Source organism: Aulostomus chinensis, chromosome 1 (genome assembly GCF_037954235.1).
Source record: "Aulostomus chinensis isolate RoL2024-O1b breed Wild chromosome 1, RoL_Achi_v1.0, whole genome shotgun sequence".
Taxonomy (NCBI): domain Eukaryota; kingdom Metazoa; phylum Chordata; class Actinopteri; order Syngnathiformes; family Aulostomidae; genus Aulostomus; species Aulostomus chinensis.
The window spans coordinates 4910582-4982670 of NC_141320.1; the positions used below are offsets into that span (position 1 = coordinate 4910582).

Consider the following 72089-nt stretch of genomic DNA (forward strand, 5'->3'; position numbering starts at 1 on the left):
TTAGAAACGTTCACTCCATTACTGTTAGCATCATTTTGAGTTCATTAGCAATTCTTACTAAATCACTGTCAAATCATTTTGAGATCATTTGCAATTCTTCCGACATCACTTTCACATTATTTTTAAGGTTCGTAGCAACTCTTACTACATTATTGTTGCATTATTTTAAGGTTCGTAGCAACTCTTACTACATTACTGTCAGCATCACTTTGAGTTTATTCGCAACTATCACTACATTACTGTTAGCATCATTTTGAGTTTATGAGCAATTCTCACGACATTACTGTAACATTGAATTGAGTTCATTAGCAACTCTTACTAAATGACTTTCAGTATCACTTTGAGGTTGTTCGAAACTCTTACTACATTACTGTAAGCATCACTGAGTTTCTTAGCAACTATCACTACATTACTGTTAGCATCATCTTGAGTTCATTCGCAATTCTTCCGACATCACTGTCGCAATATTTTGAGGTTCGTAGCAACTTTTACTACATTACTGTCGCATTATTTTAGGTTTGTAGCAACACTTACGACATGACTTTCAGCATCACTTTGAGGTTATTCGAAAGTTTCACTCCATTACTGTAAGCATCATTTTGAGTTCATTAGCAATTCTGACGACATCACTGTCGCATCATTTTGAGATCATTAGCAATTCTTCCGACATCACTGTCGCATTATTTTGAGGTTCGTAGCAACTCTTGCTACATGACTGTCAGCATCACTTTGAGGTTATTCGAAACACTTACTACATTACTGCAAGCATCACTGAGTTTGTTAGCAACTATCACTACATTACTGTTCGCATCATTTTGAGTTCATTCGTAATTCCCCAATCACTGTTGCAATATTTTGAGGTTCGTAGCAACTTTTACTCCATTATTGTCGCATTATTTTGAGGTTCGTAGCAACTCTTTGTACATGACTGTCAGCATCACTTTGAGGTTGTTCGAAACACTTACTACATTACTGTTAGCATCATGTTGAGTTCATTAGCAATTCTTACTACATCACTGTCGCATCATTTTGACATCATTAGCAATTCTTCCGACATCACTGTCACATTATTTTAAGGTTCGTAGCAACTCTTACTACATTACTGTCAGCATCACTTTGAGTTTCTTAGCAACTATCACTACATTACTTTTAGCATCATTTTGAGTTTATTAGCAATTCTTCCGACATCACTTTCGCAATATTTTGAGGTTCGTAGCAACTTTTACTACATTACTGTCGCATTATTATGAGGTTCGTAGCAACACTTACTACATGACTGTCAGCATCACTTTGAGGTTATTCGAAAGTTTCACTCCATTAATTTTAGCATCATCTTGAGTTCATGAGCAATGCTTCCGACATCACTGTCGCAATATTTTGAGGTTCGTAGCAACTCTTACTACATTATTGTTGCATTATTTTAAGGTTCGTAGCAACTCTTACTACATGACTGTCAGCATCACTTTGAGGTTATTCGAAAGTTTCACTCCATTACTGTTAGCATCATTTTGAGTTCATTAGCAATTCTTACTACATCACGGTAGCATCAGTTTGAGATCATTCACAATTCTTTTGACATCACTGTCGCATTACTTTGAGGTTCGAAGCAACACTTACTACATTACTGTCAGCATCACTTTGAGTTTATTAGCAACGATCACTACATTACTGTTCGCATCATTTTGAGTTCAGTAGCAATTCTTCCGACATCACTGTTGCAATATTTTGAGGTTCGTAGCAACTTTTACTCCATTACTGTCTCATTATTTTGAGGTTCGTAGCAACTCTGAGTACATGACTGTCAGCATCACTTTGAGGTTGTTCGAAACACTGACTACATTACATTTAGCATCATGTTGAGTTCATTAGCAATTCTTACGACATCACGGTCCCATCAGTTTGAGATCATTACCAATTCTTCTGACATCACTGTCGCATCATTTTGAGATCTTTAGCAATTCTTCTGACATCACTGTCGCATTATTTTGAGGTTCGTCGCAACTCTGACTACATGACTGTCAGCATCACTTTGAGGTTGTTCGAAACTCTTACTACATTACTGTAAGCATCACTGACTTGATTAGCAACTATCACTACATTACTGTTCGCATCATTTTGAGTTCATTAGCAATTCTTCCGGCATCACTGTTGCAATATTTTGAGGTTCGCAGCAACTCTTACTACATGACTGTCAGCATCACTTTGAGGTTATTCGAAACGTTCACTCCATTACATTTAGCATCATTTTGAGTTCATTAGCAATTCTTACTACATCACTGTCGCATCATTTTCAGATAATTAGCAATTCTTCTGACATCACTGTCACATTATTTTGAGGTTCGCAGCAACTCTTACTACATTATTGTTGCATTATTTTAAGGTTCGTAGCAACTCTTACTACATGACTGTCAACATCACTTTGAGGTTGTTCGAAACACTTACTGCATTACTCGAAGCATCACTGAGTTTATTAGCAACTATCACTAATTTACTGTTAGCATCATTTTGAGTTCATAAGCAATTCTTCCGACATCACTGTTGCAATATTTTGAGGTTCGTAGCAACTTTTACTCCATTACTGTCTCATTATTTTGAGGTTCGTAGCAACTCTGAGTACATGACTGTCAGCATCACTTTGAGGTTGTTCGAAACACTGACTACATTACATTTAGCATCATGTTGAGTTCATTAGCAATTCTTACGACATCACGGTCCCATCAGTTTGAGATCATTACCAATTCTTCTGACATCACTGTCGCATCATTTTGAGATCTTTAGCAATTCTTCTGACATCACTGTCGCATTATTTTGAGGTTCGTCGCAACTCTGACTACATGACTGTCAGCATCACTTTGAGGTTGTTCGAAACTCTTACTACATTACTGTAAGCATCACTGACTTGATTAGCAACTATCACTACATTACTGTTCGCATCATTTTGAGTTCATTAGCAATTCTTCCGGCATCACTGTTGCAATATTTTGAGGTTCGCAGCAACTCTTACTACATGACTGTCAGCATCACTTTGAGGTTATTCGAAACGTTCACTCCATTACATTTAGCATCATTTTGAGTTCATTAGCAATTCTTACTACATCACTGTCGCATCATTTTCAGATAATTAGCAATTCTTCTGACATCACTGTCACATTATTTTGAGGTTCGCAGCAACTCTTACTACATTATTGTTGCATTATTTTAAGGTTCGTAGCAACTCTTACTACATGACTGTCAACATCACTTTGAGGTTGTTCGAAACACTTACTGCATTACTCGAAGCATCACTGAGTTTATTAGCAACTATCACTAATTTACTGTTAGCATCATTTTGAGTTCATTCGGAATTCTTCCGACATCACTGTCGAAATATTTTGAGGTTCGTAGCAATTTTTACTACATTACTGTCGCATTATTTTGAGGTTCGTAGCAACTCTTACTACATGACTGTCAGCATCACTTTGAGGTTATTCGAAGTTCTTCCGAAATCACTGTCGAATCATTTTGTGTTCATTAGCAATTCTTACTACATCACGGTAGCATCAGTTTGAGATCATTCACAATTCTTTTGACATCACTGTCGCATTACTTTGAGGTTCGAAGCAACACTTACTACATTACTGTCAGCATCACTTTGAGTTTATTAGCAACGATCACTACATTACTGTTCGCATCATTTTGAGTTCATTAGCAATTCTTCCGACATCACTGTTGCAATATTTTGAGGTTCGTAGCAACTTTTACTCCATTACTGTCTCATTATTTTGAGGTTCGTAGCAACTCTTACTACATTATTGTTGCATTATTTTAAGGTTCGTAGCAACTCTTACTACATTACTGTCAGCATCACTTTGAGTTTATTAGCAACTATCACTACATTACTGTTAGCATCATTTTGAGTTCATGAGCAATTCTCACGACATCACTGTAGCATTGAATTGAGTTCATTAGCAACTCTTACTAAATGACTGTCAGCATCACTTTGAGGTTGTTTGAAACTCTTACTACATTACTGTCAGCATCACTGAGTTTCTTAGCAACTATCACTACATTACTTTTAGCATCATCTTGAGTTCATTAGCAATTCTTCCGACATCACTGTCGCAATATTTTGAGGTTCGTAGCATCTTTTACTACATCACTTTCGCATAATTTTAAGGTTCGTAGCAACACTTACTACATTACTGTCAGCATCACTTTGAGGTTATTCGAAAGTTTCACTCCATTACATTTAGCATCATTTTGAGTTCATTAGCAATTCTTACTACATCACTGTCGCATCATTTTGAGATCATTAGCAATTCTTCCGACATCACTGTCGCATTATTTTGAGGTTCGTAGCAACTCTTGCTACATGACTGTCAGCATCACTTTGAGGTTATTCGCAACACTTACTACATTACTGCAAGCATCACTGTTGTGGTGAAGAGGGAGCTTAGCCAAAAGGCCAGGCTCTCGATTTACCGGTCAATCTACGTTCCAATCCTCACCTATGGTCATGAGCTTTGGGTAATGACTGAAAGAACAAGATCGCGAATACAAGCGGCCGAAATGAGTTTCCTCCGCAGGGTGGCTGGGCTCTCCCTCAGAGATAGGGTGAGAAGCTCAGTCATTCGGGAGGGACTCAGAGTAGAACCGCTGCTCCTCCATGTCGAGAGGAGCGAGTTGAGGTGGTTCGGGCATCTGGTGAGGATGCCTCCTGGGCGCCTCCCTCTGGAGGTTTTCCAGGCATGTCCAACTGGGAGGAGGCCGACCCAGGACACGGTGGAGGGATAATATCTCTCGGCTGGCCTGGGAACGCCTCGGGATCCTCCCGGAAGAGCTGGTTGAAGTGGCTGGGGAGAGGGCAGTCTGACTTCCTTGCTGAGACTGCTGCCCTCGCGACCCGGACCCACCGGATGAAGCGGAGGACGACGAAAGACGACGAAAGAAACTCTTACTACATGACTGTCAGGATCACTTTGAAGTTGTTCGAAACACTTACTACATGACTGTCAGCATCACTTTGAGGTTCTTCGAAACTCTTACTACATTACTGTAAGCATCACTGAGTTCATTAGCAACTATCACTACGTTACTGTTAGCATCATTTTGAGTTCATTAGCAATTCTTACGACATCACTGTCCCATCAGTTTGAGATCATTACCAATTCTTCTGACATCACTGTCGCATTATTTTGAGGTTCGTAGCAACTCTTACTACATGACTGTCAGAATCACTTTAAGGTTGTTCGAAACATTTACTACATTACTGTCAGCATCACTTTGAGTTCATTAGCAACTATCACGACATGACTGTTAGCATCATTATGAGGTTAGTAGCAACTCTTACCACATGACTGTCAGCATCACTTTGAGGTTGTTCGAAACACTGACTACATTACTGTAAGCATCACTGAGTTTATTAGCAACTATCACTACATTACTGTTAGCATCATTTTGAGATCATTAGCAATTCTTCCGACATCACTGTCGCAATATTTTGAGGTTCGTAGCAAAACTTACTACATGACTGTCAGCATCACTTTGAGGTTATTCAAAACTTTCACTCCATTACTGTTAGCATCATTTTGAGTTCATTAGCAATTCTTACTACATCACTGTCGCATCATTTTGAGATCATTAGCAATTCTTCTGACATCACTGTCACATTATTTTGAGGTTCGTAGCAACTCTTACTACATTATTGTTGCATTATTTAAAGGTTCGTAGCAACTCTTACTACATTACTGTAAGCATCACTGAGTTTATTACCAACTATCACTACATTACTGTTAGCATCATTTTGAGTTCATTAGCAATTCTTACGACATCACTGTAGCATTAAATTGAGGTTCGTAGCAACTCTTACTACATGACTGTCAGCATCACTTTGAGGTTGTTCGAAACTCTTACTACATTACTGTAAGCATCACTGAGTTTATTAGCAACTATCACTACATTACTGTTAGCATCATTATGAGGTTAGTAGCAACTCTTACCACATGACTGTCAGCATCACTTTGAGGTTGTTCCAAACACTTACTACATTACCGTAAGCATCACTGAGTTAATTAGCAACTATCACTACATTACTGTTAGCATCATTTTGAGTTCATTAGCAATTCTTCCGACATCACTGTCGCAATATTTTGAGGTTCGTAGCAACTCTTACTACATTATTGTTGCATTATTTAAAGGTTCGTAGCAACTCTTACTACATTACTGTAAGCATCACTGAGTTTATTACCAACTATCACTACATTACTGTTAGCATCATTTTGAGTTCATTAGCAATTCTTACGACATCACTGTAGCATTAAATTGAGGTTCGTAGCAACTCTTACTACATGACTGTCAGCATCACTTTGAGGTTGTTCGAAACTCTTACTACATTACCGTAAGCATCACTGAGTTAATTAGCAACTATCACTACATTACTGTTAGCATCATTTTGAGTTCATTAGCAATTCTTCCGACATCACTGTCGCAATATTTTGAGGTTCGTAGCAACACTTACTCCATGATTGTCAGCATCACTTTGAGGTTATTCGAAACGTTCACTCCATTACTGTTAGCATCATTTTGAGTTCATTAGCAATTCTTACTACATCACTGTCGCATCATTTTGAGATCATTAGCAATTCTTCCGACATCACTGTCGCATTATTTTGAGGTTCGTAGCAACTCTTACTACATGATTGTCAGCATCACTTTGAGGTTATTCGAAACGTTCACTCCATTACTGTTAGCATCATTTTGAGTTCATTAGCAATTCTTACTAAATCACTTACGCATCATTTTGAGATCTTTAGAAATTCTTCTGACATCACTGTCGCATTATTTGAGGTTCGTAGCAACTCTTACTACATGACTGTCAGCATCACTTTGAGGTTGTTTGAAACACGTACTGCATTACATTAAGCATCACTGAGTTGATTAGGAACTTTAAGTACATCACTGTTAGCGTCATTTTGACTTCATTAGCAATTCTTCCGACATCACTGTCGCATTATTTTGAGGTTCGTAGCAACTCTTACTACATTACTGTTAGCATCACTTTTAGATCATTAGCAACTATCACTACATTACTCTTAGCATCATTTTGAGTTCATTAGCAATTCTTACTCCATCACTGTCGCATCATTTTGAGATCATTAGCAATGCTTCCAACATCACTGTCGCATTATTTTGAGGTTCAAAGCAACTCTTACTACATGACTGTCAGCATCACTTTGAGGTTATTCGAAACTTTCACTTCTTTACTGAAAGCATCACTGAGTTTATAGCAACTGTCACTCCATTACTGTTAGCATTATTTTGAGTTCATTAGCAATTCTTCCGACATCACTGTAGCATTATTTTGTGGTTAGTAGCAACTCTTACGACACGACTGTCAGCATCACTTTGAGTTTATTAGCAACTTTCACTACATCACTGTCGCATCATTTTGAGTTCATTAGCAATTCTTCCGACATCACTGTAGCATTATTTTGAGGTTTTGAGGTAAACTTAAAAAGCTGAGAAATGTTCATGAAGAAGAAAGGCACACGTTATGATTGAGGCCAGAAACTAAAACTCCACACCAAATGTACTTTGACTTGTAGGATAATGAACTTGAATGTGTTGAAACAGCAGATCAATGAATCCACTACCACACAACAAGATGATGACCCCCTACCACAAGATGGCGTCACAGATCCTGACGCTCTGAGCAGGAAACACCGAGCAAAACATTACAACCAAGCTCCTGTTGTTCCCTCCAGGAAAAACTGTGGCTCTGATGAGAAGAAGGATCCCAGCCTCCTCTGAGGATCCATGGCCGCACCATTGGGTCGAAGGACGATGGGGTCGGCACCAGGAGGAACCCTGGTGTCTCCGATGCAGGGAAGATGGAGCAGTGAAGAGGCCACATTGTGGCGTCCTAAAGAGGACATTTGGTGGAGCCTGAGACAGCAAACATCACGCCCCCTTCATCAGAAGAACCACAGCACCAGAAGAAAGAATCCTGGCAGTGACGACAGGGAGGATCAGGGTGACCTCCTCACCACCACCTTTGAACCTTCAAATGAACTTTAAAAAGCTTTAGAGTGGAGAAGGATTTTAAACATTTTATTGTTTTTTCCTTTCATTCTCATTTGTGCGATTGTCTGATTTATTAGAAATAAACACTGTCTGCTGGTTTTACATTGACTGTGATTCTCTTTTTGCATGCAAGTTGAAAGTTCTGCCAATAAAAACCACAAGTATTTGAAGACCAAAGGAAGAACCCCCAAAGTCAGGACCCTGAGATCAAAGTGAACGCTCTGATCTCAGAGGTCTGGGATATTTCCCATCCCATGGCCCTTCAAATAAGAGCCCTGTGTCTCTGTCTCAAAGTTTTCAACCGTATTTGTTTGTTAAATTAAAACCAGACGACCACTGTGGTCCTTTTTACACGGTAAGTAAAGCACAGATGCCCTGGTGGACCTGTTGGCACCCTGGACTTTGAATCCAGTGACCTGAGTCCAAGTCTCAGTTCCAGCAGGTTTCCTGCAGCCTTCAGCAGAGCTGCCATGTTTCTCTGTAGAGAACTAAGTGATGCTCTCAGCAGGTTGAGGGCACCACCAACAAGTGAGGTATGAACCTCTGACTTCCTTCTTGTCAAACAGGAAACTCCTAATAAGTCATTTGAGTAAAGTACCTCATATTCCTGACATCCAAGTAGTAGTGAAGTGGAGGAAGAACGTAGGAGATCTCCAACAGGATCCTTCTTTCCTCTGTCCTCCTTGATCTCATGTATCACCACAGTCAAGGGGAGACCCAAGCTCCTGGATGGATCTGGCACTCAGGAACTGCTGAGTTTTCCAGTGGACTTTGTTCCATCCATGGTTCAGGAGCAGGACTCCTCCTGGTTAACCTGGTATCTTTCCACCCAACTGTGGGTTCTTGGAGAATTTTTCATGTCATGTCAAGAAATCAGGCTGGTGGGTTTTTCAATGAGAGAAATTCTGGTAACTTAATTAAGTGGCATGTTTGTTGAAGCAGTAATTAACTGATAAATTAAGGAAGGCCTGGCCAGTCTTTGCTCCCAGGTCATACGATGGAGTTAGAAAGTCCTGAATAAATCTGGAGTTCCATGATTTCCTTGTGGTTCATGATCCTTTTGCCAATGTAGTCTGGAACAAGAGCAAGATGAACCTCCAAATAGCAACAGTTTGTATTGCAGGTGATGTCAAGTGGTATTTAGAGGAATGTCCTCCTTGTGTTTGGTTCCAGGGTGGAAGGGTGAGCACTCTGGACTCTGGGTCCAGTGATCAGAGTTCAAGTCTCAGAAGGACCTTCCTGTCTGGAATGTGTCCCATGTGACAAACTGATCAAGAGATGTTATGTGGTTCAAATGTTCTGGTTCATTTCTTCCTGCCATGAACTCAGACTGTGTGTTTAATGTTAACAATTAAAAAAATTATTTGTCAGTGAATTAATTCATTTGATATTGAAGTCTGCAACTTTCAGTGTCTTTCAGGATGGCTGAGCGGTCTAAGGCGCTGCGCTCAGGTCGCAGTCTCTCCTGGAGGCGTGGGTTCAAATCCCACTTCTGACAAAGGACATTTTCTCCACATTCCTATGCATCCACAGTGGTAAATTCCAAACCCAATTGAAGCTGCTCTCCACTGATGGGAGTGAGTGGTTGAAGGAGGAGGCAAAGGAGCTTCCCTGTGACGGTCCAACATCACCTGGTTTCCTCCAACATGGAGCAGCCACCAAACTCTAACTTCAATGTTGGATCAAAGTCTGCTGAAGAAATGTGTTTTCTTTTAATTCACATTTTGTCCATTAACTTCATAATCAGAGACTCCATCTCATCACATGACTAAAGTCTGGGTTCTGTATTGGTGGTAAAATATCCTTCCATGCCCCTCACTAGTTTGCACACAGAAAAGCATATTTTACTGGTTTCAGATCTCTTAGCTTGTTCTCTCTCTTAAACCAGCTGAGGCAGCTTTCATTGTGTGATTGATTTTAAAATATAAAGATGGAACAGAACCATTGGAATCAGATGTCAGGACATTTGAAGGAATGTCAATCTCCTGTTGAAATGTTGCAGTGTGCAGCTGAGGCTCTCTGGCAGTGGCACCAGGAGCCCCAATGGCAGAACCTGGACCCTCCTGGAGGAGAACCACAGGTGAGGGCCTTCTTGGCTCCAGATTGATGGAAATCAAGTGTCTGAGGCTGTTAGCAGCCATTAAGTTGATCTGGTTGGCACTGGTATTTTTTTCTTGCTGCAGCTCAGGAGTGATTCAGGAGAAGAGTTTCAGAACAGCCAAGGTTGGGGACTGGAATTTTAGAATTTCCCCTGGAACCAAACAACCTTGGAGGTAAAACCTCCAATCATAGCCACTCAGATGAAGCAGCAGAAGAAGCTGTCATCCACCCTGACAGTCAGAGCATCAAGTCAAGAAAACATCACCATCTTGTAGTTCCAAACCTCCACCTGTCAGATTCAGCTACTTCTTATTGTGGGACTTTAAACTTGAACACAATGGAATTTGGACAAGGAGTTTTCCTTCAAGTCCAAACATCATCGTCCAGCCTCCAACCAGAGGTCCATCAGTTATCATGGAGCCACAGGTGGAGTCTGGATTCTTTTCTGGAATGAGACGGCAATGAGAGTCCTGCCAAGTGACATCACTGACATGACTGGATGACTTCAGTCACATGACTGGATGACAGTGCAGATTCCAATGTAGAGGTTGGGGAAATAGTCTCTGAGAATCCAGCTTGAAGCCACGCCCTCCTTGTTCTTCAAAACCCAAACAGCGACCATCAGTCTCCCTCCAATCCTGTACTTGGGTTCAGTGTTGCTGTTCCATTTTGCAGCAGCAGGTGTCGCTGTGATACCAGGTTCAGTTCAAGATTCCCAACTCCAGCTCATGTTGGTGACCTCAGTGGCAGGTAAAATGGCGCTTCAGTGGATCATGTGATCAACTCATGTGTGTCCTCACTGCTCCACAGGTCTGTCAAATGTTCTGTAAAATACTTGGACCCAGCAGAGCTTCTAGATTAGGAGTTGATGGAGTCGTTGCAGATACCAGGGTCCAAAGTCCAGCTTGAACCTGGTTTGTGCAGTTCTTTGTCAAGCTAGCAGCCATTCTTTTCACTGCCAAGCTAAAGTGACTTCTGTCAACAAAGGTCAACATACAAAAGGATATTTCTACTGTCAGTTCAAGATTTTGATCAAACTCCTTTTTCAGAGCTGGAACCCTCCTCTTGTGTCAGCTTTCTGTTCCCATCTCTATGGTAACGGTCAGTTTTGACCCACGTCTTCAATCAGCTGTCAAATAAACTAAAACAATTTTCTATCCTCCAAGTTGTTTCCATCTCTTGGTGACCTTGTTAGGCTTCCTTATCCATGGAAATATTGGTTTGAACATTTAGTTGTGGGCCTCTGGACCTTTTTTTAGTCACTAAACCCTCGATTTCAGTTAAAAAAATGGTAAAATGAACCTCAAGAAAATCCTAGAAATAAACAAAAGGTTGTTGTGTTTCCTGACCGTTACTGAGGGTGTTAGAACACATCTCTGACATGGACTGGTTTGATTTAGTATTCATTTTAAAATCATTAACTATTGGAACATCCATGGTGTTATGGGTCAGTTTAGACCCTCATATATTTACTTCAAGAAAAAGAGAAAAAAGTCTTTTTTTCAGCAACAGAACTTTAATACAAACACAAAATGAAAAGCAGAACAAGCCAGAACCCAAAATATGGATTTGCAAGGTCAACAAACAACAACCAGTAAAAAACAAAAACAGAGGAAAAGTCTCTGTGTGTAAGAACATGCATGTGTGTGTGTGTGTGTGTGTGTGTGTGTGTGTGTGTGTGTATGTTTGTGTGTGTTTAGATGTGTGTGTGTCAAAAACTGACCCACTTCTTTTGCCAACATGAGCCCACAGTGGTGGTGTCTCTAAAGAGGTGGAGCTCTGTCCTTCACCTGCTAGGTTCCAGCAGGCAGCTCAGGTCTAGTTTTCTTCACTGAGCCTCCATGATGAGTTTCCGCTGAGAAGTTCTTGTCCAATGTCCCCAGTCTGAGACCCCAGCTCCACCCCATGGACAGCCTCCTGGATGATGTCCTCAAGCAGCGTCCCTGTTTGTCTCCTGGCTGCAGCTGGATGCCCTCACAACCCTTAGACAGAGACAACCAGCACTGGCATCATTTTAATGCCACTGTTCAACAGTGAATCTGCTGGTTTCCTGTTTTTAGGAGCTGATGGGAGCTGCACAGAGAAGCTCTTTGAGACAGGAACCATTCAGAGCTCCACCCTGCTTCTTCCAGCAGGATCCACAGATCCACCAACACACCAGCTGGCTGATGTCCATCCCATCCATCCATTGTCTTCTGCTTATTCCTTATGTTAAGGATCGCGGGGGGGGGGGGGGGGGGGGCTGGAGCCTATGCCAGTATCTTCAGGCGAGAGGCAGGGTTCACCCTGGACAGGTCACCAGTCCATCACAGGTCCAACACATAGAGACAGACAACCATTCACACTCACAGTCACACCTACAGTCAATTTAGAGTATCAATCAGCCTCGTCCCCTCTTGATGTCTTTGGACTGTGGGAGGAAGCTGGAGTACCAGAGAGAACCCACACAGGAACAGAGGGAACATGGAGACTCACACAGAGAGATCCTGTGCTGGAGCCGGGACTAGAACCTGGAACCTTCTTGCTGTGAGGAGACAGTGCTGACCACTGCACCACCGTGCAGCCCTGGATGGAACACATTCCCATGAAAATGCTGCTTTTATTGTGAGGCTTGGCCTCCAAGTAGTCCACACATTCAACTCTGATGTCGTCAGATCAGAAGGTGGCAGTGTTGTGTCTGTTTGTGTGTCTCTGGTCCCTCTTCCTGCCTCTGCTGTCTTCTTTCAGGTCTTCTTGATGGTCCGGCTTCTTCTCCTCCATCGAGGGGTTGCTCTCACCGAGTGGAAGCCTTGTAAACCTGGTGATTCCAAGATGGCTGCTGCATTCATTCCTCGTCACTGTTATGGTGTTGATTCACTACACGCCCACATTGTTGTGCTGATTAGAGAAAAAGGTTATGTTTCCATCCAAGTGTCCTGCATAACTCTCAGCTAGTAACTTAACATAAGAGGTAACTTGGTGTGCAGAGTAGAAAATACTTGAAGTGGGAAAATACTTGAAGTGGGAAGACTGAGAATACTTCAATATGTGAGCCTGTGTACTTCAGCTTTGGCCTTGTTTCAGTGTCAGGAACCAATCAGAGCAGCCTCCTCCTGACTAAACAGCTCTACTCATCAAGACCCTGACCCCAGACTCTTCTTGGTGAACTGATCAGAGATCAGATTAGTAGAGAAGCAGTGACACAAAGGGAAACTTCCTCATTCCCTGAACGCAGCTCCATCAAACAGAGCAATGCTAACTGGTCACCTGCAGTGTTGTTCAAGAGGGGTGGAGAGAGCAGGGAGGAAGAGAGGTGGAGAGAAGAGCACGGGGTCTCCATCCAGGGATCTGCTGTTATTTTCTCAGCCCCCCTCCTCCCTTCCTTCCTGCTCACACACTTTGTCACGTGGACACGTGTTATTTGTAAATGGAAAGCTGCCAGAGTTCAAAAGGGCTGAGTTTTCTCTCCAGTTTGACGGCCAAATTTGGTCAAATAATTGGAGATGAAGAGGAAGAGAGCTTTGTATCGTCCACGTTTGTGAGGAAGATCTTTTCATGCCATCACGGAGGAATCGCTCTCTTGATTTCTTTTGTTTTTGAAAGAAAGATATGGTCAGTTCCAAAAATTGGATCATTGTGATTGACAGGACCAGGCTCAGACACAGGACAGAAGCAGGGTTCACGGCAAGGGACGTTGATGTTCTTGTACTCCGAGCAGAGAAACCAAACGGCTGCAAACGTATCCACTAAATCTAGGCTATCGGATAAAACTTTCAAAAACTCTCAGAGGCCGAAGAACACAAGACAGGCACGGCTGCATTAACAAGGTAGAGGCTGTGGCAGGAACTGTAGATCAACGGGCTGGAGTGAGCACACAAGGACGAGACAGGAGTGAAGGGTGGATGAGGCGTCATAAAGCCTGTGGACGCCATGACACTGTGTTACTGTCACTGAATACTGACACCTGCTGGACTGTAAACTCCCCTGCAGGCTTGACCGACTGAACTGACACTGATTTGATGACCCGTGAACACAATGAGATCATTGAAGTCTTTGCGTTCATACTGGATCGTTCCATGTCTTTGAACAATGGGACCATGATGTGAAAGTCTCAGTGAAAGTGATGGGAATGAGGACGCTTGGTTTTTACAATTTTTATTAAAAAAAGAAGTTTTTCCAACGTTTTCAAATCAAGTCTGTTGGGTTTCTTGAAGCGATTTCTCCTGCCGTGGAGCTCCAACAGACGCGCGAACCAGAGGGAGGAAACCACAGCGTTTCACTGCTTTACATTTAGAACCTCACGCCAAGCCGGAGAAGCAGGTCCTGAATCAGTCACGTGGTCACTGCCGGCTGAAGAGGCTTTGGACGTCACCACATACGTCATCAATACGCGCTTCACAAAACGACAAGAAGACGCGGGAAGCTTTGAACACAACAAGGAAAGAAGGAGAAGTCCGTGAACCCCCGGCCTCGGTCTTTGTCTCCTGAAGGCTGAGTGGCGCCGGTAGAACCTCAACATGTGCGCCGCGCAGCTGCTGCGGGTGTCGGTCCAGGAGCGGATCCTCGCCGCCGCTGAAGACTTCCTGCTGCAGCTGGGAGAAGGAGACTCAGCGGCTGGAGTCCCGGTGCTGAGAGCGCTGCTCACCGAGCGGCTGGCGGCGGCCGCGGAGCAGATCGTGGCTCTGCTGGAGGAAACCGTGGCGGAGTAAGAGCGGGAGAACCGCCGGCAGAGGTTGCTGCTCGATGCCGTGCTGAAGCCCCGAGTCAGGCTGGACAGAGCAGGTGAGTCCCCCGGACCTGCTGGGCCCCTCATTCCTGGGTCCTGTTAAGAAGCCCTGCCTTAACAATCAGTAGCAGCGTGTTACCATTGAACTGAACCACAACAACACCTCGCCTGAATGACGTTCACACTGGATCACCAACTGCTGCTAACTTGTGGACCAGAATGTGAACCAGGCTCCAGCTGCATTGTTACCAACATAAAGGGAAGTTTTAGGAACTCAGGAAACAAAGTCGACCTGAAACAATTGGTTTATTTCCTGTTGTTACTGATTTAATTTAAAACCTCCAAAGAAATGCATACAACATGACAATTAACACCTCAACATCAAAACAGTCAGCGCACACACACACACACACACACGCGTGTCAGCAGTCTCTCTGTCTCCTGCAGCAAGTCACATGATATCCAAATGAGTCCTGTCAGAATGAACCAATGTTACAGCAGCTTTAGGGGACAAAATCCAAAGGCAAACCTCCTGCAGACACCAGTGAAGCTCTGTTGTTTCATTTCAATGCAGTTTCAGTCCAGATCAGTGAGTCCAGAGCTGCTAGCTTGACAGCTAAACACGGAGCATCACAACACTCAGCAGGACCCTGGCTGGAGTCGTTCTGCCAGCTTGAAGTGACGTCACTCATGCAGCTCTTTGAGTGTCTCAGTGGTTCAGACCTCCAGTGCTCCAACATGAACAGGAACCTTGAAGACCATCAACCATTCATCAACAGTACAGAACAATGAGAAGAGTTTCCACTTCTAAATAAAAGGCCATCACACTGTTACTACTACAATATTACAGTATTAGAGGTTTAGAAAGTTCACCAAATTAAGAGTAAAATGATATCATAGGCATTGACTCAGCTGTGGAATAACCATGAATTCTGCTCGCTATCAAGAAATCCTGGCAAAGAATGTTGGGCCATCAGTTCAAGACCTCCAGCTGAAGCGTACCTGGGTTCTGCAGCAAGACAACGATCTGAAGCACACCAGCAAGTCCACATCTGAAAGACTAAAAAAGAACAAAATGAGGGTTTTGGTGTGGCCTCGTCAAAGTCCTGACCTGAACCCTATTGAGATGCTGTAGCAGGACCTTAAAAAGGCTGTTCATGCCCGAAAACCATCCAATCTGATTGATCTTAAACAATTTAGCACAGAAGAGTGGGCCAAAATCCCACTACAGCGATGTGAAAGACTCATCGCCTCTTATCGCTCACGCTTGACTGCAGTTATTGCTGCAAAAGGTGGTTCAACCAGCTGTTAGGGTCAGGGGGGCAATCACTTATTCACATGGGCCTTCGGAGGCTCAGATGTTTTTTACCTTATTAAATGTCATTGGCACCAAAAACTGCATTTTGTGTTTCCTTGTGTTTTATCTTTGTAAAATATTTAGGTTTGCTGGATCTGAAATGGATGAGCCTGACAAATGTGCAAGAAATGTCAGACATTAACTGATGAATCAACTAGCAGATGTGATCATGAATGGACAAAACCATTCAGCAGAGGGGACCTTTGACCTTTGACCTGGGTGACACAACGTTGATCCAAGCATCTGAAGCCAGCGTTTCTGTTCCCAGTTTGCTGACTGGTCCTCAGTAGCAGGACGTCTCTTTTCATTGAGTTGATTTCTGTTTCTGTCTGTTGCTCCACTGTTTCAGAGTCAAATGAAGAGATTTCTGATGTTGCTGTTTGTGTCCTGCAGATGTGGAGCAGCTGCTGGTGATTAAAGAAGAGGTTCCCCCTGAGCTGCAGGACCCAGAGCCCCCCCACATTAAAGAGGAGTGGGAGGAGCTCTGGACCAGTGAGGAGGGAGGGCAGCTTCAAGGACAGGAGGAGGCTGATATCACCACGTTCCCCTTCACTCTGGTCCCTGTGAAGAGTGAAGGAGACGAAGAGAAACCTCAGTTCCCACAGCTTCACCAGAGTCTAACTGAGGAGAACTTGAAAGAAGAGTCTCTGAGCAGCAGCCCAGTTCATCCTCTGAAAACAGAAGCTGATGGAGAAGAGTGTGGAGGACCAGAACCAGAACCAGCCAGCAAGGTAGATCCAGATACACTTGTACAACCCCAGACTGACGACCAGATGTCAGACTCTTCTGAAGCTGAGACTGAAGTCAGTGAGGATGATTGGGTCAGACCTGATAACACGACTACCTCTGAGCACAAGGAACCCTTTGGCTCAAGGAGGAATTTGCTTCAGAAACTGAGCCCAGGACAGGAAGTTACTCATTGCAGCTCAAAAGAGCAAAAAGTAAAGACTGAAAGAGAATCAGAGATCATCAGGAACGTGAACTTTGGTCCTTCTGAATCTGAGACAGAAGTCAGGAAGGATGAGCGTCCCTTTAGGTGCTCAACATGCAGTAAAGGTTTTAGAAACAGAAGGAGTTTGGATAAACACATGAGAACACACACTGGGGAGAAACCGTTCCCATGCTCAGTTTGTGGAGGAAGGTTTTCAGAAAAGGGATATCTGAAAAGACACATGAGAACACACACAGGGGAGAAACCATTCCCCTGCTCAGTTTGTGGCACAAGATTTTCAGAAAAGGGGCATCTGAAAAGACACATGAGAACGCACACTGGGGAGAAACCATTCCCATGTTCAGTTTGTGGCACAAGATTCTCAGTTAAGGAACATCTAGAATCACACATGAGAATGCACACAGGGGAGAAACCATATCCCTGCTCAGTTTGTGGCACAAGATTTTCAGAAAGGGGGCATCTGAAAAGACACATGAGAACACACACTGGGGAGAAACCATATCCCTGTTCAGTTTGTTGCAAAAGATTCTCAGTTAAGGGAGATCTGAAAACACACATGAGAACACACACTGGGGAGAAACCATTTCCCTGCTCAGTTTGTGGCAGAAAGTTTTCAGAAAAGGGATATCTGAATAGACACATGAGAACACACACTGGGGAGAAACCATTCCCCTGCTCCGTTTGTGGCACAAGATTTTCAGAAAAGGGGCACCTGAAAAGACACATGAGAACTCACACTGGGGAGAAACCATATCCCTGCTCACTTTGTGGCAAAAGATTCTCAGTTCAGGGAGATCTGAAAACACACACGAGAACTCATACTGGGGAGAAACCATTCCCCTGCTCAGTTTGTGGTAAAAGATTCTCAGAAAAGGGACATCTGAAAAGACACATGAGAACGCACACTGGGAAGAAACCACCTTTGCAAGACGTGGCTTTGAAGCGTGACAAGAGTGGGAGACGCAGGTTGACGGCCAAAAAATGAATTTATTTCATGAAAAAACACAACGATGAACCAAAATTGAACTCAGACAACAATGTGATGTGAACATCAGTCCAGTTGGTGGTGTGGGTTCTTGTGTGCATGTGTGTAAGGGAGGTGGAAAGAAGAGATGTTGTCTGCTGAAAGTCGAAGTCATAATGGATGAGGAGGAAGAGAGGCTCCCGGCCAGCAAGGCGGGTTCTGTATGTAGAGAGCACCGGGCCCAGGAGCTTCAACTAGGAGGAACGAACGGCCCCCCACCCTCCAGATACCTGCTGCAACACAAGGAACAGCATGAAAGGCACCAGCCACGGGACCTTTATACCCCCCCCCCCACACACACACACACACACACACACACACACACACCCTCAAGAAAGAGGTCCGGAAGCAAGTCACGGCACCTGAAAGTACCTGAAATGCATTTTTTTTAAAAGCCAAAATGATAATGAACCAAACCCCCTCAAACCATGTACATCACCCATTGTTCTGTACAGATGAGGTAAACCTATCAGGAGGTGAACCAGTGGCTCCTCCGGTGGTCCAGCATCTCTTGTCCCAAGGTACCGCATTGACCGGTGCACCCAGAAAGCAATGATGTAGGAGGCTAGGAAAAGACAAGAGGAGAACCAGAGAGAGGAAAACAGTTCACTGTCAATTTCCACACTGAAGGAACTCTAGACAACGCGTCCACCACCACTTTGTTGGTCCCCTTCACACAGGAACTATCCAGTGTGACTGCAGGAACAGAGACAAAGAGAGGAGAAAACACAGCAGGAAAGAGACAGGATGAAGCTGAAATCATGGAGCCACCATTGGATAGGAGGGTGTGAGGGCTGATCTGATTTCTCTGAGGTCACCATCAAAGATCCACTTGGCACCAAGTACTGATCTTTATATTGATGTATTGATCCCTGATCAAACACTGAATTGTCTTTGAGATGTGTGAAAATAAATGAGTGGGCGGAGTCTCTGATATCAGTGATGTCATCCAGCTGATGGAGACATATGGGACATCAGCTGGAGCCTCCGGTGAAGTACCTTTAGTAGTAGTACACATGCAGTACACGCTCAGTACTGGCTCCTACACTTCCTACTACGCTCAGGCAGGGTGCTGTGCTGCTGGGCACCACTCAAACAAATACATGGTTCCTATGGGAGGAATTGGTTGGATTTCCGGTGGATCAGGACCAGGACTGAAGTTGGTCCCTGACCATCCTGGAGGGGCGGCTGTAACACAGGATGAGTTTTCACAGTGAAGGTCTTCTTCTTCTACAGCTGAATTAAAGTGTAAACAGCCGTCTACACACCTTTAACTGTCCTTATAAACTTGTCTTTTAATAAACTTTCTGTCCTCTTTTAAAGTCGTCAGTGCTTTTGTTTCCATGTAGAGGCTCTACTTGATCACCACCCTTGTGTTTGACTATTTGGAGTGGATGTTCTCTACTAGGAGTGCCACGATAGGTCGTGCTAGAGCTGTAAAACTGTTTTGCGATAACTGATAGGTCATTTTTCTAGTCATACAATCAAGGGCACATTTCAATCTCTGAAAAAGCCATTCTTCTCTTCTTGACTGTAGTCATTTATTTTCAACACAAGATGGCGCTCTGAACTATGTAGTGGTCTGCACTCTGACCCGCGTCAGTCACCCCTCCCTTCCTGTTAATTTGTTGACATTTCAGAGCGAGCACATGGAAGATGGACACTAATTCAGACAACATTGACATCGAAGATGCCCCCATTTCTTTTAAATCCCTTGTATGGCACCATTTCGGTTTCCCAGTTGAGAAGAAAAATGGAGAACGAGTTGCAGACAAAACAGGAACGATCTGCAAACTTTGCAAGACGATTTGCCGTACACCCTTTCTAACACGTCCAACATGCAGTCATATGCAGCGCCACCACAGAGAAATTAAATTAGCGCCTGCTACTGCAAACAGAGCATCACTCCCCAAAGGCCAGACGACGCTGACAACCAGATTTGCCCCTCAACTTCCACCATCAAGTCCAAGAGCGATGGCAATTACACGGGATATTGGCTACATGATCGCATATGGTAAGAGACCATTTTCTATTGTGGAAGATCCGTCGGTCAGGCGTTTACTCAGGAGGATGGACCCGAAATACACTGTCCCATCACGTACGCATTTTAGCACTAAAGTAGTCCCTAAAATCTATGAAGAGAGGAAGGCCAGAGTCAAACAGTCCCTTCAAGAGACAGAAAGCATCGCGATTACAACGAACGGCTGGACTTCAAGAAGCACAAAGAGCTACATCACAATCACAGCACACGGTATCAACAACGACTGGGAAATGGAAAATGTGCTCCAAACGCGTCCCATCTCCGAGTCCCACACAGGTAAGTCTGATGCAGTACTGCTGGTTAATGCAGATTATTCTTGTTTTGTGAAAATTGCTTTGTGAAGCACTTTGTTACGTTTTCCTTGACAGATGCTATTTAAATAGTAAACGTACGTATTTACTGATAGGCGTCAACATTGCAGACGTCCTGTGGAAAGCCCTTGCTGAATGGGAACTTCAGAGGGCAAACCATGTGATCGCAATCGTCACTGACAACGCTCGCAATATGGATGTGGCTGTGCGCGAGGCGGGCTTCGAGCTCCACATCAAGTGCTTTGCACATAGCGCCAATCTGGCATCTCAGGCTGGCCTTCGTGTTGGGCCCATCAGCCGTTTACTCGGGAGAGTGAGGCGCGTGAGTACTTTTTCCACAAGAGTCCCCCTGCTGAGGCCGCGTTGGAGTCCAAACAGAAGCAGTTACAGCTGCCATCGCGCAAGCTGATCACGGATGTACCAACTCAGTGGAACTCCAGCCTGGACATGTTGGAAAGATATCTGGAGCAGCAAGCCGCCATCGGAGCAACTCTCACCAGCCCTGAGATCAAACGCAACGCCCGGGACGTCAATACCCTGGACAGAAGAGACTTCTCACTTGCTGAAGACCTGGTGAAACTCCTCAAACCCCTCAAAACTGCTACTGTGGTCATGTGTGACGAGAAGACTCCCACCGTGTCTCTTATTGTGCCACTCAAAAGCATGATCGAACAGGTAGGCCTAATTTAAATGAATACTACCACTGCTTTTTATATTGTTCTTTACCTGTTTTCCCTGTTCTTATTTTTGCTTTGTCTGTTTCAATGCTTTGTGTTCATATTGTAAGTGCTACAACTAAAGCAAATTGTTATTTATTGTTTTTCTAACAGAGCATGGCGCCACACCCAGATGATTCCCCTGCCATAGCTGAAACAAAGAGAGAAATCCTCAACAATATCTCAGAAAGATACAGTGGGGATGTGTATGACCGTCTGCTGGAGTGCACAGCGCTGGACCCCAGGTTTCGGGGTCTACCTCAGCTAAACCACGACCAGCGTGAGGCTGTCTTCCTCAGGATCCAGGAAACAGTAAATCTGGTAGGCCCATGTCTTTCTTCTTTTCATCCTCCACAATTCCTTTGTTGGTTAATCGTGTGTGTGTGTGTGTGTGTGTGTGTGTGTGTGTGTGTGTTTCGAGACAGTTTCAGAGTAAATGTGTGTTGAGGAGGGGGGCTTTGTTGCTTGTCTAAAGGAAGGATCATGCACTGATGCCAGTCTTTCTACTCTTAGACCACAGATGAGGAGACTAATGCCAGGGGAGCAGCTGGTGAAGATCCGCCAGATGAAGGACAGGGGGCTGGGCTGCAACTGGAAGAGCCTGCTTCCAAGAAGACAGCACTTGAAGATCTACTTGGGGACTCATTTTCTGCTGTGCCAGAAGAACTGTTCAGAGAGGGAGTAGAGAGAGAGATTGGCATGTACAGAAGAGAGGCATCCATCCCACTCACCAGTTGCCCCTTGAAGTGGTGGAAAGAGAACTGTTTTCAGTGTCCTTTGCTGTATTTTCTACTGCAGGGGACATCGTTACTGCCCAAAGATCCCAACTGCTGCCAGAAAATGTGGACGTGCTAGTATTCCTCAAGAAGAATGTGGTCCTCCCTCCTGACGAGGCTGGGGCATGTGGCTTGATACCCTTAGCTCTGTGATGAGCTTTAACAAAGCCTACTGATAATAAGTGATCATTGATCATTGATCAGCCTACTGCTAATTGATATGTTGGCATTTTGAGTTTTGGACGTTTCATAGTAACAGTTAATTTATTTTTTGTTGTACTTGTTCAATTTCTGGAAGACACACTATTCAGCTGAGTTTGTAGCAAAATAATTTTACTTTTAAGGAAAGAAGAAACTGATGATGCATGCTTTTAGTTAAGTTTGTGAGCTACTTGTGTCAAGTTTATTCATAATGGTTGGCCAGGCTTGCCTGTTACATAAAGTGTAACTAAATTGAAAAATATGGCAAAAGCACTTTTGTTTAATATTTTGTATCTTTTAAATAAAATATATTCCAAAAAATTACCTTAAAAAAACATTTCTTTAATATCGTATCGTATCGTTATCGTGACCTCCATATCGTGTATCGTACTGTACCGTGAAATTAGTGTATCGTGGCACCCCTATGAGTTACTAAAATGAAATTATACTGCAGAATAAACAACAAATACTGATGAATCTCTGGTGGAAGTAATGACCTGGTTCTCTATGTGTTAGCATTCATGGTACCTGCTAAAAATCCTACACTCGTACTTTAATGCCACTGATCGCTCATGGAAACCCTTAGATGGCAGCTCAACACTGGGAATGGGAAAAGATTTGCTTTCAAAGCAACTTGTGATGTGTTTGAGTTCTGGAGCATCTCAACATTTCAGAAATGAAGGTGGAGATTAGTAGTCAGTATGAAGTACTTTGGGTATTTTTGCAGTAACTCAACATTTGAACATCTTTAAACCTTTATTTTGAAAAACGGGTTCATTCCTTTTTAAAATGTCTGATTGTGTTCCTATGAAGAAATGTATCTTTGAATGTAGCCTCTCATTAAAGGAACAGTTTGGTGTTTGGACAATGACGTGGTCTTTGTCACGATCGCTGTTAGCAGGAACTAGAACTTTGCTGGCTCCCTGCTCCGCCCGTCCAGTCCCACGGGAGGAGGAGGGCGTATGCATGGCCACATGACCGTCTCTGAAACCTCTGATGAATGTTGTTGTAGATGCAATGCTCAGTGGAACCACACTGATGCCTGGAGGTCAGCTCGGGAAAGACTTCAAAACAAAAGCAACCTTTTGTTGTCAGTTATTTCTGGATTCTTCAGGTTCCTGTGGACCAAACAGCAGCTAAGAAGGTAGTGTTGGTGTCTCTGTTCCTCTCCAGAAGCACACAACTGTTGACAGAAAGCTTGGCTTTCCAAGAGAACACACTGACACTGGTGTGGTAGCCCTGAGTGTCATGATTGAGAAAACCTTTGTCTTGGTTTTCAAAGACCTTGGAGGAGAGTTTTAGGCCTTCCTGGTGTTGCTGGACAGGCGTAGCAGGGACCGAGCAAAGCTGTGGTTTCTCATCATGGAGAAAGTCACTGACAACTTGACGCTTGGGCCCAGAGTTCAAATACTGAACCTTTCCTTCAAGTATTTCTACATCAGTTCCTTTTCTCCACATCAAAACCACTATTTTGACAGTCAAACACTTCATCGGACAGTTGTATAAAATAATGGCTGCATTCCTACTTTGCCAGGTTGCCTTGAATGTGGCGTCACTTCATGTTCTGACACTCTGCTGGTTTTTCCACTGTAAAGTGAACATTTTTAACAAGAAATATTTGTTCACAATTCACTGAAATGACTGTTCAATGCCACACATTTACAGACCTTTGTGTTTCATTGAAGGTTCATGTTTGAACATTGAACGTAGTAAAACCTGTACTTTAATGGGAAATCCCTGTAGATGAAATGGAACATTCCAGAACTTCACTTTAACACTACAATTACAGAGCTTCTGTTTAAATGGAGCTGCTGTTCATGGATTTTGATGTACGATGCTGAGTTTTCCAATGTCCAATGATGTTTTTACCATTCCAATCCTCTAAAGTGATGGACTGATACTGTCAATATGCAGAAATTCTCTCTTGTTCAAAGTACAGATTCTGTGTTTATACATTGTTGTAGTTTTTATACTTGGAGAAACCAGAATCTAACAGGAAATCACTGTCGAAAGTTGGCTCAGTTTCATAAAGTCACAACTAAATAGCTTCAATTGACAGTGATTGACCTTAAACTTGGCTATTTTGATGCAATATGCTTGCTTTTCCACTGTCAAATGAACTTTTTTAATGGGAAATTCCTGCTCATAGACTGGTTTGTTTCATAAATGAACCAGTAAGTGCCCTGAACTTAGAGAAGAACCTGAAAGGTCCTTGTTCTTCATGTGTTTTTCCATGATGGGCCTGTTTTCCTGCAGTTGAATGCACATTTATCAACACTAAATGGACTGTAATTTCATCAGTTTGGACTGTGAAAGCTGCTGTGTATTTTTACAGTTTATTCCATGTAATTTTGAGGAACAGTTCATTACTGTAATTTGACGGTACCGTCTGGAAACTCTGCTGCCAGACTTTTTACCGTTTTTTTTACAGTGCAGGCATCGATTCAACCTTCTTCCTCAAGTAAAGTACAGGCACTTCAGTGTACTTGTACATCTTCAGTATTGTCTTTTGTTCCTTTGCAGTGTTTGCTGCTTCAGTTTCATCCATGGTTCAACGTTCACATGGCAGATTAAATCAGAAAATCCAGCCACATGAGACACTTGACAGGGTGTTGATGTGGACTGAAGTGTCAGCAGACCTCTGGTCAGGGCGGCCACCTGCTGGTTTGGTGCCATGAAAAGAGGCCAGGCAGGGTTATGAGTATGATTTATGTATGACACATATAGGAGGACAGAGAGGAGGAGAGAGAAGCCCAGTGCACCATGGGAGATCCCCCAGCAGCCTAAGCCTATAGCAGCATATCTAAGGGCCAGCCTAAGCAGCCCAACTATAAGCCTGATCAAAAAGGAAGGTCTTTCGTCTGCTCTTATAGGTCAAGAGGGTGTCTGCATCCTGGACTGAAACTGGGAGACGGCTCCACAGGAGGGGAGCCTGATAGCTGAAGGCTCTGGCTCCCAGTCTACTTTTAGAACTCTAGGAACCACCAGTAACCCTGCATCCTGGGAGCAAAGGGTTCTAGCTGGATAATAGGGGACTAGGAGCTCTGTCAGGTAGGAAGGAGCCTGACTGTTGAGGACTTTGATGGTAGAAGGAGAATTTTGAATTCTATTCTGAGTGTGATAGGGAGCCATGCAGAGAAGCCAGTACAGGAGAGACATGGTCTCTTCTACTAGTTCTAGTCAGGCAGCAGTGTTCTGGACCAGCTGGAGAGTCTTTAGGGACCTCCTGGTGGAGCCTGATAGGAGGGAATTGCAGTAATCCAGCCTGGAAGTGACAAAGGCATGGACTAGTTTTTCTGCATCTTTTTGAGACAGGATGTGTCTGATCTCAGCAATGTTTCACAAATGAAAGAAAGCAGTCCTTGAAATTTGCTGAATGTGGGCATGAAAGGACAGATCCTGATCAAAGAGACCTCCTCGGTTCCTTAGGGTGGTGCTGGGGGCCAAGGTGATACCTTCCAGGGTACCTGTCTCATTAGATAAACTTGTAAAGTGTCATGAGATAACGTCTGTTGGGATTTGGCACGAAATAAATAAAATTGACTTGACTTGACTTTGAAGTTAGAATTAAATTTAAATTAGAAAAATCTTCCCTCTTCAAACCTGTCACTCAGTGTTGTAAACTGTTTCAAACAAATTCTACTGTTCAACAGTTCAAGTGTTTCTAATGAAGCTGAATGTGCTCTCTGCTACTTTCCTCAATTGGGTTTCTTTCATGTCCTCCTGACATCAAAGACAGAATTCTAGCTACTGTCAAAGCCCTGATGACATCATCAGGAATTCTGACCTGTCCAGGGTTCACCCTGAACCCACGCCTCCTCAGAGACTGGAGATCTGCTGACCCTGCCTCTTGCCCAATGTCACCTGGGATCGCCCCCCCCCTCCATGACCCTTAAAGGATAAGAATAGAAAGTGGATGGAGGGATGGACTCAACACTGAAATCAGCTGATCTGATCCACATTCTAATGTTTCCTGTCCCTCTTTAGGAGTCAGTGAGAATAGTAGTGTATATAATAATGTATATCCAACCTTGTAGTATCTTTCCAAAGCTTTTAGTACTTCTTCTAGTTTCTACTTGTAGTTTTAGTGTCTGGATCTTTTCTTTTGATGTCCTGCTGTCTGCTCTTTGCTTTTGGAGCTTCCTTCAACAACTACCAGGCCTCCTGGGTACTGTAGGAAACATGGTCAAGTTCTTCTGACTTCTCCAGGAACGTCCTGCTCACATTGGTCTGTCTTCATTTTGACTCCTCCCACTGCCACAATGACCAGCCTTTATACTCTTGGGGACTGGGGCCCTGGTTGCTGCAGGCCTCAACACCAGCCTGTGGTTGTGAGCAGGGCAGAACAGAACTGACAGTATCTCCCATGCAGGACCTGGGTCAGCACCTGGTGCCAGCTGGGGCACCGCTTGAACCTGGACCCCTGGAAGATCTTCTCCAGGAACTCGCCTTTTTCAATCGAAACAGCGTGAAACGTCAAGTAAAGAAATAGAATTATTTAATTCACAATGAAGCCTCTGTCAAAAAACAAAGGAACAACTGACTACCTCCCCATGACTTCACCCTGATAACCAGGAGGTAACCTGGTAGTCAGAGCAGCAATGCTCAGGTCTGTGGACTCAGAGGAGGGTTCTTCTTTTGGTCACAGGTTTGAAGACCTCAGTGGAAGAGAGAGGAGAGGCTGTGAGAGACCTGCCACACCTCTCCAGTGACCTGGGACATGATGACAGTGGTGGGATTTGAACCCACGCCTCCTCAGAGACTGGAGCTTAAATCCAGCGCCTTAGACCGCTCGGCCACACTACCTCACTGAGCTAGTCAGTGAGTTGGTCTGCTAAAGGCATGTTGAAGAGGAAGTAACATCATGATATCAAACTTATTCTGAAGGGGGACCCCTTCCCTCCCACGGTCACAGGAAGTGACAACAGCGCCGCTAGAAGCAGGAAAGAAATGGTAAAAGGACTCAGTTTGTACAGAGCCTTTCTACCTCAGCAGCACTCAAGGAGCTGAACAATGTCCTCTCATTCACACACACTCACACACTGATGCTGAAGGCTGCCATGCAAGGAGCCAACCTACTCATCAGAAGTATTTAGGAGTTCAGTATCTTACTCAAGGACACTTTGACATGGTCACTGGAGAAAGTGAGGATCAAACCAGCCACCCTTTGGTTGCCAGACGGCCACGCTACTCCTGAGTCATGTGACCTGGATAAGATGGTGAACTACAGCTGATCGCCATGCTAGCAAACCCCTTTTGTTTGGTTTGGTTGTTGTTTAGTGACTGTGGATGAATACACAGAAGAAGTTGAGCATAAATTTGTGTTCCCTGTTCACTTGAATATATGCAGGAGTGTGAGGTGGAAATAATAGTTGGAGGAGAATGAGAGTTCAGTCTCAGCGCTATGACCTGTGCTGACACTAAAACATGTCAGCCCACAGAACAAAGATGGCAGTCCTCTGGGAAAGCAGGTACACCACACATACATGAAGAAACCCTACAGGAAACAAATATGTTGCCAGAGACTTTTACTCTGTTTTTGTTGTTTACCCAAGAACAGGATTGGAGGGAGACTGATGGTCGCTGTTTGGGTTTTTGGAAAACAAGGAGGCTGTGGCTTCAAGCTGGATTCTCAGAGACTATTTCCCCAACCTCTACATTGGCATCTACACTGTCATCCAGTCATGTGACTGAAGTCATCCAGTCACGTGACTGAAGTCATCCATTCATGTCAGTGATGTCACTTGGCAGGACTCTCATTGCCGTCTCATTCCAGAAAAGAATCCAGACTCCACCTGTGGCTCCATGATAACTGAGGGACCTCTGGTTGGAGGCTGGACGATGATGTTTGGACTGGAAGGAAAACTCCTTGTCCAAATTCCATTGTGTTCAAGTTTAAAGTCCCACAATCAGAAGTAGCTGAATCTGACAGGTGGAGGTTTGGAACTACAAGATGGTGATGTTTTCTTGACTTGATGCTCTGACTGTCAGGGTGGATGTCAGCTTCTTCTGCTGCTGCATCTGAGTGGCTATGATTGGAGCTTTTACCCTCCAAGGTTGTTTGGTTCCAGGGGACATTTTAAAATTCCAGTCCCCAACCTGGGCTGTTCTGAAACTCTTCTCCTGAATCACTCCTGAGCTGCAGCAAGAACAAATACCAGTGCCAACCAGATCAACTTCATGGCTGCTAACAGCCTCAGACACTTGATTTCCATCAATCTGGAGCCAAGAAGGCCCTCACCTGTGGTTCTCCTCCAGGAGGGTCCAGGTTCTGCCATTGGGGCTCCTGGTGCCACTGCCAGAGAGCCTCAGCTGCACACTGCAACATTTCAACAGGAGATTGACATTCCTTCAAATGTCCTGACATCTGATTCCAATGGTTCTGTTCCATATTTATATTTTAAAATCAATCACACAATGAAAGCTGCCTCAGCTGGTTTAAGAGAGAGAACAAGCTAAGAGATCTGAAACCAGTAAAATATGCTTTTCTGTGTGCAAACTAGTGAGGGGCATGGAAGGATATTTTACCACCAATACAGAACCCAGACTTTAGTCATGTGATGAGATGGCGACTCTGATTATGAAGTTAATGGACAAAATGTGAATTGAAAGAAAACACATTTCTTCAGCAGACTTTGATCCAACATTGAATTTAGAGTTTGGTGGCTGCTCCATGTTGGAGGAAACCAGGCGATGTTGGGACGTCACAGGGAAGCTCCTTTGCTGCCAGTTCAACCACTCACTCCCATCAGTGGAGAGCAGCTTCAACTGGGTTTGGATTGTACCATTGTGGATGCATAGGAATGTGGAGAAAATGTCCTTTGTCAGAAGTGGGATTCGAACCCACGTCTCCAAGAGAGACTGCGACCTGAACGCAGCGCCTTAGACCGCTCGGCCATCCTGACAGACACTGACAGTTGCAGACTTCAATATCAAATGAATTCATTCACTGACAAAGTAGAATTTTTTTCCACAGGAGCTACTGGCTCCTTAGTTGTTACATTTATTGTTCACAATAAACACACAGTCTGAGTTCATGGCAGTAAGAAATGAACCAGAACGTTAGAACCACATAACATCTGTTGATCAGTTTGTTACATGGGACACATTCCAGACAGGAAGGTCCTTCTGAGACTTGAACTCTGATCACTGGATCCAGAGTCCAGAGGGCTCACCCTTCCACCATGGAACCAAACACAAGGAGGACGTTCCTCTAAATACCACTTGACATCACCTGCAATCAACCTGTTGATATTTGGAGGTTCATCTTGCTCTTGTTCCAGACTACATTGGCAAAAGAATCATGAACCACAAGGAAATCATGGAACTCCAGATTTATTCAGGACTTTCTAACTCCATCGTATGACCTGGGAGCAAAGACTGGCCAGGCCTTCCTTAATTTATCAGTTAATTACGGCTTCAACAAACATGCCACTTAATTAAGTTACCAGAATTTCTCTCATTGAAAAACCCACCAGCCTGATTTCTTGACATGACATGAAAAATTCTCCAAGAACCCACAGTTGGGTGGAAAGATACCAGGTTAACCAGGAGTCCTGTTCCTGAACCATGGATGGAACAAAGTCCACTGGAAAACTCAGCAGTTCCTGAGTGCCAGATCCATCCGGGAGCTTGGGTCTCCACTTGACTGTGGTGATCCATGAGATCAAGGAGGACAGAGGGAAGAAGGATCCTGTTGGAGATCTCCTACCTTCTTCCTCCACTTCACTACTACTTGGATGTCAGGAAAATGAGGTACTTTACTCAAATGAGGTATTAGGAGTTTCCTGTTTGACAAGAAGGAAGTCAGAGGTTCATACCTCACTTGGTGGTGGTGCCCTCAACCTGCTGAGAGCATCACTTAGTTCTCTACAGAGAAACATGGCAGCTCTGCTGAAGGCTGCAGGAAACCTGCTGGAACTGAGACTTGGACTCAGGTCACTGGATTCAAAGTCCAGGGTGCCAACAGGTCCACCAGGGCATCTGTGCTTTACTTACCGTGTAAAAAGGACCACAGTGGTCGTCTGGTTTTAATTTAACAAACAAATACGGTTGAAAACTTTGAGACAGTGACACAGGGCTCTTATTTGAAGGGCCATGGGATGGGAAATATCCCAGACCTCTGAGATCAGAGCGCTCACTTTGATCTCAGGGTCCTGACTTTGGGGGTTCTTCCTTTGGTCTTCAAATACTTGTGGTTTTTATTGGCAGAACTTTCAACTTGCATGCAAAAAGAGAATCACAGTCAATGTAAACCCAGCAGACAGTGTTTATTTCTAATAAATCAGACAATCGCACAAATGAGAATGAAAGGAAAAAACAATAAAATGTTTTAAAATCCTTCTCCACTCTAAAGCTTTTTAAAGTTCATTTGAAGGTTCAAAGGTGGAGGTGAGGAGGTCACCCTGATCCTCCCTGTCGTCACTGCCAGGATTCTTTCTTCTGGTGCTGTGGTTCTTCTGATGAAGGGGGCGTGATGTTTGCTGTCTCAGGCTCCACCAAATGTCCTCTTTAGGACGCCACAATGTGGCCTCTTCACTGCTCCATCTTCCCTGCATCGGAGACACCAGGGTTCCTCCTGGTGCCGACCCCATCGTCCTTCTACCCAATGGTGCGGCCATGGATCCTCAGAAGAGGCTGGGATCCTTCTTCTCATCAGAGCCACAGTTTTTCCTGGAGGGAACAACAGGAGCTTTGTTGTAATGTTTTGCTCGGTGTTTCCTGCTCAGAGCGTCAGGATCTGTGACGCCATCTTGTGGTAGGGGGTCATCATCTTGTTGTGTGGTAGTGGATTCATTGATCTGCTGTTTCAACACATTCAAGTTCATTATCCTACGAGTCAAAGTACATTTGGTGTGGAGTTTTAGTTTCTGGCCTCAATCATAACGTGTGCCTTTCTTCTTCATGAACATTTCTCAGCTTTGTAAGTTTATTCTAGTTTTTCTTCCTCACTTTTCTATTCCATTGTTGTTGAAGATTCTACTGCAGGTTGGAGTTCCCTGTTGACTGAAGCAGAAACAGGAACAACAAGCTGGAGGCTGTCAGAGCTCCAAGTTGGGGGCTGATATTAAAGTAGGAGATGAACACATCCAGGTTAGCATCCCTCTCAGAAGCTGCTACTTTAGCTCTTCAGAGTACAGCAGCCTAGCATAGCTTCATCTGGCCAGTTAGTGGCCCACTTTGATGTCTGGGATATCAGGTTCAAGGTTCTTCACAGCTCTGAATGAAGGCTTTCTAAAGTGTTAACCAGTACTCCAGTTGTAAAAAACAATCAGGGGGATGGTAGATTTTGATGTTTAGGAACAGATCATTTGTGCTGATGACAGCGCATCAGGTGAGAGACCAACAGTGTACCCTTACTCCTCTCAAACAACATGCATGCTATGGATATTACCTGTCTGCTACTCCCGTCATTGATCTTGACCAAGCCCCCAGGGTGACACTGCTAACACTGCTCCTACATAGTTAGAGTCAAATGCAGAGGACATTTTCCCACCGGGTGCAAGTGCAACTTCATACTCATGCTACCTATAAATCTGGGAATTCTTCTATATTTTGAAAAAAAACATTCTCAAGTCAAGTCCATTTTAATGAAAGTGCAAGAGCAAAAGAATGAAACAAATGTACTGTGGCAGGATAGCGCTACACTCCCCACCGTGAGGGGCAGTGTGGCAGACGATAGTGAGTGGTCACCTAGAAATAGACCTGGTCCGACCCTTCTCCGTCCTTTCCACTTCCTCTCCCTCCTTTACGGAGCCGACAGCCGTGCGTGGTGGCGTCTCGCTGGTAAGCAGATCGGTTACAAACAAAGGTACCTCAAAATAATGCTACAGTGATGTCGGAAGAATTGCTAATGAACTCAAAATGATGCTAACAGTAATGGAGGAAGAGTTGCTACGAACCTCAAAATAATGCTACAGTGATGTCGGAAGAATTCCTAATGATCTCAAAATGATGCGACAGTGATGTCATAAGAATTGCTAATGAACTCAAAATTATGCTAACAGTAATGTAGTGATAGTTGCTAATAAACTCAGTGATGCTAACAGTAATGTAGTAAGAGTTGCTACAAACCACAAAATAATGCTACAGTGATGTCGGAACAATTGCTAATGAACTCAAAATGATGCTAACAGTAATGGAGTGAAAGTTTCGAATAACCTCAAAGTAATGCTGAAAGTGATGTAGTAAGAGTTGCTTCGAACCTCAAAATAATGCGACAGTGATGTTGGAAACATTGCCAATGATCACAAAATGATGCGACAGTGATGGAGTGATAGATGCTATAAATTCAGTGATGCTTTCAGTAATGAAGTGAAAGATTAGAACAACCTCAAAGTGATGCTGACAGTCATGTACTAAGAGTTGCTACTAACCTCAAAACAATGCAACAGTAATGTAGTAAGAGTTGCTACGAACCTCCAAATAATGCGAAAGTGATGTCGGAAGAATTGCTAATGATCTCAAAATGATGTGACAGTGATGTCGTAAGAATTACTAATGAACACAAAATAATGCTAAAAGTAATGTAGTGATAGTTGCTAATAAACTCAGTGAGGCTTACAGTAATGTAGTAAGTGTTTCGAACAATTTCAAATGATGCTGACAGTCATGTAGTAAGAGTTGCTACTACCCTCAAAATAATGCTACAGTGATGTCGTAAGAATTGCTTATGAACTCAAAATGATACTAACAGTAATGTAGTGATAGTTGCTAATGATCTCAAAGTGATGCTGACAGTAATGTATTAAGTGTTTCGAACAACCTCAAAGTGATGCTAACAGTCGTGTAGTAAGAGTTGCTACTTACCACAAAATAATACTACTGTGATGTCGGAAGAATTGCTAATGAACTCAAAATGATGCTAACAGTAATGGAGTGAAAGTTTCGAATAACCTCAAAGTGATGCTGACAGTCATGTACTAAGAGTTGCTACGAACCTCAAAATAATGCGACAGTGATGTCGGAAGAATTGCGAATGAACTCAAGATGATGCTAACAGTAATGTAGTGATAGTTGCGAAGAAACTCAGTGATGCTGACAGTAATGTAGTACGAGTTGCTACGAACCTTAAAATAATGCAACAATAATGTAGGAAGAGTTGCCACCAAACTCGATATAATGCGACAGTAATATAGTAAAAGTTGCTACAAACCTTAAAATATTGAGACAGTGATGTCGGAAGAATTGCAAATGAACTTAAAATGATGCTAACAGTAATGTAGTGATAGTTGCTAATCAACTCAGTGATGCTTCCAGTAATGTAGTAAGTGTTCCGAATAACCTCAAAGTGATGCTGACAGTCATGTAGTAAGAGTTGCAACGAACCTCAAAATAATGCAAGAGTGATGTCAGAAGAATTGCTAAAGATCTCAAAATGACGCGACACTGATGTCAGAAGAATTGGTAATGATATCAAAATGATGCTAACAGTAACGTAGTGATAGATGCTAAAAAACTCAGTGATGCTTACAGTAATGTGGTAAGAGTTGCTACGAACCTCAATATAATGCGACAGTGATGTCAGAAGAATTGCTAAAGATCTCAAAATGATGCGACACTGATGTCAGAAGAATTGGTAATGATCTCAAAATGATGCTAACAGTAACGTAGTGATAGATGCTAATAAACTCAGTGATGCTGACAGTAATGTAGCAAGAGTTGCTTTGAACCTCAAAATAATGCGACAGTGATGTCAGAAGAATTGGTAATGATCTCAAACTCATGGGACAGTGATGTCGTAAGAATTGCTAATGAACTCAACATGATGCTAACAGTAATGTAGTAAGTGTTTCGAACAACCTCAAAGTGATGCTGACAGTCATGTACTAAGAGTTGCTACGAACCTCAAAATAATGCGACAGTAATGTAGTAAAAGTTGCTACGAACCTCAAAATATTGCGACAGTGATGTCGGAAGAATTGCGAATGAACTCAAGATGATGCTAACAGTAATGTAGTGATAGTTGCGAAGAAACTCAGTGATGCTGACAGTAATGTAGTAAGAGTTGCTACGAACCTTGAAATAATGCAACAATAATGTAGTAAGAGTTGCTACGAACCTCAAAATAGAGCGACAGTGATGTCGGAGGAATTGCTAATGAACTCAAAATGATGCTAACAGAAATGTAGTGATAGTTGCTAATCAAGTCAGTGATGCTTACAGTAATGTAGTAAGTGTTTCGAAAAACCTCAAAGTGATGCTGAAAGTCATGTCGTAAGAGTTTCTACGAACCTCAAAATAATGCGACAGTGATGTCAGAAGAATTGCTAAAGATCTCAAAATGATGCGACAGTGATGTCAGAAGAATTGGTAATGATCTCAAACTGATGGGACAGTGATGTCGTAAGAATTGCTAATGAACTCAACATGATGCTAACAGTAATGTAGTGATAGTTGCTAATCAACTCAGTGATGCTTACAGTAATGTAGTAAGTGTTTCGAATAACCTCAAAGTGATGCTGACAGTCATGTACTAAGAGTTGCTACGAACCTCAAAATAATGCGACAGTAATGTAGTAAAAGTTGCTACGAACCTCAAAATATTGCGACAGTGATGTCGGAAGAATTGCGAATGAACTCAAGATGATGCTAACAGTAATGTAGTGATAGTTGCGAAGAAACTCAGTGATGCTGACAGTAATGTAGTAAGAGTTGCTACGAACCTTAAAATAATGCAACAATAATAGAGTAAGAGTTGCCACGAAACTCAATATAATGCAACAGTGAGGTCAGAAGAATTGCTAAAGATCTCAAAATGATGCGACAGTGATGTCAGAAGAATTGGTCATGATCTCAAAATGATGGTAAAAGTAATGGAGTGAACGTTTCGAATAACCTCAAAGTGATGCTGACAGTCATGGAGTAAGAGTTGCTGCGAACCTCAAAATATTGCGACAGTGATGTCGGAAGAATTGCTAATGAACTCAAAATGATGCTAACAGTAATGTAGTGATAGTTGCTAATCAAGTCAGTGATGCTTCCAGTAATGCAGTAAGTGTTTCGAACAACCTCAAAGTGATGCTAACACTCATGTAGTAAGAGTTGCTACGAACCTCAAAATAATGCGACCGTGATGTCAGAAGAATTGGTAATGATCTCAAAATGATGCTAACAGTAACGTAGTGATACATGCTAATAAACTCAGTGATGCTTACAGTAATGCAGTAACTGTTTCGAACAACCTCAAAGTGATGATGACAGTCATGTAGAAAGAGTTGCTTTGAACCTCAAAATAATGCGACAGTGATGTCAGAAGAATTGGAAATGATCTCAAACTGATGGGACAGTGATGTCGTAAGAATTGCTAATGAACTCAACATGATGCTAACAGTAATGTAGGAAGTGTTTCGAAAAACCTCCAAGTGATGCTGACAGTCATGTACGAAGAGTTGCTACGAACCTCAAAATAATGCGACAGTGATGTCAGAAGAATTGCTAATGATCTGAAAATAACTCGACAGTGATGTCGGAAGAATTGCTAATGATCTGAAAATGATGCGACAGTGATGTAGTAAGAATTGCTAATGAACTCAAAATGATGCTAACAGTAATGGAGTGAAACTTTCGAATAACCTCAAAGTGATGCTTAGAGTCATGTAGTAAGTGTTGCTACAAACCTCAAAATAATGCGAAAGTAATGTAGTAACAGTTGCTACGAACCTCAAAATATTGCGACAGTGATGTCGGAAGAACTGCAAATGAACTCAATATGATGCTAATAGTAATGTAGTGATAGTTGCTAAGAAACTCAGTGATGCGTACAGTAATGTAGTAAGAGTTTCGAACAACCTCAAAGTGATGCTGACAGTCATTTAGTAAGAGTTGCTACAAACCTCAAAATAATGCGACAGTGATGTCAGACGAATTGCTAATGAACTCAAAATGATGCTAACAGTAATGGAGTGAAAGTTTCGAATAACCTCAAAGTGATGCTGACAGTCATGTACTAAGAGTTGCTACGTACCTCAAAATAATGCGACAGTGATGTCGGAAGAATTGCGAATGAACTCAAGATGATGCTAATAGTAATGTAGTGATAGTTGCTAAGAAACTCAGTGATGCGTACAGTAATGTAGTAAGAGTTTCGAACAACCTCAAAGTGATGCTGACAGTCATTTAGTAAGAGTTGCTACAAACCTCAAAATAATGCGACAGTGATGTCAGACGAATTGCGAATGAACTCAAAATGATGCTAACAGTAATGGAGTGAAAGTTTCGAATAACCTCAAAGTGATGCTGACAGTCATGTACTAAGAGTTGCTACGAACCTCAAAATAATGCGACAGTGATGTCGGAAGAATTGCGAATGAACTCAAGATGATGCTAACAGTAATGTAGTGATAGTTGCGAAGAAACTCAGTGATGCTGACAGTAATGTAGTACGAGTTGCTACGAACCTTAAAATAATGCAACAATAATGTAGTAAGAGTTGCCACCAAACTCGATATAATGCGACAGTAATATAGTAAAAGTTGCTACAAACCTTAAAATATTGAGACAGTGATGTCGGAAGAATTGCAAATGAACTTAAAATGATGCTAACAGTAATGTAGTGATAGTTGCTAATCAACTCAGTGATGCTTCCAGTAATGTAGTAAGTGTTCCGAATAACCTCAAAGTGATGCTGACAGTCATGTAGTAAGAGTTGCTACGAACCTCAAAATAATGCGAGAGTGATGTCAGAAGAATTGCTAAAGATCTCAAAATGATGCGACACTGATGTCAGAAGAATTGGTAATGATATCAAAATGATGCTAACAGTAACGTAGTGATAGATGCTAAAAAACTCAGTGGTGCTTACAGTAATGTGGTAAGAGTTGCTACGAACCTCAATATAATGCGACAGTGATGTCAGAAGAATTGCTAAAGATCTCAAAATGATGCGACACTGATGTCAGAAGAATTGGTAATGATCTCAAAATGATGCTAACAGTAACGTAGTGATAGATGCTAATAAACTCAGTGATGCTTACAGTAATGTAGCAAGAGTTGCTTTGAACCTCAAAATAATGCGACAGTGATGTCAGAAGAATTGGTAATGATCTCAAACTCATGGGACAGTGATGTCGTAAGAATTGCTAATGAACTCAACATGATGCTAACAGTAATGTAGTAAGTGTTTCGAACAACCTCAAAGTGATGCTGACAGTCATGTACTAAGAGTTGCTACGAACCTCAAAATAATGCGACAGTAATGTAGTAAAAGTTGCTACGAACCTCAAAATATTGCGACAGTGATGTCGGAAGAATTGCGAATGAACTCAAGATGATGCTAACAGTAATGTAGTGATAGTTGCGAAGAAACTCAGTGATGCTGACAGTAATGTAGTAAGAGTTGCTACGAACCTTGAAATAATGCAACAATAATGTAGTAAGAGTTGCTACGAACCTCAAAATAATGTGACAGTGATGTCAGAAGAATTGCTAATGATCTCAAAATGATGCGACAGTGATGTCGGAAGAATCGCTAAAGATCTCAAAATGATGCGACAGTGATGTCGTAAGAATTGCTTATGAACTCAAAATGATACTAACAGTAATGTAGTGATATTTGCTAATGATCTCAAAGTGATGCTGACAGCAATGTATTAAGTGTTTCGAACAACCTCAAAGTGATGCTAACAGTCGTGTAGTAAGAGTTGCTACTTACCACAAAATAATACTACAGTGATGTCGGAAGAATTGCTAATGAACTCAAAATGATGCTAACAGTAATGGAGTGAAAGTTTCGAATAACCTCAAAGTGAGGCTGACAGTCATTTAGTAAGAGTTGCTACAAACCTCAAAATAATGCGACAGTGATGTCAGACGAATTGCTAATGAACTCTAAATGATGCTAACAGTAATGGAGTGAAAGTTTCGAATAACCTCAAAGTGATGCTGACAGTAATGTAGTACGAGTTGCTACGAACCTTAAAATAATGCAACAATAATGTAGTAAGAGTTGCCACCAAACTCGATATAATGCGACAGTAATATAGTAAAAGTTGCTACAAACCTTAAAATATTGAGACAGTGATGTCGGAAGAATTGCAAATGAACTTAAAATGATGCTAACAGTAATGTAGTGATAGTTGCTAATCAACTCAGTGATGCTTCCAGTAATGTAGTAAGTGTTCCGAATAACCTCAAAGTGATGCTGACAGTCATGTAGTAAGAGTTGCTACGAACCTCAAAATAATGCGAGAGTGATGTCAGAAGAATTGCTAAAGATCTCAAAATGATGCGACACTGATGTCAGAAGAATTGGTAATGATATCAAAATGATGCTAACAGTAACGTAGTGATAGATGCTAAAAAACTCAGTGATGCTTACAGTAATGTGGTAAGAGTTGCTACGAACCTCAATATAATGCGACAGTGATGTCAGAAGAATTGCTAAAGATCTCAAAATGATGCGACACTGATGTCAGAAGAATTGGTAATGATCTCAAAATGATGCTAACAGTAACGTAGTGATAGATGCTAATAAACTCAGTGATGCTTACAGTAATGTAGCAAGAGTTGCTTTGAACCTCAAAATAATGCGACAGTGATGTCAGAAGAATTGGTAATGATCTCAAACTCATGGGACAGTGATGTCGTAAGAATTGCTAATGAACTCAACATGATGCTAACAGTAATGTAGTGATAGTTGCGAAGAAACTCAGTGATGCTGACAGTAATGTAGTAAGAGTTGCTACGAACCTTGAAATAATGCAACAATAATGTAGTAAGAGTTGCTACGAACCTCAAAATAGAGCGACAGTGATGTCGGAGGAATTGCTAATGAACTCAAAATGATGCTAACAGAAATGTAGTGATAGTTGCTAATCAAGTCAGTGATGCTTACAGTAATGTAGTAAGTGTTTCGAAAAACCTCAAAGTGATGCTGAAAGTCATGTCGTAAGAGTTTCTACGAACCTCAAAATAATGCGACAGTGATGTCAGAAGAATTGCTAAAGATCTCAAAATGATGCGACAGTGATGTCAGAAGAATTGGTAATGATCTCAAACTGATGGGACAGTGATGTCATAAGAATTGCTAATGAACTCAACATGATGCTAACAGTAATGTAGTGATAGTTGCTAATCAACTCAGTGATGCTTACAGTAATGTAGTAAGTGTTTCGAATAACCTCAAAGTGATGCTGACAGTCATGTACTAAGAGTTGCTACGAACCTCAAAATAATGCGACAGTAATGTAGTAAAAGTTGCTACGAACCTCAAAATATTGCGAAAGTGATGTCGGAAGAATTGCGAATGAACTCAAGATGATGCTAACAGTAATGTAGTGATAGTTGCGAAGAAACTCAGTGATGCTGACAGTAATGTAGTAAGAGTTGCTACGAACCTTAAAATAATGCAACAATAATAGAGTAAGAGTTGCCACGAAACTCAATATAATGCAACAGTGAGGTCAGAAGAATTGCTAAAGATCTCAAAATGATGCGACAGTGATGTCAGAAGAATTGGTCATGATCTCAAAATGATGGTAAAAGTAATGGAGTGAACGTTTCGAATAACCTCAAAGTGATGCTGACAGTCATGTAGTAAGAGTTGCTGCGAACCTCAAAATATTGCGACAGTGATGTCGGAAGAATTGCTAATGAACTCAAAATGATGCTAACAGTAATGTAGTGATAGTTGCTAATCAAGTCAGTGATGCTTCCAGTAATGTAGTAAGTGTTTCGAACAACCTCAAAGTGATGCTAACACTCATGTAGTAAGAGTTGCTACGAACCTCAAAATAATGCGACCGTGATGTCAGAAGAATTGGTAATGATCTCAAAATGATGCTAACAGTAACGTAGTGATACATGCTAATAAACTCAGTGATGCTTACAGTAATGCAGTAACTGTTTCGAACAACCTCAAAGTGATGATGACAGTCATGTAGAAAGAGTTGCTTTGAACCTCAAAATAATGCGACAGTGATGTCAGAAGAATTGGAAATGATCTCAAACTGATGGGACAGTGATGTCGTAAGAATTGCTAATGAACTCAACATGATGCTAACAGTAATGTAGTAAGTGTTTCGAAAAACCTCCAAGTGATGCTGACAGTCATGTACGAAGAGTTGCTACGAACCTCAAAATAATGCGACAGTGATGTCAGAAGAATTGCTAATGATCTGAAAATAATTCGACAGTGATGTCGGAAGAATTGCTAATGATCTGAAAATGATGCGACAGTGATGTAGTAAGAATTGCTAATGAACTCAAAATGATGCTAAAAGTAATGGAGTGAAACTTTCGAATAACCTCAAAGTGATGCTTAGAGTCATGTAGTAAGTGTTGCTACAAACCTCAAAATGATGCTGACAGTAATGTAGTAACAGCTGCTACGAACCTCAAAACAATGCGACAGTGATGTCGGAAGAATTGCTAATGAACTCAAAATGATGCGACAGTAATGTAGTGAAAGTTTCGAACAACTTAAAAGTGATGCTGACAGTCATGTGGTTAGAGTTGCGAGTAACCTAAAAATGATGCTGACAGTAATGTAGTCAGAGTTTCTAATGACCTCAAAATAATGCTACACTGATGTCGTAAGAATTGCTAATGATATCAAAATGATGCGACAGTGATGGAGTAAGAATTACAAATGAACTCAAAATGATGCTAACAGTAATGTAGTGAAAGTTTCGATTAACCTCAAAGTAATGCTGACAGTCATGTGGTTAAAGTTTCGAGTAACCTAAAAATGATGCTGACAATAATGTAGTAAGAGTTGCTAATAACCTCAAAATAATGCTACAGTGATTTCGCAAGAATTGCTAATGATCTCAAAATGATGCGACAGTGATGGAGTAAGAATTGCAAATAAACTCAAAATGATGCGAACAGTAATGGAGTGAAAGTTTCGAATAACCTAAAAGTGATGCTGACAGTCATGTGGTTTGAGTTGCGAGTAACCTAAAAATGATGCTGACAGTGATGTCGGAAGAATTGCCAATGATCTCAAAATGATGCGATAATAATGTAACCCTAACCCTAACCTCAAAATAATGCAACAGCAATGTAGTAAGAGTTGCTACGAACCTCAAAACAATGCGACAGTGATGTCAGAAGAATTGCTAATGATCTCAAAATGATGCGACAATGATGTCGTAAGAATTGCTAATGATCTCAAAATGATGCGACAGTAATGTAGTGAAAGTTGCCAATAAACTCAAAGTGATGCTGACAGTCATGTAGGAAGAGTTGCTAATAACCTCAAAATAATGCTACAGTGATGTCGTAAGAATTGCTAATGATCTCAAAATGATGCTTACAGTAATGTAGTGAAAGTTTCGAATAACCTCAAAGTGATGCTGACAGTCATGTAGTAAGAGTTGCTACGAACCTCAAAATAATGCAACAGTGATGTCGGAAGAATTGCTAATGATCTCAAAATGATGCTGACGGTCATCTAGTAAGAGCTGCTAATAACCTCAAAATGATGCGACAGCGATTTACTAAGAATTGCTAATGAACTCAAAATGATGTTGACGGTAATCTAGTAAGAGCTGCTAATAACCTCAAAATGATGCTGACAGGAATGTAGTAAGTCTGGTAATAACCTTAAAGTAATGCTAGTGATGTAGTAAGAGTTACTATGAACCTCAAAATAATGTGACAGTGATGTAGTACGAATGGCTAATGATCTGAAATGATGGGACAGTGATGTAGTAAGAGCTGCGAATGAACTCAAAATAATGCGACAGTGATGTACTAAGAATTGCTAATAACCTCAAAATAATGCTAGTGATGTCTTAAGAATTGCTAATGAACTCATTAATGAACTCAAAATGATGCCAACAGTAACGGAGTGAAAGTTTCGAATAACCTCAAAGTGATGCTGACAGTCATGTAGGAAGAGTTGCTCCGAACCTCAAAATAATGCTATAGTGATGTCAGAAGAATTGGTAATGATCTAAAATGATATGACAGTGATGTAATAATAATTGCTAATGAACTCAAAATGATGCTAACAGTAATGGAGTGAAAGTTGCGAGTAACCTAAAAATGATGCTGAGAGTCATGTAGTAAGAGTTGCTAATAACCTCAAAATAATGCTACAGTTATGTAGGAAGAATTGTTAATGAATTCAAAAATGATGCTGACAGTGATGTAGTAAGAATTGATAATCAACTCAAAATGATGCTGACAGTGATGTAGTAAGAATTGCTAATGATCCCAAAATGATGTTAACAGTAATGTAGTGATAGTTGCTGATGAACTCAAAATGATGCTGACAGTAATGTAGTGAGAGTTGAAACGAGAACAACAAACTGTCCTCTGATGGTTGGACAGGTTGGTTTGGTCCGTCCTCTCACTCATCATTAAAAGCCCTTATTACCCATCATTCATCCAATCTGACACTCACGTCTGCAGTGGGGAATCCCCAGCAACCCGCGGCCCACATGGAGCAGTCTCGGCCAATCACGTGGGGCCTGCAGCGGCACCGACCACCAAATGACTCGCAGGTGTCACTCTCAGCTCCAACCTCATGGCAGGCACAAGGCAGGGCGCCGTTGTTGAAGAGAGCCCAAGAGACACAGCTGAGCTGAGACAGAATGGAGACCAAGGACAGGAGGGACGACAGAGAAAAAGGAAACGTTAGCGAGACATTTTAGGAAAATTAGTTAAGTGGGGAAAAGGTTATTAGCCAAACTCGCTAAATGGAAGGACAACAAAAAACAAAGATCTTAAAAAGAAAATTTGCACAAAGTGAAACCCTGCAAGAGAAAGTAAATCAAGAACTAAATATTCTTGAGGCTCAGGTCTTTAGTTCCAATGCTTGTAAATGACATCTGAATGCATTCACAACCCAAATCTGAGCAGACAGAAGCGTCCCAATCAGGCCCAGTTTAGTTCCTCTAGAACATTCAGGGATACAGAACAGGGACCAACTCAGGCTGAGAGACACCGACTTGACATGAAAGCTGTTGAGGCCACAGTTGCTGATGAAGCGGTCAGATTTCTCCAGTGGTTCTTGGTTCAGGGAGCTGGAGCTGGAGCTGCTCTCAGGCACCACCAGGACGTGATCCTGGAGAGACAGAAGGAAGAAGTCCAGGCCTGACAGAGGAGAAGGAGGCACAGAGTAGAAACAGCAGATACATGTGGGGAAAGGGAGAGGGTATCAGTCCAGCAGAGGAGCAGGAAACCTACCACCACAGGGCTCTGCCTGCAGGAACCTGCAGGTGAGGAGGACCTGGTGGTCCGGCACATCCAGAATGATCTGGTTTTCAGACACCGGCACGTTTCGGCAGCCATAAGCGTGGGGACAGAAGGAGGCGTTGGCGTGGCCTGAAAGACACAAACAACCATCTCCATTTGAATGTTTCTCAAACAGCCGGATCAGGAAAGCTAAGATGAATCAAAGATCCTCCACCCTGCCAGATCCGACCCTGGTAATGTAGACCTGCACAGGGTGGGTGGGGTGGAGCGGCTGGTGGTGGTGGAGGATGAAGACGTATCTGCCCAAAGCCTGGACACGGTGGAGTCCACCGCAGCGTTCTGAGTAGAAGGATGAGAGCGATGTTCAATGGTACATGTTTTCTTTCCTGAACCGCCGATGTTTCCAATCACGAATCTCAGTCATGAGATTTGAACATCATGGAGGAGTTCAAAAGTGTCAAACTGGGCCGGTCTCCATTTTATGAGTCCGGAGACCGAGGATAAAACTACAAGTCCCTGGTTCAGATTTGACTCGTCTGAATCCAAACACAGCAGCGTTCTTCCACCAGGCCAGATGAGTTGATCATGATAACAAGATATCTTCATGCTACTACAACACACAAACTCATCACCAGAAAAGACTTCATGGTGGAACAACAAATCTCCTCCCAATGGGAAAAACATTGAGTTGAACAATCAACTTTTCCATGATGACATGGAGAGCTTGGCAGCAGCAGCAGGCTTCCATTGGGGGCTGATATGCCAGCTCCACTTAGCCTTCTTTGGAATGGTTTCACCTGGAGTGATGCTGTTATTGAGACCTTTTATCTGGAACAACACCACCTGCATGGAGACTGAGGACTTCAACAGATGCAGATGTTGACCCAGAATGAATCTAAATATTCCAGATGTGTTAAATCAATCCAGCAGCAGTGGTGGGAGCGTCGTAAACTCACTCACTCAGCAGCCGTCAGCCTCCGTACCTGCACGGAGTCCAGCCTGATGTGGTCTCTGTTGTCTGCTCCCAGAGGTGGTCTGTCACCTCTGAACCAGGGGGCTCATCTCTCTGGTGGGAGGTCAGTGGAGGAGCTGCAGCGGGGGAGGCCAGGATGGGCTCCTGTAGGAGGAGCTCTGGCCCTCCTTCAGCACCAGCCAGTGGGAGGGAGTTTGGAAACGTGAGGGGACACAGGAGGAGCTACAGGGGGAGGGAAGGTGGATCAGAACCCTTCTAACAAGAGCGCTGAGGGGACACAGGAGGAGCTACAGGGGGGAGGGAAGATGGATCAGAACCCTTCTAACAAGAGCGCTGAGGGGACACAGGAGGAGCTTCAGGGGGAGGGAAGGTGGATCAGAACCGTTCTAACAAGAGCGCTGAGGGGACACAGGAGGAGCTACAGGGGGAGGGAAGGTGGATCAGAACCCTTCGAACAAGAGCGCTGAGGGGACACAGGAGGAGCTACAGGGGGAGGGAAGGTGGATCAGAACCGTTCTAACAAGAGCGCTGAGGGGACACAGGAGGAGCTACAGGGGGAGGGAAGGTGGATCAGAACCGTTCTAACAAGAGCCTGAGGGGACACAGGAGGAGCTACAGGGGGAGGGAAGGTGGATCAGAACCGTTCTAACAAGAGCGCTGAGGGGACACAGGAGGAGCTACAGGGGGAGGGAAGGTGGATCAGAACCGTTCTAACAAGAGCGCTGAGGGGACACAGGAGGAGCTACAGGGGGAGGGAAGGTGGATCAGAACCGTTCTAACAAGAGCGCTGAGGGGACACAGGAGGAGCTACAGGGGGAGGGAAGGTGGATCAGAACCGTTCTAACAAGAGCGCTGTTCCACTTATGTTCCTCACCAGAATCCTCCTGTCAGGGGGGAACCGTCCATGGGTACTGATGCAGCAGACTGAAGGTTCAACGTAGTCCATGCTGAACTGGTCTTTAGGCACCAGGTGGACTTTGTGCTAAAAACAGCAGAAAAAAAAGACAAAAAGGGGAGAATTTCAACAAAAGTATGCAAATGAGCTGAAGATCAAAATACAAAAAGTAAATCACGGTTTTTTTTTCAAATAATTGCCAGCTATTTAGCTAAGAGAAGGACAAATGTCAATCAAGATGTCAGAATGGAACGATCCCACTGGCTTCTGGTCAAGGGAACCATGGAGATGCTAACTTCCTGTTGGACTATCAGGGTGTCTCATCCCTGACATGCTAACTTCCTGTTGGACGATAAGCGTGTCTCATCCCTTACATGCTAACTTCCTGTTGGACGATAAGCGTGTCTCATCCCTGACATGCTAACTTCCTGTTGGACGATAAGCGTGTCTCATCCCTGACATGCTAACTTCCTGTTGGACGATGAGGGTGTCTCATCCCTGACATGCTAACTTCCTTTTGGACTATCAGGGTGTCTCATCCCTGACATGCTAACTTCCTGTTGGACTATCAGGGTGTGTCATCCCTGACATGCTAACTTCCTGTTGGACTATCAGGGTGTCTCATCCCTGACATGCTAACTTCCTGTTGGACTATAAAGCCTGATTTAAGCCTGATTTATGCTTCTGTGTCGAGTAGTATTCGTACCTACGCCGTCGACGCAGACCAGACGCTGTAGCCTGAGACGCACCTCCAAAAAATCCTGTTTACGCATCGCGTCGACGCGTGGTGACGTCAACGTCGAGGACTGTGATTGGTCCGCTCAGAACGTTATTTCCGGTTCAGTCGCAGCACAACCCCACCATTTTCAAAGTTTCTGTGGTGAAGGCTCCAAGAAAAAATGGACCAAGCTGAAGAAAGGATTATCGAGGAGGTGCTCAAGTACGACCACCTCTACAACGCCTCTTCGCGGCACTACAAAGACTGACAAATGGCCAACAATTGTTGTCTGTGACCGGAAGAAAACCGAGGAATCCGACAAGAGCCCCGTAAACAATACAAAGACAAAGCCACGCCCCCTAGCGGTTCGGCGGTGTATTGCAGAGCAACGCGTTCCCTCGACGCAGAATAAACCAGGCTTTCCAGTCGCACCTGTTTTACCCCCGTGCCAGATAAGGACCCCCATCGGGCTGTGCCACCCTGGAGGGAGCGCGTCTCACAGTCAGTCAGCGGAACCATGCGGATCCGGGCCGGAGCTGTGGGAAGGAGCGCCAATTGTATCGGGTTGTTGTTTTCTGGACTGCAGCAGAACAGGAGCAGCCGGGACTGGAATGTAGAAGTAGGTTATCTTGAAGTTGACTCAGTTATGGTGAACGATATTGTGGTTCAACACTTTAATGAGCTTTAAGGCAAACATATTTCATGAGGAAACAGCCCCAGAATTGGACGGATTTCAGCGGCACACAACAACGTATCCGATACACCTCATTGGAAACCTGGTGGTCTAAGACTAAGAAACACCAGTCACCATGAAGAAAGGAACTTTTAGCTGAGTACTCATGTTCTTTTCTGCAGGTTGAATGTGGCATTTGTTGGACAGAAGCGTCTCATCTCAACAAAAGCACCTCGTCAGTGCTGAGGCATGATGGGACCAGGCATGAGAATGAAGTCCCAGATCCACCAGGATGAACTCAGGTATACAGCCACTCTCCAACTGACTCACAGTTGCTTCATTGAGAATTAATTCCTATTCATTTCTTCTCTCCTTCATCTTTAACCATCCAGCTTCCAGGAAGCAGATGCTGGATGAGGCTCTGCTGAATTTGATCCTGAAGGACTGCCAGCCCCTCAGCACTGTTGAGAGGGAAGGGTTCAGGGAACTGGTTCAGGTCCTTGAGCCTCATATGTTTGCCAACCAGAAAGGTTTGTGTGGAAATGATCTAAAGCAGTAGTTGATATCTCCAGTTTATTTCATCTCTAATTTCAATGTATTGATTTACTCTGGGTGTCATTTTCAGACCATCAAACAAACGGTGGCCAAAAAGTACCAGGAGGAACGAGAAGGAGTGAAAAAGGAAGTCCAGCTGCCATGTGGACATCTGTGGACATGGAGGCTCCCTTGGCTCTGACCTGTCACTGCATTAGTGAGAATGAATGTGTTGGGAGTGCAAGACTTTCCACAAAGTCACCCTGCTGACAGTTTGGCCCCAGTCCAAAGAGGCCTGATGGAGGACTGGGCCATCACCAACAAAGTCAAGTGTCTTGTGAGCGACGCAGCACCAAACATGACAGCATCCACTAGACAGCTCCAAATTCACCACTCAGTCTGCACTGCACATCGTCTGAATCTAGGAGTCAGAAAATCCTGTGATCAGATCCCCACTTCCATCATCAGACACAAAGCCAGGAACACTGTCACATCCTTCAGATCAGCACTACAGCCAAGGAGAAGCTGGCTCAGGTGCAGCAACAGATGGGGGGGCCAACCCTGAAACTCATCAGTGAGGTGCCAACACGCTGGAACAGCACACACAGCTGTCAGGGCTGCATGATGAGAGGGAACCAGTGTGGGAACCTCTGGCCTCTCTAAGACAGATTTGACTCCACTGACAGCTGAGGAGTTCACCACCATAGGAGAAGCACTTCTAGTAAACAGAGGTCATTCTAGTAGCCTGGTCCCTCTGTGGTTGAGCTATAATTTTAGGAAATATGGTCATTATTCAATGGTGACATCTCTCTGCTGAATAATGTAGAACTGAACGGATCCACTGGACCTTCTTTTTACAAACAGCAGCATGCAGCAGCTGTCCTGAGTGGAAAACTGCACATTTCTTTTGGTGAGAGTTCATCAAGTGATGGACTTTGTCTCTCAACAGAAGCTGTGTGGAAAAACCCTACAGCTACGAGCGCTTCAGATTCTGAGAGTGATTCTTACGCCATTGGCTGGTTTAACCTGGCGTCTGACCGTGGAGGTGGCCGAGAGGAGCGTGACATGGCTGCACAGGTAAATCAACTAAAGCAGAGTTAGTCTTTGGCAGCAGGCCAGGCCGACAAATGCTAATGTCTCTGACTGACTGACTGATGAAGTTGGACCATTGGTCAGCAACAATGATGCATAACCACAAATAGTGGCCTGGGTCTTGATGAAGCTCACAAGACTGTTAGCATCATTTTGAGTTGACTACCAACTCAAAATTAGCAATTCAGCATTAATTAGCATCAACATCAATTAGCAGTTCATTAGCAATTCTTCCGACATCACTGTCGCAATATTTTTAGGTTCGTAGCATCTTTTACTACATTACTGTCGCATTATTTTGAGGTTCGTAGCAACTCTTAGTACATGACTGTCAGCATCACTTTGAGGTTATTCGAAACTTTCACTCCATTACTGTTAGCATCATTTTGAGTTCATTAGCAATTCTTACTACATCACTGTCGCATCATTTTGAGATCATTAGCAATTCTTTTGACATCACTGTCACATTATTTTGAGGTTCGTAGCAACTCTTACTACATGACTGTCAGCATCACTTTGAGTTTATTAGCAACTATCACTACATTACTGTTAGCATCATTTTGAGTTTATTAGAAGTTCTTCCGAAATCACTGTCGCAATATTTTGAGGTTCGTAGCAACTCTTAGTAAATGACTGTCAGCATCACTTTGAGGTTATTCGAAACATTCATTCCATTACTGTTAGCATCATTTTGAGTTCATTAGCAATTCTTACTACATTACTGTCGCATCATTTTGAGATCATTAGCAATTCTTCCGACATCACTGTCGCAATATTTTGAGGTTCGTAGCAACTTTTACTACATTACTGTCGCATTATTTTGAGGTTCGTAGCAACTCTTAGTACATGACTGTCAGCATCACTTGGAGGTTATTCGAAACGTTCACTCCATTACTGTTAGCATCATTTTGAGTTCATTAGCAATTCTTCTGACATCACTGTCACATTATTTTGAGGTTCGTAGCAACTCTTACTACATTATTGTTGCATTATTTTAAGGTTCGTAGCAAATCTTACTACATGACTGTCAGCGTCACTTTGAGGTTGTTTGAAACACTTACTACATTCCTGGAAGCATCACTGAGTTGATTAGCAACTATCACTACATTACTGTTAGCATCATTTTGAGTTCATTAGCAATTCTTCCGACATCACTGTCGCATTATTTTGAGGTTCGTAGCAACACTTACTACATGACTGTCAGCATCACTTTGAGGTTATTCGAAACGTTCACTCCATTACTGTTAGCATCATTTTGAGTTTATTAGCAATTCTTACTACATCACTGTCGCATCATTTTGAGATCATTAGCAATTCTTCCGACATCACTGTAGCATTATTTTGAGGTTCGTAGCAACTCTTACTACATTACTGTCAGCATCACTTTGAGTTTATTCGAAACACTTACTACATTACTGTTAGCATCATTTTGAGTTCATTAGCAATTCTTACTACATCACTGTCGCATCATTTTGAGATCATTAGCAATTCTTCCGACATCACTGTCGCAATATTTTTAGGTTCGTAGCAACTTTTACTACATTACTGTCGCAATATTTTGAGTTTCGTAGCAACTCTCAGCACATGACTTTCAGCATCACTTTGAGGTTATTCGAAACGTTCACTCCATTACTGTTAGCATCATTTTGAGATCTTTAGCAATTCTTCTTACATAACTGTCGCATTATTTTGAGGTTCGTAGCAACTCTTACTGCATGACTGTCAGCATCACTTTGAGGTTGTTCGAAACACTTTGTACATTACTGTAAGCATCACTGAGTTGATTAGCAACTATCACTACATTACTGTTAGCATCATTTTGAGTTCATTAGCAATTCTTCCAACATCACTGTCGCAATATTTTGAGGTTCGTAGCAACTTTTACTACATTACTGTCGCATTATTTTGAGGTTCGTAGCAACTCTTACTACATGACTGTCAGCATCACTTTGAGGTTATTCGAAACTTTCACTCCATTAATGTTAGCATCATTTTGAGTTCATTAGCAATTCTTACGACATCACAGTAGCATTAAATTGAGTTAATTAGCAACTCTTACTACATGACTGTCAGCATCACTTTGAAGTTGTTCGAAACACTTACTACATTACTGTAAGCATCACTGACTTGATTAGCAACTATCACTACATTACTGTTAGCATCATCTTGAGTTCATTTGCAATTCTTACGACATCACTGTCGCATCATTTTGAGATCACTAGCAATTCATACGACATCACTGTCGCAATATTTTGAGGTTCGTATTAACTCTTACTACATGACTGTCAGCATCACTTTGAGGTTATTCGAAACTTTCACTCCATTACAGTTAGCATCATTTTTAGTTCATTAGCGATCCTTACTAAATCACTGTAGCATCATTTTGAGATCATTAGCAATTCTTCTGACATCACTGTCCCATTTTTTGAGGTTCGTAGCAACTCTTACTACATTACTGTCAGCATCACTTCTAGGTTGTTCGAAACGTTAACTCCATTACGGTTAGCATCATTTTGAGTTTATTAGCAATTCTTACTAAATCACTGTCGCATCATTTTGAGATCTTTAGCAATTCATCTGACATCACCGTCGCAGTATTTTGAGGTTTGTAGCAACTTTTTCTACATTACTATCACATTATTTAAAGGTTCGTAGCAACTCTTACTACATTACTGTCAGCATCACTTTGAGTTCATAAGCAACTTGCACTCCATTAATGTTAGCATCATTTTGAGTTCATTAGCAATTCTTACTAAATCACTGTAGCATTATTTTGAGATCATTAGCAAATCTTCTGACATCACTGTCGCATTATTTTTTAGGTTCGTAGCAACTCTTACAACATGACTGTCAGCATCACTTTGAGGTTGTTCGAAACTCTTACTACATTACTGTAAGCATCAGTGAGTTTATTAGCAACTATCACTACATTACTGTTAGCATCATCTTGAGTTCATTCGCAATTCTTACGACATCACTGTCGCATCATTTTGAGATCATTAGCAATTCTTCTGACATCACTGTCGCATTTTTTTGAGGTTCGTAGCAACTCTTACTACATTACTGTCAGCATCACTTTGAGGTTGTTCGAAACGTTCACTCCATTACTGTTAGCATCATTTTGAGTTTATTTGCAATTCTTCCGACATCACTGTAGCATTATTTTGAGGTTATCAGCAGCTCTTACTACATTACTGTCAGCATCATTTTTAGGTTACTCGCAACTTTCACTACATTACTGTTAGCATCATTTCGAGTTTATTAGCAATTCTTACTACATCACTGTCCCATCATTTCAGATCATAAGCAATTCTTACTACATCAATGTCACATCATTTTGAAGTTCGTAGTACCTCTTACTTCATTACTGTTGCATTATTTTAAGGTTTGTAGCAACTCTTCCTACATGACTGTCAGTACATTTTGAGTTTATTGGCAACTTTCACTTCATTACTGTTACCATTATTTTGAGATCATTAGCAACTCTTACTACATCACTGTCAGCATCACTTTTAGGTTATTTGAAACTTTCACTCCATTACTGTTAGCATCATTTTGAGTTTATTTGCAATTCTTACTCCATCACTGTCGCATCATGTTGAGATCATTAGCAATTCTTCTGACATCACTGTTGCATTATTTTGAGGTTCGTACCAACTCTTACTACATGACTCTCAGCATCATCTTGAGGTTATCTGAAACTTTCACTACATTACTGTGAGCATCATTTTGAGTTCATTCGCAATTCTTACTCCATCACTGTCGCATCATTTTGAGGTACGTTGCAACTCTTACTACATTACTGTCAGCATCACTTTGAGGTTGTTCGAAACTTTCACTACATTACTGTTAGCATCATTTTGAGTTCATTAGCAATTCTTACTACATCACTGTCGCATTGTTTTGAGGTTCGTAGCAGCTCTTACTACATTACTGTCAGCATCATTTTTAGGTTACTCGCAACTTTCACGACATTACTGTTAGCATCATTTTGAACTGAATAGCAATTCTTACGACATAACTGTAGCATCATTTTGAGTTTAGTTTCAACTCTTCCTCCATTACCGTCAGCATCATTTAGAGTTTATTAGCAATTATTTCAAAATAACTGTCGCATTATTTTGGGGTTCGTAGCAACACTTACTACATGACTGTCAGCATCACTTTGAGGTTATTCGAAACTTTCACTCCATTACTGTTAGCATCATTTTGAGTTCATTAGCAATTCTTACTACATCACTGTCGCATCATTTTGAGATCATTAGCAATTCTTCTGACATCACTGTTGCATCATTTTGAGATCATTAGCAATTCTTCTGACATCACTGTCGCATAATTTTGAGGTTATTAGCAACTCTTACTACATTACAATCAGCATCATTTTTAGGTTACTCGCAACTCCAACCACATGACTGTCAGCATCGCTTTGAGGTTATTCGAAACTTTCACTACATTACAGTTAGCATCATTTTGAGTTCATTGGCAATTCTTACTACATCACTGTCGCATCATTTTGAGATCATTAGCAATTCTTCTGACATCACTGTCACATTATTTTGAGGTTCGTAGCAACTCTTCCTACATTATTGTTGCATTATTTAAAGTTTCGTAGCAACTCTTACTACATTACTGTCAGCATCACTTTGAGTTTATTAGCAACTATCACGACATTACTGTTAGCATCATTTTGAGATTATTAGCAATTCTTACGACATCACTGTCGCAATATTTTGAGGTTCGTAGCAACTTTTACTACATTACTGTCGCATTATTTTGAGGTTTGTAGCAACTCTTAGTACATGACTGTCAGCATCACTTTGAGGTTATTCGAAATGTTCACTCCATTACTGTTAGCATCATTTTGAGTTCATTAGCAATTCTTACTAAATCACTGTCGCATCATTTTGAGATCTTTAGCAATTCTTCTGACATCACTGTCGCATTATTTTGAGGTTCGTAGCAACTTTTATTACATTACTGTCGCATTATTTTGAGGTTCGTAGCAACTCTTACTACTTGACTGTCAGCATCACTTTGAGGTTATTCGAAACTTTCACTCCATTACTGTTAGCATCATTTTGAGTTCATTAGCAATTCTTACTAAATCACTGTCGCATCATTTTGAGATCATTAGCAATTCTTCTGACATCACTGTCACATTATTTTGAGGTTCGTAGCAACTCTTACTACATTGTTGTTGCATTATTTTAAGGTTCGTAGCAACTCTTACTACATTACTGTCAGCATCACTTTGAGTTTATTAGCAACTATCACTGCATTAGTGTTAGCATCATTTTGAGCTCATGAGCAATTCTCACGACATCACTGTCGCATTAAATTGAGTTCATTAGCAACTCTTACTAAATGACTGTCAGCATCACTATGAGGTTGTTCGAAACTCTTACTACATTACTGTAAGCATCACTGAGTTTCTTAGCAACTATCACTACATTACTGTTAGCATCATCTTGAGTTCATTGGCAATTCTTCCGACATCACTGTCGCAATATTTTGAGGTTCGTAGCAACTTTTACTTCATTACTGTCGCATTATTTTGAGGTTCGTAGCAACTCTTAGTACAAGACTGTCAGCATCACTTTGAGGTTATTCGAAACGTTCACTCCATTACTGTTCGCATCATTTTGAGTTCATGAGCAATTCTTACTAAATCACTGTCGCATCATTTTGAGATCTTTAGCAATTCTTCTGACATCACTGTCGCATTATTTTGAGGTTCGTAGCAACTCTTACTACATTACTGTCGCATTATTTTGAGGTTCGTAGCAACTCTTAATACATTACTGTCGCATTATTTTGAGGTTCGTAGCAACTCTTCCTACATGACTGTCACCATCACTTTGAGGTTATTCGAAACACTTACTACATTACTGTAAGCATCACTGACTTGATTAGCAACTACCACTACATTACTGTTAGCATCATTTTAAGTTCATTAGGATTTCTGCCGACATCACTGTCGCATCATTTTAAGTTCATGAGCAATTCTTCAGACATCACTGTCGCAATATTTTGAGGTTCGTAGCAACTTTTACTACATTACTGTCGCATTATTTTGAGGTTCGTAGCAACTCTTACTACATTATTGTTGCATTATTTTAAGGTTCGTAGCAACTCTTACTACATTACTGTCAGCATCACTTTGAGTTTATTAGCAACTATCACTACATTACTGTTAGCATCATTTTGAGTTCATGAGCAATTCTCACGACATCACTGTAGCATTGAATTGAGTTCATTAGCAACTCTTTCTACATGACTGTCAGCATCACTCTGAGGTTGTTCGAAACACTTACTACATTACTGTAAGCATCACTGACTTGATTAGCAACTACCACTACATTACTGTTAGCATCATCTTGAGTTCATGAGCAATTCTTCCGACATCATTGTCCCATCAGTTTGAGATCATTACCAATTCTTCTGACATCACTGTCGCATTATTTTGAGGTTCAAAGCAACTCTTACTACATTACTGTCAGCATCACTTTGAGTTTTTTAGCAACTATCACTACATTACTGTTAGCATCATTTTGAGTTCATGAGCAATTCTCACGACATCACTGTAGCATTGAATTGAGTTCATTAGCAACTCTTACTTAATGACTGTCAGCATCACTTTGAGGGTGTTCAAAACTCTTACTACATTACTGTTAGCATCATCTTGAGTTCATTAGCAATTCTTCCGACATCACTGCCGCAATATTTTGAGGTTCGTAGCCACTTTAATACATTACTGTCGCATTGAGTTTCATGACAACTCTTACTACATTATTGTTGCATTGTTTTAAGGTTCGTAGCAACTCTTACTACATTACTGTCAGCATCACTTTGAGGTTATTCGAAACGTTCACTCCATTACTGTTAGCATCATTTTGAGATCATTACCAATTCTTCCGACATCACTGTCACAATATTTTGAGGTTCGTAGCAACTTTTACTACATTACTGTCGCATTATTTTGAGGTTCGTAGCAACACTTACTACATGACTGTAAGCATCACTTTGAGGTTATTCGAAAGTTTCACTCCATTACTGTTAGCATCATTTGGAGTTCATTAGCAATTCTTTCTACATCACTGTCGCATCATTTTGAGATCATTAGCAATTCTTCTGACATCACTGTCACATTATTTTGAGGTTCGTAGCAACTCTTACGACATTATTGTTGCATTATTTTAAGGTTCGTAGCAACTCTTACTACATTACTGTCAGCATCACTTTGAGTTTATTAGCAACTATCACTACATTGCTGTTAGCATCATTTTGAGTTCATGAGCAATTCTCACGACATCACTGTAGCATTGAATTGAGTTCATTAGCAACTCTTACTAAATTACTGTCAGCATCACTTTGAGGTTATTCGAAACGTTCACTCCATTACTTTTAGCATCATTTTGAGATCATTACCAATTCTTCCGACATCACTGTCACAATATTTTGAGGTTCGTAGCAACTTTTACTACATTACTGTCGCATTATTTTAAGGTTCGTAGCAACTCTTACTACATTACTGTCAGCATCACTTTGAGGTTATTTGAAACACTTACGACAATACTGTAAGCATCACTGAGTTGATTCGCAACTATCACTACATTACTGTTAGCATCATTTTGAGTTCATTAGCAATTCTTACTACATCACTGTCGCATCATTTACAGATCATTAGCAATTCTTCTGACATCACTGTCACATTATTTTGAGGTTCGTAGCAACTCTTACTACATGACTGTCAGCATCACTTTGAGGTTGTTCGAAACACTTACTGCATTACTGTAAGCATCACTAAGTTTATTTGCAACTATCACTACATTACTGTTAGCATCATTTTGAGTTCATTAGCAATTCTTCCGACATCACTGTCGCAATATTTTGAGGTTCGTAGCAACTTTTACTACATTACTGTCGCATTATTTTAAGGTTCGTAGCAACTCTTACTACATGACTGTCAGCATCACTTTGAGGTTATTCGGAACACTTACTAAATTACTGTAAGCATCACTGACTTGATTAGCAACTATCACTACATTACTGTTAGCATCATTTTGAGTTCAGTAGCAATTCTTCCGACATCACTGTCGCAATATTTTGAGGTTCGTAGCAACTCTTACTACATTACTGTCAGCATCACTTTGAGGTTATTCGAAAGTTTCACTCCATTACTATTAGCATCATTTTGAGTTCATTAGCAATTCTTACTACATCACTGTCGCATCATTTACAGTTCATTATCAATTCTTCCTACATCACTGTCGCAATATTTTGAGGTTCCTAGCATCTTTTACTGCATTACTGTCGCATTATTTTGAGGTTCGTAGCAACTCTTAGTACATGACTGTCAGCATCACTTTGAGGTTATTCGAAACGTTCACTCCATTACTGTGAGCATCATTTTGAGTTCATTAGCAATTCTTACTACATCACTGTCGCTTCATTTACAGATCATGAGCAATTCTTGTGACATCACTGTCACATTATTTTGAGGTTCGTAGCAACTTTTACTACATTACTGTCGCATTATTTTGAGGTTCGTAGCAACACTTACTACATGACTGTAAGCATCACTTTGAGGTTATTCGAAAGTTTCACTCCATTACTGTTAGCATCATTTGGAGTTCATTAGCAATTCTTTCTACATCACTGTCGCATCATTTTGAGATCATTAGCAATTCTTCTGACATCACTGTCACATTATTTTGAGGTTCGTAGCAACTCTTACGACATTATTGTTGCATTATTTTAAGGTTCGTAGCAACTCTTACTACATTACTGTCAGCATCACTTTGAGTTTATTAGCAACTATCACTACATTGCTGTTAGCATCATTTTGAGTTCATGAGCAATTCTCACGACATCACTGTAGCATTGAATTGAGTTCATTAGCAACTCTTACTACATTACTGTCAGCATCACTTTGAGGTTATTCGAAACGTTCACTCCATTACTGTTAGCATCATTTTGAGATCATTACCAATTCTTCCGACATCACTGTCACAATATTTTGAGGTTCGTAGCAACTTTTACTACATTACTGTCGCATTATTTTAAGGTTCGTAGCAACTCTTACTACATTACTGTCAGCATCACTTTGAGGTTATTTGAAACACTTACGACAATACTGTAAGCATCACTGAGTTGATTCGCAACTATCACTACATTACTGTTAGCATCATTTTGAGTTCATTAGCAATTGTTACTACATCACTGTCGCATCATTTACAGATCATTAGCAATTCTTCTGACATCACTGTCACATTATTTTGAGGTTCGTAGCAACTCTTACTACATGACTGTCAGCATCACTTTGAGGTTGTTCGAAACACTTACTGCATTACTGTAAGCATCACTAAGTTTATTTGCAACTATCACTACATTACTGTTAGCATCATTTTGAGTTCATTAGCAATTCTTCCGACATCACTGTCGCAATATTTTGAGGTTCGTAGCAACTTTTACTACATTACTGTCGCATTATTTTAAGGTTCGTAGCAACTCTTACTACATGACTGTCAGCATCACTTTGAGGTTATTCGGAACACTTACTAAATTACTGTAAGCATCACTGACTTGATTAGCAACTATCACTACATTACTGTTAGCATCATTTTGAGTTCAGTAGCAATTCTTCCGACATCACTGTTGCAATATTTTGAGGTTCGTAGCAACTCTTACTACATTACTGTCAGCATCACTTTGAGGTTATTCGAAAGTTTCACTCCATTACAATTAGCATCATTTTGAGTTCATTAGCAATTCTTACTACATCACTGTCGCATCATTTACAGTTCATTATCAATTCTTCCTACATCACTGTCGCAATATTTTGAGGTTCCTAGCATCTTTTACTGCATTACTGTCGCATTATTTTGAGGTTCGTAGCAACTCTTAGTACATGACTGTCAGCATCACTTTGAGGTTATTCGAAACGTTCACTCCATTACTGTTAGCATCATTTTGAGTTCATTAGCAATTCTTACTACATCACTGTCGCTTCATTTACAGATCATTAGCAATTCTTGTGACATCACTGTCACATTATTTTGAGGTTCGTAGCAACTCTTACTACATGACTGTCAGCATCACTTTGAGGTTGTTCGAAACACTTACTACATTACTGTACGCATCACTAAGTTTATTAGCAACTATAACAACATTACTGTTAGCATCATTTTGAGTTCATGAGCAATTCTCACGACATCACTGTAGCATTGAATTGAGTTCATTAGCAACTCTTACTACATTACTGTCAGCATCACTTTGAGGTTATTCGAAACGTTCACTCCATTACTGTTAGCATCATTTTGAGATCATTACCAATTCTTCCGACATCACTGTCACAATATTTTGAGGTTCGTAGCAACTTTTACTACATTACTGTCGCATTATTTTAAGGTTCGTAGCAACTCTTACTACATTACTGTCAGCATCACTTTGAGGTTATTTGAAACACTTACGACAATACTGTAAGCATCACTGAGTTGATTCGCAACTATCACTACATTACTGTTAGCATCATTTTGAGTTCATTAGCAATTCTTACTACATCACTGTCGCATCATTTACAGATCATTAGCAATTCTTCTGACATCACTGTCACATTATTTTGAGGTTCGTAGCAACTCTTACTACATGACTGTCAGCATCACTTTGAGGTTGTTCGAAACACTTACTGCATTACTGTAAGCATCACTAAGTTTATTTGCAACTATCACTACATTACTGTTAGCATCATTTTGAGTTCATTAGCAATTCTTCCGACATCACTGTCGCAATATTTTGAGGTTCGTAGCAACTTTTACTACATTACTGTCGCATTATTTTAAGGTTCGTAGCAACTCTTACTACATGACTGTCAGCATCACTTTGAGGTTATTCGGAACACTTACTAAATTACTGTAAGCATCACTGACTTGATTAGCAACTATCACTACATTACTGTTAGCATCATTTTGAGTTCAGTAGCAATTCTTCCGACATCACTGTCGCAATATTTTGAGGTTCGTAGCAACTCTTACTACATTACTGTCAGCATCACTTTGAGGTTATTCGAAAGTTTCACTCCATTACAATTAGCATCATTTTGAGTTCATTAGCAATTCTTACTACATCACTGTCGCATCATTTACAGTTCATTATCAATTCTTCCTACATCACTGTCGCAATATTTTGAGGTTCCTAGCATCTTTTACTGCATTACTGTCGCATTATTTTGAGGTTCGTAGCAACTCTTAGTACATGACTGTCAGCATCACTTTGAGGTTATTCGAAACGTTCACTCCATTACTGTTAGCATCATTTTGAGTTCATTAGCAATTCTTACTACATCACTGTCGCTTCATTTACAGATCATTAGCAATTCTTGTGACATCACTGTCACATTATTTTGAGGTTCGTAGCAACTCTTACTACATGACTGTCAGCATCACTTTGAGGTTGTTCGAAACACTTACTACATTACTGTACGCATCACTAAGTTTATTAGCAACTATAACAACATTACTGTTAGCATCATTTTGAGTTCATTCGCAATTCTTCCGACATCACTGTCGCAATATTTTGAGGTTCGTAGCAACTTTTACTATATTACTGTCGCATTATTTTAAGGTTCGTATTAACTCTTACTACATTACTGTCAGCATCACTTTGATTTTATTAGCAAGTATCACTAAATTACTGGAAGCATCACTGAGTTTCTTAGCAACTATCACTACATTACTGTTTGCATCATCTTGAGTTCATTAGCAATTCTCCAGACATCACTGAAGCAATATTTTGAGGTTCGAAGTCACTTGTACTACATTACTGTCGCATTATTTTGAGGTTTGTAGCAACACTTACGACATGACTGTCAGCTTCACTTTGAGGTTATTCGAAAGTTTCACTCCATTACTGTTAGCATGATTTTGAGTTCATTAGCAATTCTTACTACATCACTGTCGCATCATTTTGAGATCATTAGCAATTCTTCTGACATCACTGTCGCATTATTTTGAGGTTAGTAGCAACTCTTGCTACATGACTGTCAGCATCACTTTGAGGTTATTCGAAACACTTACTACATTACTGCAAGCATCACTGAGCTGATTAGCAACTATCACTACATTAGTGTTAGCATCATGTTAAGTTCATTATCAATTCTTCCGACATCACTGTCGCAATATTTTGAGGTTCCTAGCATCTTTTACTGCATTACTGTCGCATTATTTTGAGGTTCGTAGCAACTCTTAGTTCATGACTGTCAGCATCACTTTGAGGTTATTCGAAATGTTCACTCCATTACTGTTCGCATCTTTTTGAGATCATTACCAATTCTTGTGACATCACTGTCGCATCATTTTGAGATCTGTAGCAATTCTTCTGACATCACTGTCGCATTATTTTGAGGTTCGTAGCAACTCTTACTACATTACTGTCAGCATCACTTTGAGGTTATTCGAAACACTTACTACAATACTGTAAGCATCACTGAGTTGATTCGCAACTATCACTACATTACTGTTAGCATCATTTTGAGTTCATTAGCAATTCTTCCGACATCACTGTCGCAATATTTTGAGGTTCGTAGCAACTCTTACTACATGACTGTCAGCATCACTTTGAGGTTATTCGAAAGTTTTACTCCATTACTGTTAGCATCATTTTTAGTTCATTAGCAATTCTTTCTACATCACTGTCGCATCATTTACAGATCATTAGCAATTCTTCTGACATCACTGTCACATTATTTTGAGGTTCGTAGCAACTCTTACTACATTACTGTCAGCATCACTTTGAGGTTGTTCGAAACACTTACTACATTACTGTAAGCATCACTAAGTTTATTAGCAACTATCACTACATTACTGTTAGCATCATTTTGAGTTCATTAGCAATTCTTCCGACATCACTGTCGCAATATTTTGAGGTTCGTAGCAACTTTTACTACATTACTGTCGCATTATTTTAAGGTTCGTAGCAACTCTTACTACATGACTGTCAGCATCACTTTGAGGTTATTCGGAACACTTACTAAATTACTGTAAGCATCACTGACTTGATTAGCAACTATCACTACATTACTGTTAGCATCATTTTGAGTTCATTAGCAATTCTTCCGACATCACTGTCGCAATATTTTGAGGTTCCTAGCAACTTTTACTACATTACTGTTGCATTATTTTGAGGTTCGTAGCAACTCTTAGTGCATGACTGTCAGCATCACTTTGAGGTTATTCGAAATGTTCACTCCATTACTGTTCGCATCTTTTTGAGATCATTACCAATTCTTGTGACATCACTTTCGCATCATTTTGAGATCTGTAGCAATTCTTCTGACATCACTGTCGCATTATTTTGAGGTTCGTAGCAACTCTTACTACATTACTGTCAGCATCACTTTGAGGTTATTCGAAACACTTACTACAATACTGTAAGCATCACTGAGTTGATTCGCAACTATCACTACATTACTGTTAGCATCATTTTGAGTTCATTAGCAATTCTTCCGACATCACTGTCGCAATATTTTGAGGTTCGTAGCAACTCTCACTACATGACTGTCAGCATCACTTTGAGGTTATTCGAAAGTTTTACTCCATGACTGTTAGCATCATTTTGAGTTCATTAGCAATTCTTACTACATCACTGTCGCATCATTTACAGATCATTAGCAATTCTTCTGACATCACTGTCACATTATTTTGAGGTTCGTAGCAACTCTTACTACATGACTGTCAGCATCACTTTGAGGTTGTTCGAAACACTTTCTACATTACTGTAAGCATCACTAAGTTTATTAGCAACTATCACTACATTACTGTTAGCATCATTTTGAGTTCATTAGCAATTCTTCCGACATCACTGTCGCAATATTTTGAGGTTCGTCGCAACTTTTACTACATTACTGTCGCATTATTTTAAGGTTCGTAGCAACTCTTACTACATGACTGTCAGCATCACTTTGAGGTTATTCGGAACACTTACTAAATTACTGTAAGCATCACTGACTTGATTAGCAACTATCACTACATTACTGTTAGCATCATTTTGAGTTCATTTTCAATTATTCCGACATCACTGTCGCAATATTTTGAGGTTCGTAGCAACTTTTACAACATTACTGTCGCATTATTTTGAGGTTTCGTAGTCACTCTGACTACATGACTGTCAGCATCACTTTGAGGTTAGTCAAAACACTTACTACATTACTGTAAGCATCACTGAGTTGATTGGCAACTATCACTACATTACTGTTAGCATCATTTTGAGTTCATTAGCAATTCTGCCGACATCACTGTCGCAATATTTTAAGGTTCGTAGCAACTCTTACTACATGACTGTCAGCATCACTTTGAGGTTATTCGAAAGTTTCACTCCATTACTGTTAGCATCATTTTGAGTTCATTAGCAATTCTTACTACATCACTGTCGCATCATTCACAGTTCATTATCAATTCTTCCGACATCACTGTCGCAATATTTTGAGGTTCCTAGCATCTTTTACTTCATTACTGTCGCATTATTTTGAGGTTCGTAGCAACTCTTACTACATGACTGTCAGCATCACTTTGAGGTTGTTCGAAACACTTACTACATTACTGTAAGCATCACTAAGCTTATTAGCAACTATCACTACATTACTGTTAGCATCATTTTGAGTTCATTAGCAATTCTTCCGACATCACTGTCGCAATATTTTGAGGTTCGTAGCAACTTTTACTACATTACTGTCGCATTATTTTAAGGTTCGTAGCAACTCTTACTACATGACTGTCAGCATTACTTTGAGATGATTCGAAAGTTTCACTCCATTACTGTTAGCATCATCTTGAGTTCATGAGCAATTCTTCCGACATCACTGTCGCAATATTTTGAGGTTCCTAGCATCTTTTACTGCATTACGGTCGCATTATTTTGAGGTTCGTAGCAACTCTTAGTACATGACTGTCAGCATCACTTTGAGGTTATTCGAAACGTTCACTCCATTACTGTTAGCATCTTTTTGAGATCATTACCAATTCTTGTGACATCACTGTCGCATCATTTTGAGATCTTTTGCAATTCTTCTGACATCACTGTCGCATTATTTTGAGGTTCGTAGCAACTCTTACTACATGACTGTCAGCATCACTTTGAGGTTGTTCGAAACACTTACTACATTACTGTAAGCATCACTGAGGTTATTAGCGACTATCACTACATTACTGTTAGCATCATTTTGAGTTCATTAGCAATTCTTCCGACATCACTGTCGCAATATTTTGAGGTTCGTAGCAACTTTTACTACATTACTGTAGCATTATTTTAAGGTTCGTAGCAACTCTTACTACATTACTGTCAGCATCACTTTGAGGTTATTCGAAACACTTACTACATTACTGTAAGCATCACTGAGTTGATTCGCAACTATCACTACATTACTGTTAGCATCATTTTGAGTTCATTAGCAATTCTTCCGACATCACTGTCGCAATATTTTGAGGTTCGTAGCAACTCTTACTACATGACTGTCAGCATCACTTTGAGGTTATTCGAAAGTTTCACTCCATTACTGTTAGCATCATTTTGAGTTCATTAGCAATTCTTACTACATCACTGTCGCATCATTTACAGATCATTAGCAATTCTTCTGACATCACTGTCACATTATTTTGAGGTTCGTAGCAACTCTTACTACATGACTGTCAGCATCACTTTGAGGTTATTCGAAACACTTACTACATTACTGCAAGCATCACTGAGTTGATTAGCAACTATCACTACATTACTGTTAGCATCATTTTGAGTTCATTAGCAATTCTTCCGACATCACTGTCGCAATATTTTGAGGTTCGTAGCAACTCTTACTACATGACTGTCAGCATCACTTTGAGGTTATTCGAAAGTTTCACTCCATTACTGTTAGCATCATTTTGAGTTCATTAGCAATTCTTACTACATCACTGTCGCATCATTTACAGTTCATTAGCAATTCTTCTGACATCACTGTCACATTATTTTGAGGTTCGTAGCAACTCTTACTACATGACTGTCAGCATCACTTTGAGGTTGTTCGAAACACTTACTACATTACTGTAAGCATCACTAAGTTTATTAGCAACTATCACTACATTACTGTTAGCATCATTTTGAGTTCATTAGCAATTCTTCCGACATCACTGTCGCAATATTTTGAGGTTCGTAGCAACTTTTACTACATTACTGTCGCATTATTTTAAGGTTCGTAGCAACTCTTACTACATGACTGTCAGCATCACTTTGAGGTTATTCGGAACACTTACTAAATTACTGTAAGCATCACTGACTTGATTAGCAACTATCACTACATTACTGTTAGCATCATTTTGAGTTCATTAGCAATTCTTCCGACATCACTGTCGCAATATTTTTAGGTTCGTAGCAACTCTTACTACATGACTGTCAGCATCACTTTGAGGTTATTCGAAACACTTACTACATTACTGTAAGCATCACTGAGTTTATTAGCAACTATCACTACATTACTGTTAGCATCATTTTGAGTTCATTAGCAATTCTTCCGACATCACTGTCGCAATATTTTGAGGTTCGTAGCAACTTTTACTACATTACTGGAGCATTATTTTTAGGTTCGTAGCAACTCTTACTACATTACTGTCAGCATCACTTTGAGGTTATTCGAAACACTTACTACAATACTGTAAGCATCACTGAGTTGATTCGCAACTATCAGTACATTACTGTTAGCATCATTTTGAGTTCATTAGCAATTCTTCCGACATCACTGTCGCAATATTTTGAGGTTCGTAGCAACTCTTACTACATGACTGTAAGCATCACTTTGAGGTTATTCGAAAGTTTCACTCCATTACTGTTAGCATCATTTTGAGTTCATTAGCAATTCTTACTACATCACTGTCGCATCATTTACAGATCATTAGCAATTCTTCTGACATCACTGTCACATTATTTTGAGGTTCGTAGCAACTCTTACTACATGACTGTCAGCATCACTTTGAGGTTATTCGGAACACTTACTAAATCACTGTAAGCATCACTGACTTGATTAGCAACTATCACTACATTACTGTTAGCATCATTTTGAGTTCATTAGCAATTCTTCCGACATCACTGTCGCAATATTTTGAGGTTCGTAGCAACTTTTACTACATTACTGTCGCATTATTTTGAGGTTTGTAGCAACTCTTACTACATGACTGTCAGCATCACTTTGAGGTTATTCGAAACACTTACTACATTACTGTAAGCATCACTGAGTTGATTAGCAACTATCACTACATTACTGTTAGCATCATTTTGAGTTCATTAGCAATTCTTCCGACATCACTGTCGCAATATTTTTAGGTTCGTAGCAACTTTTAATACATTACTGTCGCATTATTTTGAGGTTCGTAGCAACTCTTACTACATGACTGTCAGCATCACTTTGAGATTATTCGAAAGTTTCACTCCATTACTGTTAGCATCATCTTGAGTTCATGAGCAATTCTTCCGACATCACTGTCGCAATATTTTGAGGTTCGTAGCAACTCTTACTACATGACTGTCAGCATCACTTTGAGGTTATTCGAAAGTTTCACTCCATTACTGTTAGCATCATTTTGAGTTCATTAGCAATTCTTACTACATCACTGTCGCATCATTTACAGATCATTAGCAATTCTTCTGACATCACTGTCACATTATTTTGAGGTTCGTAGCAACTCTTACTACATGACTGTCAGCATCACTTTGAGGTTGTTCGAAACACTTTCTACATTACTGTAAGCATCACTAAGTTTATTAGCAACTATCACTACATTACTGTTAGCATCATTTTGAGTTCATTAGCAATTCTTCCGACATCACTGTCGCAATATTTTGAGGTTCGTCGCAACTTTTACTACATTACTGTCGCATTATTTTAAGGTTCGTAGCAACTCTTACTACATGACTGTCAGCATCACTTTGAGGTTATTCGGAACACTTACTAAATTACTGTAAGCATCACTGACTTGATTAGCAACTATCACTACATTACTGTTAGCATCATTTTGAGTTCATTTTCAATTATTCCGACATCACTGTCGCAATATTTTGAGGTTCGTAGCAACTTTTACAACATTACTGTCGCATTATTTTGAGGTTTCGTAGTCACTCTGACTACATGACTGTCAGCATCACTTTGAGGTTAGTCAAAACACTTACTACATTACTGTAAGCATCACTGAGTTGATTGGCAACTATCACTACATTACTGTTAGCATCATTTTGAGTTCATTAGCAATTCTGCCGACATCACTGTCGCAATATTTTAAGGTTCGTAGCAACTCTTACTACATGACTGTCAGCATCACTTTGAGGTTATTCGAAAGTTTCACTCCATTACTGTTAGCATCATTTTGAGTTCATTAGCAATTCTTACTACATCACTGTCGCATCATTCACAGTTCATTATCAATTCTTCCGACATCACTGTCGCAATATTTTGAGGTTCCTAGCATCTTTTACTTCATTACTGTCGCATTATTTTGAGGTTCGTAGCAACTCTTACTACATGACTGTCAGCATCACTTTGAGGTTGTTCGAAACACTTACTACATTACTGTAAGCATCACTAAGCTTATTAGCAACTATCACTACATTACTGTTAGCATCATTTTGAGTTCATTAGCAATTCTTCCGACATCACTGTCGCAATATTTTGAGGTTCGTAGCAACTTTTACTACATTACTGTCGCATTATTTTAAGGTTCGTAGCAACTCTTACTACATGACTGTCAGCATTACTTTGAGATGATTCGAAAGTTTCACTCCATTACTGTTAGCATCATCTTGAGTTCATGAGCAATTCTTCCGACATCACTGTCGCAATATTTTGAGGTTCCTAGCATCTTTTACTGCATTACGGTCGCATTATTTTGAGGTTCGTAGCAACTCTTAGTACATGACTGTCAGCATCACTTTGAGGTTATTCGAAACGTTCACTCCATTACTGTTAGCATCTTTTTGAGATCATTACCAATTCTTGTGACATCACTGTCGCATCATTTTGAGATCTTTTGCAATTCTTCTGACATCACTGTCGCATTATTTTGAGGTTCGTAGCAACTCTTACTACATGACTGTCAGCATCACTTTGAGGTTGTTCGAAACACTTACTACATTACTGTAAGCATCACTGAGGTTATTAGCGACTATCACTACATTACTGTTAGCATCATTTTGAGTTCATTAGCAATTCTTCCGACATCACTGTCGCAATATTTTGAGGTTCGTAGCAACTTTTACTACATTACTGTAGCATTATTTTAAGGTTCGTAGCAACTCTTACTACATTACTGTCAGCATCACTTTGAGGTTATTCGAAACACTTACTACATTACTGTAAGCATCACTGAGTTGATTCGCAACTATCACTACATTACTGTTAGCATCATTTTGAGTTCATTAGCAATTCTTCCGACATCACTGTCGCAATATTTTGAGGTTCGTAGCAACTCTTACTACATGACTGTCAGCATCACTTTGAGGTTATTCGAAAGTTTCACTCCATTACTGTTAGCATCATTTTGAGTTCATTAGCAATTCTTACTACATCACTGTCGCATCATTTACAGATCATTAGCAATTCTTCTGACATCACTGTCACATTATTTTGAGGTTCGTAGCAACTCTTACTACATGACTGTCAGCATCACTTTGAGGTTATTCGAAACACTTACTACATTACTGCAAGCATCACTGAGTTGATTAGCAACTATCACTACATTACTGTTAGCATCATTTTGAGTTCATTAGCAATTCTTCCGACATCACTGTCGCAATATTTTGAGGTTCGTAGCAACTCTTACTACATGACTGTCAGCATCACTTTGAGGTTATTCGAAAGTTTCACTCCATTACTGTTAGCATCATTTTGAGTTCATTAGCAATTCTTACTACATCACTGTCGCATCATTTACAGTTCATTAGCAATTCTTCTGACATCACTGTCACATTATTTTGAGGTTCGTAGCAACTCTTACTACATGACTGTCAGCATCACTTTGAGGTTGTTCGAAACACTTACTACATTACTGTAAGCATCACTAAGTTTATTAGCAACTATCACTACATTACTGTTAGCATCATTTTGAGTTCATTAGCAATTCTTCCGACATCACTGTCGCAATATTTTGAGGTTCGTAGCAACTTTTACTACATTACTGTCGCATTATTTTAAGGTTCGTAGCAACTCTTACTACATGACTGTCAGCATCACTTTGAGGTTATTCGGAACACTTACTAAATTACTGTAAGCATCACTGACTTGATTAGCAACTATCACTACATTACTGTTAGCATCATTTTGAGTTCATTAGCAATTCTTCCGACATCACTGTCGCAATATTTTTAGGTTCGTAGCAACTCTTACTACATGACTGTCAGCATCACTTTGAGGTTATTCGAAACACTTACTACATTACTGTAAGCATCACTGAGTTTATTAGCAACTATCACTACATTACTGTTAGCATCATTTTGAGTTCATTAGCAATTCTTCCGACATCACTGTCGCAATATTTTGAGGTTCGTAGCAACTTTTACTACATTACTGGAGCATTATTTTTAGGTTCGTAGCAACTCTTACTACATTACTGTCAGCATCACTTTGAGGTTATTCGAAACACTTACTACAATACTGTAAGCATCACTGAGTTGATTCGCAACTATCAGTACATTACTGTTAGCATCATTTTGAGTTCATTAGCAATTCTTCCGACATCACTGTCGCAATATTTTGAGGTTCGTAGCAACTCTTACTACATGACTGTAAGCATCACTTTGAGGTTATTCGAAAGTTTCACTCCATTACTGTTAGCATCATTTTGAGTTCATTAGCAATTCTTACTACATCACTGTCGCATCATTTACAGATCATTAGCAATTCTTCTGACATCACTGTCACATTATTTTGAGGTTCGTAGCAACTCTTACTACATGACTGTCAGCATCACTTTGAGGTTATTCGGAACACTTACTAAATCACTGTAAGCATCACTGACTTGATTAGCAACTATCACTACATTACTGTTAGCATCATTTTGAGTTCATTAGCAATTCTTCCGACATCACTGTCGCAATATTTTGAGGTTCGTAGCAACTTTTACTACATTACTGTCGCATTATTTTGAGGTTTGTAGCAACTCTTACTACATGACTGTCAGCATCACTTTGAGGTTATTCGAAACACTTACTACATTACTGTAAGCATCACTGAGTTGATTAGCAACTATCACTACATTACTGTTAGCATCATTTTGAGTTCATTAGCAATTCTTCCGACATCACTGTCGCAATATTTTTAGGTTCGTAGCAACTTTTAATACATTACTGTCGCATTATTTTGAGGTTCGTAGCAACTCTTACTACATGACTGTCAGCATCACTTTGAGATTATTCGAAAGTTTCACTCCATTACTGTTAGCATCATCTTGAGTTCATGAGCAATTCTTCCGACATCACTGTCGCAATATTTTGAGGTTCGTAGCAACTCTTACTACATGACTGTCAGCATCACTTTGAGGTTATTCGAAAGTTTCACTCCATTACTGTTAGCATCATTTTGAGTTCATTAGCAATTCTTACTACATCACTGTCGCATCATTTACAGTTCATTTTCAATTCTTCCGACATCACTGTCGCAATATTTTGAGGTTCCTAGCATCTTTTACTGTATTACTGTCGCATTATTTTGACGTTCGTAGCAACTCTTACTACATGATTGTCAGCATCACTTTGAGGTTGTTCGAAACACTTACTACATTACTGTAAGCATCACTGAGTTTATTAGCAACTATCACTACATTACTGTTTGCATCATTTTGAGTTCATTAGCAATTCTTCCGACATCACTGTCGCAATATTTTGAGGTTCGTAGCAACTCTTACTACATGACTGTCAGCATCACTTTGAGGTTATTCGAAAGTTTCACTCCATTACTGTTAGCATCATTTTGAGTTCATTAGCAATTCTTACTACATCACTGTCGCATCATTTACAGATCATTAGCAATTCTTCTGACATCACTGTCACATTATTTTGAGGTTCGTAGCAACTCTTACTACATGACTGTCAGCATCACTTTGAGGTTATTCGAAACGTTCACTCCATTACTGTTAGCGTCATTTTGAGTTCATTAGCAATTCTTACTACATCACTGTCGCATCATTTACAGATCATTAGCAATTCTTCTGACATCACTGTCACATTATTTTGAGGTTCGTAGCAACTTTTACTACATTACTGTCGCATTATTTTAAGGTTCGTAGCAACTCTTACTACATGACTGTCAGCATCACTTTGAGGTTATTCGGAACACTTACTAAATTACTGTAAGCATCACTGACTTGATGAGCAACTATCACTACATTACTGTTAGCATAATTTTGAGTTCATTAGCAATTCTTCCGACATCACTGTCGCATTATTTTGAGGTTCGTAGCAACTCTAACTACATGACTGTCAGCATCACTTTGAGGTTATTCGAAAGTTTCACTCCATTACTGTTAGCATCATTTTGAGTTCATTAGCAATTCTTACTACATCACTGTCGCATCATTTACAGATCATTAGCAATTCTTCTGACATGACTGTCACATTATTTTGAGCTTCGTAGCAACTCTTACTACATGACTGTCAGCATCACTTTGAGGTTGTTCGAAACACTTACTATATTACTGTAAGCATCACTAAGTTTATTAGCAACTATCACTACATTACTGTTAATATCATCTTGAGTTCATTAGCAATTCTTCCGACATCACTGTCGCAATATTTTGAGGTTCGTAGCAACTCTTACTACATGACTGTCAGCATCACTTTGAGGTTATTCGAAAGTTTCACTCCATTACTGTTAGCATCATTTTGAGTTCATTAGCAATTTTTACTACATCACTGTTGCATCATTTACAGTTCATTAGCAATTCTTCCGACATCACTGTCGCAATATTTTGAGGTTCCTAGCAGCTTTTACTGCATTACTGTCGCATTATTTTGAGGTTCGTAGCAACTCTTAGTACATGACTGTCAGCATCACTTTGAGGTTATTCGAAACGTTCACTCCATTACTGTTAGCATCTTTTTGAGATCATTACCAATTCTTGTGACATCACTGTCGCATCATTTTGAGATCTTTAGCAATTCTTCTGACATCACTGTCGCATTATTTTGAGGTTCGTAGCAACTCTTACTACATGACTGTCAGCATCACTTTGAGGTTGTTCGAAACACTTACTACATTACTGTAAGCATCACTGAGTTTATTAGCAACTATCACTACATTACTGTTAGCATCATTTTGAGTTCATTAGCAATTCTTCCGACATCACTGTCGCAATATTTTGAGGTTCGTAGCAACTTTTACTACATTACTGTAGCATTATTTTAAGGTTCGTAGCAACTCTTACTACATTACTGTCAGCATCACTTTGAGGTTATTCGAAACACTTACTACAATACTGTAAGCATCACTGAGTTGATTCGCAACTATCACTACATTACTGTTAGCATCATTTTGAGTTCATTAGCAATTCTTCCGACATCACTGTCGCAATATTTTGAGGTTCGTAGCAACTCTTACTACATGACTGTCAGCATCACTTTGAGGTTATTCGAAAGTTTCACTCCATTACTGTTAGCATCATTTTGAGTTCATTAGCAATTCTTACTACATCACTGTCGCATCATTTACAGATCATTAGCAATTCTTCTGACATCACTGTCACATTATTTTGAGGTTCGTAGCAACTCTTACTACATGACTGTCAGCATCACTTTGAGGTTGTTCGAAACAC

At 40.9% G+C, this 72089-nt stretch overlaps 1 protein-coding gene and 2 non-coding genes across 3 annotated transcripts; 1 reads left to right on the top strand and 2 right to left on the bottom strand.

The window, feature by feature from the left end:
* Positions 1-20173: 20173 nt before the first annotated feature.
* LOC147270103 (E3 SUMO-protein ligase ZBED1-like) lies at positions 20174-21952 on the top strand. The gene is made up of 5 exons (XM_086204997.1): positions 20174-20516; positions 20647-20864; positions 20981-21226; positions 21382-21588; positions 21788-21952. The coding sequence occupies exons 1-5, from the start codon at positions 20174-20176 to the stop codon at positions 21950-21952; spliced, it is 1179 nt and encodes a 392-aa protein (XP_086061123.1).
* A 5016-nt stretch (positions 21953-26968) lies between these two features.
* Positions 26969-27050, bottom strand: trnal-uaa (transfer RNA leucine (anticodon UAA)). The gene has a single exon. It is a non-coding gene; the product is annotated as a tRNA-Leu (tRNA).
* Positions 27051-29066: 2016 nt separating this feature from the next.
* Positions 29067-29149, bottom strand: trnal-cag (transfer RNA leucine (anticodon CAG)). The gene has a single exon. It is a non-coding gene; the product is annotated as a tRNA-Leu (tRNA).
* Positions 29150-72089: the final 42940 nt, after the last annotated feature.

What these genes read in the sequence shown, in the direction of transcription:
- LOC147270103 (XM_086204997.1), top strand. Translation starts at nt 20,174, where the DNA reads ATGGCAATTACACGGGATATTGGCTACATGATCGCATATGGTAAGAGA. An exon ending in TCAGCCGTTTACTCGGGAGA is followed by an intron (nt 20,865 to 20,980) that starts GTGAGGCGCGTG and finishes GTACCAACTCAG; the next exon opens with TGGAACTCCAGCCTGGACAT. An exon ending in TCCAGGAAACAGTAAATCTG is followed by an intron (nt 21,589 to 21,787) that starts GTAGGCCCATGT and finishes CTTAGACCACAG; the next exon opens with ATGAGGAGACTAATGCCAGG.